The sequence below is a fragment of the Psittacula echo genome (assembly GCF_963264785.1).
Source record: "Psittacula echo genome assembly, chromosome: 27".
In the NCBI taxonomy this organism is placed as follows: Eukaryota; Metazoa; Chordata; class Aves; order Psittaciformes; family Psittacidae; genus Psittacula; species Psittacula echo.
In genome coordinates this window covers 3,763,394-3,833,554 of record NC_137762.1, presented here as the reverse complement: position 1 = coordinate 3,833,554, position 70,161 = coordinate 3,763,394, and the positions used below count along the sequence as shown (strand labels likewise).

The window sequence follows — 70,161 nt, the reverse complement described above, 5'->3', positions numbered from 1 at the left end:
CACAGCCAGACTCGACAGCGCAGAACCCCAGGGCCAGCCCCCACCCTGCCCCAGCCCCACACAAGACCCTCCTGTGGAAAAGCAACCCTCAGCTGCAGACTGAGAATCTGCCCATGGCAGGGAAACGGCAGCGACCACAACTATGGCCACAGGGAGCTGGGGAGCAGGAGCCGCTCCGCACCTCCACCAGGCTGCTGACGGGAATGCTACGGACCTGGGTTGGGCACGGAACAATGTTTGGCTGTTGGAGGAAGGAACATCATGGGACTGATAACAGCTAAGGAGACAGTAAATAAGACCAAGGATGCCAGCCTTCAAGATGCCAGAGTGGTGCCCAGCATGGAGCGAGACTGGAACAGAGCAGAAGCAAGGACATACCAACTGCTAACTGGGTACTAGGACCTTGGAGCGTGCGCAAGCACTGAGGTCATTCAGTAAACACAGTGAGGAAGACTATTGGTGCCCACCAAAGACCCCCACTCAGCAAGAAAGCGCATGCGTAACTAGGATGCAAATATTATAACTAGTTCCTGGGAAAAGCTGTGAATATGCACAACTATGCTAAATATAGAGCTGCTGTTGGCAAGTACCGGGTGTGCTCACCTTTGTGAAATGATTCATGTGTGTGCCCAGCGCTGCAATAAAGAATGCTGCTTCCTGAAACTCCAAATTGAGCCTTAGAGAGTTTCTCTGACCGACTACTATTGATCCTGCAGCAGAAGAAAGAAGGAAAGAGTTAGGCCATTTAACAAAAAGTCAATCCACGGACAATATGAGAAAAAAGGTACAAAAGCTTCATGGGGAGGACCAATGGGATTTGTTAAAAAATAATGGATGTGGCCTTGGAGACCTATCACAATCGGACCACTATTGCTCTGGTGCAAGTTCTCTGAAGTGGTTCAAATGGTTCAGTAGTACTGGGGAGGGCTTTAAGTCCCTGATTATTAAAAGAGATATTATTAATAGAATTCATATCATTATTAATATAACATTGTGTTTTGTGGGTTAGAAAGTTTCAACTAGGAATTTATTCATGTATATGTGGGGACATATGATAAGCTCCAGAGTAAAACTGAAATCTTTAGGGAAAAAAAAAGAGAGAAAAGTTGCTGCCTGTACCTATCCCACAAGAAACCAGGAAAGTAGGGAGCGGCCCAGGAGGAGAGGGAACAAGGATTACATGGAACGTGTTGTGAACAGACTCTACAGGTTGCACTTGAAGAGAACATGCCCTCAGAATCAAAATAAACACTGGAGATTTAGTGGAACGTCACGACAGGCAGAGAGAATGATTCCTTCGGATGAAGATTGAGAAGGAGCAGGGGAAGATTCGAATCCCTCCCCAGCAGAGCCCCTGGCTACAGTTAGGTTGGGGAATGAGAAGGTAAAATTCCTTCTAGAAACAGAAGCTACTTATTCTGTTATAGATACTTGTAAAGGGCAATTAAGCAAACAAACAGCTTCAGGCATTGGTGCCACAGGTGGAAAGGAACCCGGCCTTCCTTTACATTGGAGAAACTGGCAAACAGATGTTGAGCCATCAAGTTCTTTGCATGCCTGAGTGCCCCGTGCTGTTACTGGATAGGGATATACTGAGTAAATTATGTGCATCAATTAGGGTTAAAGAAAGAAAATTCAGGTCCATGTTCCCGATGAAAAGGCTGTGGAGGCCCAAGTTTTTATGTTACAGAAACCAGGAACTGAGCCGGATATCCCAGAGGAAGTGATCGGGATGATCACGAGCTACAGAAGCAGTAATTATTCATCTGAAACCAAACATCACACCGCTAAGACAGAAACAAGATCCTATAAAACTGGAAGCAAGGAAAGGACTAGAGACTCTAACAGAAAAATTTATCACTTTGGGACAAAAATGGACCGTATTTGTACTTCACAGGCTAACAACCATTCTGGAACAGAAAAGCAGTCATTGGCTATCCCCAAGCAGGCTGCGCTTCTGTGACAAGAGGACGTAGACTTCAAAGTATCAAATCTTTTGAAGCAGCAGCGGTTTTGACAACAGATTCAGAAGCAGGAGAGCTGACTCACAACTGTTTACAGACCATAAAATAATAGAGATAAACCAAACATAACCCCCATGGCAGAAGGGTTGGAACTAGATGATCTTAAGGTCCTTTCCAACTATAACTATTCTATGACTCTGTGATAATAGAGGCTAAAGCCCTGCATTCCTCCTCCCAGAACACATTAGCACAGAATGCTGAGCTGATGGTGATACTGAGACTTCTGAAATCGTCAGAAAGTCAGAATTTGTTTTTAAGGCACATCAGTTTGATAACACTCCAGAGAATATTGGTAATCACATTGCTGACAAAGCAGCCAAAGAAGCTGTGGGTGGAAACCTTTCATTACTATTGCCTCTTAAGTATCAGAGCTTGGATAATGATGTTCCAAGTTATCAAACAGAGGATGGGAAATTACCCAGTCTTAGGAGCCAAGAAGCTCGATGAAGGATAGTGGGTTACACACATGCCTCCTACACACAGAAGGCTCCTGCTTTGCACCCACCATGTGTTTCAAGACAGCACTAAAACAGGATTGCAAAGTCAAAGAACATGTACCTGGATGCGCAGGGCAGCCACGGGAGATGCAGCCTCCCGAGGGAGGGCTCTCCTCTGCACTGGTTCCTGCAGGGCTCTGGCTCCTTCAATAGCCCACGCTCATCGTGGGGGCCCCGTCACAATGGGTGTCTCCACAGCGACCACCACGGCTTTGTGAAGGTGCCAGCGTCGCGCCCATGGCACTGGGCACTCAGGGGTGCTGCGGGAGTGGCAGCAGAGGGACCAGCCTCTGCCCAGCTGGCTCAGGGAGGTCTGAGCACAGCATATAGCATATAGCAAGGCACAGCATATCATAGAACAGCAGAGCATAGCACAGCTATGGAGAACCCACTGCCCTGACACCTCAGTATCTGGAGGTGAACTCACCCCCAGCCAGCAGTGCGAATCATCGGGGCCCAGGTTCTGGGGAGACGCTGGCTCAGGCAGTCGGCTGCGTCCCATCTCCCTTGACAAACTGCCACCACAATCCGCAAGTGGCCCGTGCCCACTGCGCCCAGAGGCTGGGATACAAAGTAGAGAATTACAAGGGTGTCCTAGACACACTGGGGAACCCCAAATGTGGTTTTACACAGGGTTCTCACACCCTTCAAACGGTCACGTATCGCACTAGCACCCTCACAACCAATTACTAGTCTTAGTCAAACACTGCCAGGCGCTCATGCTACTTCTGCTGCAGTCCTGCTCCTGTCTATTGAGGCAGATGTCCCTGGAGCCAGTCCTGCAAGAGATACTGATTAATGGTGTGCGGGATATTGGGAGGGATTCAAAGACATACAGGAAGAGCTGGGTTTCTGCCATTATTTCTGCTGTGCTGCAATACCCCTCCTCCTTCACAGACAGCTCTAAGATACCCTGAAGAAAAGTCCTAGTTCCAGGGCTGGAATGAAGCTTCCAGGAAAAATCAACTATCTCATCACATTACAGTGTACATATAAATATATAGAGACACACGTATAAATAAAAGACCAGTTTAAACTTGAAAGACTGGTTGATGTAGTAGTTAGAGGAAGAGAATTTTCATAACATGCTTTGCGGGTCCCACCAACCAGGGTCCCAAACGCCAGTGACAGGGTGACGAGAGGCAGCAAAGATGCCATCCCAGGGGGATCAGTCTCATGAGAGGGGGGAGGATAAAACAACCCAAAAGTGAAACAGCCTGAAGCAGGCACTGATGTTCCCTCCCTCAGCTGGCAGACACACTGCCTTCCTGCAGTGTCATTGCTCTGCTGAGAGACAGAGTTAAGGCTAAAAATCAACTTTTCTTCGGATCACAGAATCATTGCATTTGAAAAGACCCTTGAGAATATCGAGTCCAACCATTAACGTGTCCCTGACAAGTCCACACGCTGACCGTGACAACATCCCTGTGGGATACCCTGTTTGGATGGTCACCAACAGCAACGGGAAGCAAGTAGAATTTTACATTCTACCATAATGTCACTCATTTCTATTCTATCCTGTTTGTTGTTAAACATTCTGCTCTACATTAGAGCATGGAAATCAGCTGGACAAGTTACGTTACTGCAGAAACACCCTCGCATAGATCATGGGACTTGAACTCATTTAGCAATCTCTTAATAACTGAGTAAACCAACCAAACATTTCCCTTAATTTGTAACTGGAATTCAGCACTACTCTGTTTGGAGGCACAGAGACAAGGGGTGACCACATCACTCTGTGAGAAGGATGGATTGAGGGGAGACCTTTGTTGCTTTTTCTCCTAGATAGAGCACAGGGGAGAAGTGAAAGAAATATTACCCTTAATAACAAAAATACATTCCAATTACTAAGGAAAATGTGGAGCAAGATGCTGAAGTCCAACAGGTTTTACCAGGAAGAACAATTCACTAAAAATTCCCTCTTCTGCTGTTTCCTTTCCCAGCCCATGGATACTTTCCTTGATAACTGACAAGTGCACATGACACAGCAAGAGATATGTGTGTCTACTGCACATGCAGGTGAACAACTCCTGTTGGTGTTAGATCTGTAGAGTCAGATTTATCTCCAAAGCTACTCAACCATGTACCAAGGAAACAGGCAGGTAATTTTCAGCTGTATCTTGAACCCTGCCAGGGATGGGGAAGCCACAGCTTCGCTGGGCACCCTGTGCCAATGTCCAACCACCCTCACAGGGAACAACTTCCAAGATCTCACCTCAATCTCCTCTCTGTCAGGTTAAAGCTGTTCCCCCTTTTCCCATCCCCACAGGCCCTTCTCCCCACAAGAAATGAGGGCAGATCCCAGGATCTCCCCTCAGCAGCTTCAGCGCTCCGCTGCTGCCTCAGCCAGCACAACTCGCACACCGAGTCCAAAGCAGCCACTCTGGGGAAGTCACTTGAGGTGTTCTTGGCAACTCCTAAAGCACCCCAAGATCGCCATGGCCACCCACCTCGTTCCACGCTCCTGTGTCCACAGGTGTCACTGGATCTGAGACACCAAGACGGGAACCACCAGAGGAGCTGCTCTTGCCTCCTCCAATGGGAGCTTGTGTTCCATGGGGCAGCTGTCGTCTCATGGTGCCTCCACTGAAGGGAGTCTGTCAACTTAAAGCCATTCCCACTTGTCTGATCACTAAATGCCCTTGTAAAGAATCACCCTCCAGCTTTCTTGTAGGCATCAAACAGATATGGAAAATCATTGCCCAAGTCATCATCTAAATTATCATTTATATTATCTTCAAATCGTTGTGGATTCACAGTTGAATTAAAATTCAATTATTGCTAAATTACCATTGGATTCCCATTTGATTTTAATTCAGTCACTGATTAGTTACCGTTGGTCATTAATAAGGCCCTTTCAGTTATCCCCACAAGGATGACTTCTCTGAACCATTCCCCTGTGAAGCACAATGAGTCACAGCTCCAAGTCCACTTCGCTTCAGGTGTGCAGCAGCAGATCCAGCAAGTGCCCCTGCTCCGAGTCAGCTCCTTGGCCTCCCTCTGCTCAGCTTTGGGCTAACGCATGGAAGCAAGCCTGCTGTCCTGTGGCTGGTCACTCCGCTAAGGTGGTCGTGTGTTCTCAGAAGCCCCAACAGAAGGTGGGGATGCTCAAAGGCTGGTAGTTGCAAAGCAGAGGAGGAGAGGTGGGCAGGCTGCCTTACCTTTCCTGGGCAGTAGTCTGCTGGCCCTGGCTTCGCTGTTTTGTCTCCTCCAAGGCTGCTTTTGGTTCCATCGTGTACGTGGGACCCCCTTTTCTGTAGATGTCCAGTTCCACCTTGGGGAATGCAGCAGGACCTGGTGTCTGTAAGAGAGGCAGGGAGGTTCTGAGCATACAAGTGTTCTGCTGACAGGCAGGGTACTCAACAAAACGATCACACACTGGCTGGATAACATGCACAGTAAATTAAACAAGCACAATAAAGGAAACTGGGTAGATATCTCTGTATAGTAAATAAGTACAATAAAACAAACCATGTATGTGTATAAATATGTAAGTAAAGTACAGAGGAAAATTAGCAACGCATCAAATCAATACTGCATAGAAAGAACAGAGATTAAGAAGAAACACGTCACCAGTCAGCACTGAATCATCATCCAGGCCCACACTTCAGCCGGGAAACCCCGTTGCAGCCGATGCCAGGAGTCTCAGGAAATGGGGAAGTTCCTATGGAGTGCTTCCACCTATAGGTGAGGCCTCAAATTCGGCTACAAGAGGTTCCTGCTTTTATACCCTTAGAAACAGAAGGGGCTTTATGCCAGCTCTGTTACTGTTGACTCGCGGGGCCGTGCAGTTTCTCATCATCTCAGTGTTGGCTGCACTGAGAGCATTGGCCAGGCGCCATGGCGTGCCCAAGTGGGAAGCTCATAGAACAGCTGCTCCCACACAGTCAGTATTTACAACCCAGATTCCACCAGGGCTGAGAATCATGAGTCTGCTCTGTTGATGGTTGCCACCAAATAGTTCAGGATTGCCTTTGCACCAGCATCAGGACTGCAAGGAAACACCCAATTTGGGGCAGTGTCTGCCAATTGTGTCATTGTGTCAAAAGTGTCGTCCAATTGTGGACATGCAGTCTCAGTTCGCTCCTTCTCACGCCCTTTCCCCTGACTGGAAGCTTGAGGACGGCCTGTACCTCGGTCACCATCCCCTTGGATAGGGAGCATTCTGGAGGGTAGATTTTGTCCAGTTAAGCCCACCAGCACTTTTGGATCACTGACTAATGCTGCGCTTGAGCGATTTGGGCATCTCCCCACTGCCCCAGTCCTGCCAGCCCATCTGTGCCAAGCACTTACAATCAACTGAGGGAAGCAGAGTGATGAGGGCGTATTTAATAAAATGCTCAGTAATACTAAGGCCGTAAATGACAGAATCACAGAATATCTCCTTACTGAACACAAGCGCACATGTCCTGTCTTTCACAGTGCTACCTCCTGTGCTCTTCAAGTTGCCTTCCTGAGCTTACGTGGTTTACCTTTAATGCTTATTCCTAGTCAAGGTGGTTTGAATCCTACTAAGCCTTGAAGCTGTCACAATGTAATTAGAGAAACCCGAGCTGGATCAAACTGTTTTTAAAGAAGTCATCTGTTAGAAATTGCATGCCATAAGGTAAATTGCTCTTTTGTTGGATTTAGTCTCAAGTACCTTTATGCAGATGTTGGTTTGGGGCTGCAGCTGTGGAGCTGTTGGTGACTCCCATCCAATGCAAGTGGGTGCATTCACTGGCCAGGTTCTCCCACCATCCCCAGCATGCCCAGCCCCTGCCCAGAGTGGGCTCCATCCCTGCCTTCACCTCCCCTGCTGGGTCAGGCTCCGCTTCCTGTGCCCTCCTGGCACAGCCCAGCCCACCTCACCCCACTGCATCTCTGCTGTACCCCCTGCCCACCCCGCTCCATCCCGTCCCACAGCCCTAATCTCCCCTTGCATTTCTGCCCCCGACCCTCTGCCCCCATCTCAATCCCAACCCACAGCCCTGCCCTTCCCACTCAATCCCTGACACAGCCCCGCTCAACCTGCTTCTGACTGCCTCCTTTGGGCTCCATCCCACCCGATCCTGGTCCAATCCCAGCTCCATCCCGCTTGTACCGGGTTTGATCCTTGCTTCAAAGGTTCCTGCCAAGAAACACCAAGTGCTGGAACTCACCTGCCTCTGCCCCGGGAGCAGGGTCAGGCCCCACAGCTCTGCTCCTGCCAGCGCTGCCGAGCCCTGCAGGCACTTGATGGTGCCATCCGAGCGCTCCACACAGCGCAGCACGGGCTGGGCCATTGCTGTGGCTCCGGCAGAGGCACGGCTGCCTTGGGAAGCTGCCAGCGAGCAAGAGGAGCTGAGGAGCGGCTGCAGAAGGGCTCTGCTGTGGGGCTGAAAGCCAAGGGTGGTGCAGGGGAAAGGAGAGAGTGCAGAGCCTCAGCCCTGGGGCTTCTTTCCGAGGAGGTGGCGCTGCTGCCCTTGATCCTGGCTGTTCTCCAGGCCTGCCCTGCCCGCAGCGGTCTCCAGTGGCCTCTGCCGAGGCCAGCAGCAGAGACAGGATGTTCCTGCCCGAATGTGTGCCCCTGCTGCTGGGGCTGACTCAGTGCTGAGAGCTCTTCTGCAGCCAAATGCAGATCCTGTTTTACAGTCATGCAGTCACAGCCTGGTTTGGGCTGGAAGGGACCTTAACGCTCACCCATGGCCAGCCCCTGGGTGCCCAGTGCCATGGACACGATGCTGCCGCCATCACAAAGCCGTGGCGATCACAATGGAGATGCGCATTGTGACGGGACCCCCACACTGAGCGTGGGCTATTGAAGGAGCCAGAGCCCTGCAGTAAGATTAAGGAGTAATCCCCCAGCTGCACCCACAAAACCTGGCAGTGTCCCCCTGTATCTCCAGTTCCTCCTTCCCCAGTGATCTGTGTGGTTGTCTCTGGTGGCTGTAGCCACTGTTTGAGGGCTCCATTGATCCCCCAAATTACCCCGCCCCCCACAGAGCTTATGGACATTCCCATGAACCTCCAAATCCCCCCATTTACTGGTATGGGCCAACAATGGCACTGAAGAGTCAGGGTACCCTGGGACAAATATAACCCCAAGTTTTAGGAAATTGGGTGTTCCCCAAATCCCTGCACCACCCCAGGAAGCTTTGGGGATCTCCCCCAATGCCCAAATCTCCTCTGAGCCCCCAAACTTTTCCCCTCAACACGTCATCAGTCTTAGGGAACATTGCTCATCCAATGTGCCCTGGGACCCAGGTACCCTGTGTTTTTGGCACATGGGAGATCTCCCAATATAATGTGCCTCCTACAGTGACTTTTGGGGACCACTGTTGAACCCCCACATGTTCTTTGAAACCCAAATTACTCCAAACCATGAAATTCCTCCAATTTATGGCAACAGGGCTCCCTAGGGCATCCAATGAGATTCAGCTGCCTTGGGATTGATGGACCCCTGTTTTCAGGAGATGGGGAATCCCCCAAATAACTGAGCCACCTCGAGGCATTTGGGGGAACAGCCTGAATATCCAAAATCCTCCCAGGATCCCCCAAATTCTCCCCAAACCCAAAGCCCGCAGCTCCAAAGCTGCCCTGGCTCAGCTCAGTGGCACAAACTCACTTAGAAAGGGGTGGCCTAAAAAGAGGGTCCCCCAGCACAAAACCTGGGGGTCACCTCAGGTGCTCGGGGACTTCAAATCCGCTGGGGGGACCCCAACATTGCTTTGGGTTCAGCAGTGAATTCAGGGGGCCAGAGGGGGTGGATCCTCCAAAAGGGGCACCCCAATTAAGGGGCACCCCAAACCCACGCTGCCCCCCCAAAAGGCCTTGGAGGCACCCAAACCAGTTGCGGTGCCACCCAAAATCCTGGGGTACCCCAAATCTCCCTGAAGCACCCCAAGAGCAGGCAGGACCCCCAAATGGTGATCCTGGGGCAGCCCAAAAGTGACCTGCACCCCACCATCACCCCGGGCCCTCCCAAATGAACCCAGGGACCCAAATCCCGGAAGTGCCCCTCCAAGCACCCCCACCCCAAACGGGGATGCCCCCAGAAAGCTGCTCCCCCTAAAGGCACCAGTACCAAAACGCTCCTTGTTGTCCCCAAACCACACCCCATGGGGCATTCCAACACCCCCACCCACCCCAACCTCCCCTGTGTCAGAGATTGGGAGGGCAGACCCAGAGTGGGAGGGTGCCTGATTTGGGGTGTCCCCCCGAAAAGATCAAGGAGGTCTGGTGGCGGAGGAACAGGAGCACTGGTGGCAGGGACTGGGAGCACTGGGAGGGACTGGGGAGGACTGAGAGGGACTGGGAGCACCTGCAGCAGGTAGTGGAAACACTGGGATTGATTGGGAGGTGAGCACGGCTGCAAGCGGGAAGACCTGCAGCAGGGACTGGGAGCACTGGATATTGAAACCCCAGCAGTATCTGGGGCCGTAGTAGCCTATATTGGTCTGTCCTGATACAGTCTGGCTGGTACTGCTCCATACTGGGATATGTAAATTTGCAGATGACACTGAATTGAGTGGGAGCATTGATCTGCTGGAGGGTAGGAAGCTCTGCAGAGGGATCTGGACAGGCTGCATGCATGGGCTGTGGCCAATGGAATGAGGTTCCAGAAGGCAAAGTGCCGGCTCCTGCACTTGGGCCACAACAACCCCCTGCAACGCTCCAGGCTTGGGGAAGAGCGGCTGGAAACTGCTCATGGGAAAGGAGCTGGGGGTGCTGATTGATGGAGCTGAACAGGAGCAGCTTGTGCCCAGTCAGCCAGGAAGCCACCAGCATCCTGGCCTGGATCAGCACCAGTGCGGCAGCAGGGCCAGGGCAGTGGTTGTGTCCTGCACTGGGCACTGGTGAGGCTGCACCTTGAATCCTGTGTTCAGCTCTGGGGCCTTCACTACAAGAGAGACCTTGAGGGGCTGGAGCGGGGCCAGAGAAGGGCAATGGGGCTGGTGCAGGGCCTGGAGCCCAAGGGTGATGGGGAAGGGCTGAGGGACCTGGGGGGTTCAGGTGGAGAAGAGAAGGCTCAGGGGGGACCTGATGGCTCCCTACAAGTGCCTGAGAGGAGGATGGAGCCAGGAGGGGCTGGGCTCTGCTCCCAAGGAACAAGGGATGGGACAAGAGGAACCGGCCTCAAGCTGCACCAGGGCAGGTTTAGATGGAGCTGAGGAACAATTCCTGCCCCAAAGGGTGCTCAGGCATTGGAACAGGCTGCCCAGGGCAGGGCTGCAGGCACCGGCCCTGCAAGGGTTCACAGCCATGGAGACGAGGCCTCAGTGCCATGGGTTAGTGGTGGCCTCGGCAGTGCTGGGTAAGGATTGGACTGGAAGAGCTTAAAGGTCTTTTCCAACCTGGATGATCCTATGATTCTGTGATCCTTTATGCTGAGGCACCGCTGAACCAGGTATTTTCTGGTGGTGCTCCCTTGGTGAAGGGAGGTGCTCCTAAACCTGGTAAGGGTTTGAAAGGTTTTTGTAAAGCTGATGACTCTGCATTTGCAAGCATCTTCATTGCAACATTGCCATGTTGCTGACACTGGAGCACTGCTCACTCTGTGCAGCTGAAACCCAGTAGCAGCTTTCTGCCCTCGAACCTCCACAGTGGGAGCAGTGGTTGGAGCTGTCAGCTGAATTCCCAAAGAAGCTTTCTGCTCTGGCTCCTCCTCTCCAGAACCAGAAGCTGTATGTTTGCACATTGAGATACTTGCTTCTGCAGTTTTAGGCAGGAATGCTGGGGTGCACTGACATGCTAAAGATTCCGAGGCTGAGCTCCCTGGTGGCTGTTTAGGCAGAGCACAAGGCTTCTGCTGTGGATTCTGTGCTTTATACGCTTTAGCAGTACGTTTACTGTCTGTGAGCAGTGCTTCTGGGTCTTCCGTGATAAGGTAAATTGGCAGTGTAGGAGGATGGACTTAACTTTAAAGGGTAGTTCACATTGCAATGGTAATGACACTGGGGCACTGCTGACTCCATGCAGGTGATTCCCAGCATCAGCTTTCTGCCCTCGAACCTCCACGGTGGGAGCAGTGGTTGGAGCTCTCAGCTGAAAACCCAAAGCAGCTTTATGCTACGGCTCCTGCTCTGGAGAATCAGTATGTGTGTGTTTGCACTTTAACAGACGTGCCTCTACCGTTTTAGGCAGGAAACCCGGGGTACCCTGACATGCTCAAGACACTGCTGCAGTTCTGCCTGGTTACTCTTCAGGCAGTGTAGAAGGTTTCTGCTCTTCGTTCTCTGCTCCATACTGATTATCTACACGTTTGCAGTCTGTAAGCACTGCGTCCGTATCTGTCGAGGGAACATCCAAGAGAAAGTCTAGGAAGATGGCATTAACATTACAAAGCAGCACACATTGCCATGTTGCTGACACTCAATCTGTGCGGCTGATACCCAGTATCAGCTTTCTGCCCTCGCCCCTCCACGGTGGGAGCAGAGGTTGGAGCTGTCTGCTGAATACCCAAAGAAGCTTTCTGCTCTGGCTCCTGCTCTGGAGAATCAAAATGTGTGTCTTTGCAATTTTAACAGACGTGCATCTCCCGTTTTAGACAGGAAACCCGGGGTGCACTGACATGCTGAAGATTCTGCGGCAGAGCTCCCTAGAAGCTGTTCAGGTAGAGCACAAGACTTCTGCTGTGGATTCTGTGCTTCCCACGCTTTAGCAGGACGTTTGCAGTCTGAGAGCACTGCTTCTAAATCTTTCGTGGGAATGTAAAGAGGCAATGTAGGAAGATGGACTTAACATTAAAAGGTAGTTCACATTGCCATGGTGATGACACTGGAGCACTGCTCACGCTGTGCAGGTGATTCCCAGCACCCTCTTTCTGCCCTCGCACCTCCACGGTGGCAGCTGTGGTTGGAGCTGTCAGATGAATTCCAAAGCAGATTTCTGCTCTGCCTCCTGCTCCAGAGAAGCAGAAGCTGTGTGTTCACACTTTCAGATGCTTGATTCTACCGTTTTCGGCAGGAAAACTGAGGTGCACTGACATTCTGAAGAGAGAGCAGCAGTGCTCCCTGGTGGCTTTTCAGGCAGAGTAGAAGGATTCTGTTGTGGATTCTGTGCTTTATGCGCTTTCCCTGGACGTTTGCAGTCTGTGAGCACTGCTTCTGGGTCTGGCGAGGGAACGTAAATAAGCAGTATAGGAAGATGGACTTAACTTTAAAAGGTAGTTCACATTGCTATGCTGATGACACTGGATCACTGCTCACGCTGTGCAGGTGATTCCCAGCACCCTCTTTCTGCCCTCGGACCTCCACGGTGGCAGCAGTGGTTGGAGCTCAGCTGAATTCCAAAGCAGATTTCTGCTCTGCCTCCTGCTCCAGAGAAGCAGAAGCTGTGTGTTCACACTTTCAGATGCTTGATTCTACCGTTTTCGGCAGGAAAACTGTGCTGCATTGACATGCTGAAGAGAGTGTTGTATAGTTCCGTGGTGGCTGTTTAAGCCGAGCAGAAGGCTTCTGTTATGTAAACTGCGCTCTAAACTCTTTAACTGCAGTTTTGGAGTCTCTGCGCTGTTCGCATGCATGTGGTGAGTGAGCCTAAATAGGCAGTGTTGGAAGATGGACTTAACTTTAAAAGGTAGTTCACATTGCCATGCTGATGACACTGGAGCTCTGTAAACTCTGTTCAGGTGATTCCCTGCACCATCTTTCTGCCCTTGCACCTCCACGGTGGGAGCAGTAGATGGTTCTGTCATCAGAATGTTCAAAGCAGCTTTCTGCTCTGGTTCCTGCTCTGTATAAGCACAAGCTGTGGGTTTGCACTTTGAGAGACTTGCTTCTATCCTTTAACACGGGAAAACTGGGGTACACTGACATGCTGAACACAGTGCTGCAGAGATCCCTGGTTACTGTTGAGGCAGTGTAGAAGTTTTTTTCTACACGTTTGCAGTCTGTGAGCACTCGAATGTGACAAAGAGGTTCAACTGTAATGAACTTTTTGGAGGGACAGCGAGGAGCGAAAAAAGTGCGGAAAAAAAAAAAAGCCGAAGAGCCAGGACAAAAACCTTGAGCTGTGCCTCTTCTGCAGAAAGTCAGCTTTGCAACGGTGCCATCCGCATTGCTGTCGCTCCTCCATTTCCCAACTCAAAGTCCATTACAATGGAACCTCTTTGGCACCCGTGCTCGGCTGCCCAGCATCCCAGGGAGTAGAACACGAACGGTTGGCCTCTGCTCCCACAGCCGAAGAGCCAGGGCAAAAACCTTGAGCTGTGCCTCTTCTGCAGACAGTCAGCTTTGCAACGGTGCCATCCGCACTTTTTTCGCTCCTCGCTGTCCCTCCAAAAAGTTCATTACAGTTGAACCTCTTTGTCACATTCGAGTGCTCACAGACTGCAAACGTGTAGAAAAAAACTGCTACACTGCCTCAACAGTAACCAGGGATCTCAGCAGCACTGTGTTCAGCATGTCAGTGTACCCCAGTTTTCCCGTGTTAAAGGATAGAAGCAAGTCTCTCAAAGTGCAAACCCACAGCTTGTGCTTATACAGAGCAGGAACCAGAGCAGAAAGCTGCTTTGAACATTCTGATGACAGAACCATCTACTGCTCCCACCGTGGAGGTGCAAGGGCAGAAAGATGGTGCAGGGAATGACCTGCACTGATTTCACAGTGCTCCACTGTCATCAGCATGGCAATGTGAACTACCTTTTAATGTTAAGTCCATCTTCCTAAACTGCTTCTTTACGTTCGTTCGCCAGACCCTGAAGCAGTGCTCACAGACTGCAAAAGTCCAGGGAAAGCGCATAAAGCACAGAATCCACAACAGAATCCTTCTACTCTGCCTGAAAAGCCACCAGGGAGCACTGCAGCACTCTCTTCAGAATGTCAGTGTACCACAGTTTTCCTGCCGAGAACCCTAGAATCAAGCATCTGAAAGTGTGAACACACAGCTTCTGCTTCTCTGGAGCAGGAGGCAGAGCAGAAATCTGCTTTGGAATTCAGCTGACAGCTCCAACCACTGCTGCCACCGTGGAGCTCCAAGAGCAGAAAGAGGGTGCTGGGAATCACCTGCACAGCGTGAGCAGTGCTCCAGTGTCATAAACATCAGAATCTGCTCTACTTTTTAAATTCCATCTTCGTGGAGCGCCTCTTTGATGTTCCCTCGACAGATCCAGGCGCAGTGCTTACAGACCGCAAACGTGTAGCTAATGAGTGTAGAGCACAGAACCAACAGCAGAAACCTTCTACACTGCCTAAACTGTAACCAGGGAGATCCGCAGCGGTGTCTCGAGGATGTCACTGTACCGCAGCTTTCCAGTGTTAAAGGATAGAAGCACATATCTCAAAGTGTGAACACACAGCTTCTGCTTCTCCAGAGCAGGAGCCAGAGCAGAAATCTGCTTTGGACATTCAGCTGACAGCTCCAACCACTGCTGCCACCGTGGAGGTGATACACAGATAGACTCCCCAGCTCGTTAAAGTTGTAAAGTAGGTATGCCTTTATTCAGCTGAGGCGCACGGGCGATCGCTTCTCCAAAAGCATGCGCAACCCTTCGTCGTTTTCCCTCTATATTTATTCTCTAAATGTATACATATTAATCAGGTTACACAACACACCTATACATACTAATGACCTATCTCCGCTTCATATTATAATGAGAGAATAAGTTCTCTGCGCCTGCACAGTGTCTCCTGGTTGTCGTGGGCGAGGGTCTCAGGATGAAGCAAATGAGTCTTCCTCGGGCCTGAACTTTCCACCTCCAGTCATCACGCATGCTCCCTTGTCCCTTGGTTTTGGTCCAAGCTCAGAGGCTGGTCTCGGCTGGCCTAGGGGTCCAAGCAGCAGGAACCAAGTCACGGTTCCTTTCCTTTTATCAATAGCCTTGTATCCTTCCAACCTGCCTTGGCAAGCACAGTAGATATTCAGCAAGCCATAAGTATTGTTTAGCAAATAGCAGTAGCCCCTAATAAATCATGGTGAGGCATGGTAGCCGTTAGGCAAGCAATGTACTCTAAACAATACCCCCCCTGTACAACCCCCCTGAACAATAGTCCATATCAGAGGTGCGAGGGTAGAAAGCTGATGCTGGGAATCACCTGCACAGAGTTTACAGTGCTCCAGTGTCATCAGCATGGCAATGTGAACTGCCTTTTAATGTTAAGTCCATCTTCCTAAACTGCTTATTTATGTTCGTTCGCCAGATCCAGGCGGAGGGCACAGAGACTCCAAAAGTGCAGCTGAAGCTTGTAGAGCCCAGTTTCCACTACAGAAGCCTTCTCCTTGTCTTAAAGAGCCACCAGGGACATCAGCAGCAGTGACTTCAGCATGCCAGTGCACCCCAGTTTTCCTGCCTAAAACGGTAGAAGCACGTATGTCAAAGTGCAATGACACACATTTGGATTCTCCAGAGTAGGAGCCAGAGCAGAAAGCTGCTTTGAACATTCAGGTGACAGAACCATCCACTCCTCGATTTCCCAACTCAAAGTCCATTTGAATCCAAACATCCGCGGCTCCCCCTCTCGGCTGACCAGCTTGGCTATCTCCCTCTTGGCTATCCAGCCTCTGTCCAGTGAGTAGAGCACCAATGTTTGGCCTCTGCTCCCACATCCGAAGAGCCAGGACAAAAAACTTAAGCTGTGCCTCTTCTGCAGAAAGTCAGCTTCGCAACGGTGCCATCCGCATTGCTGTCGCTCCTCCATTTCCCAACTAAATGTCCATTTGAATCCAAACATCTGGAGCTCCCGCTCTCGGCTGACCACCATCTGAGTGCTTACAGGCTTCAAATGTGTAGATAATGAGTATAGAGAAAAGAACCAACAGCAAAAGACTTCTACTCTGCCTGAAAAGCCATCAGGGAGCCCTGCAGCACTCTCTTCAGAATGTCAGAGCACCACAGTTTTCCTGCCGAGAACGGTAGAATCAGGCATCTGAAAGTGTGAACACACAGCTTCTGCTTCTCTGGAGCAGGAGGCAGAGCAGAAATCTGCTTTGGAATTCAGCTGACAGCTCCAACCAGTGCTGCCACCGTGGAGGTGCGAGGGCAGAAAGAGGGTGCTGGGAATCACCTGCACAGAGTTTACAGTGCTCCAGTGTCATCACCATGGCAATGTGAACTGCCTTTTAAAGTTAAGTCCATCTTCCTAAACTGCTTATTTAGGTTCCCTCGCCAGACCCAGGCACTGTGCACAGGGACTGCAAAAGTGCAGGTAAATAGAGCACATAAGCCAGAACAGAAGCCTTCTGCTCGGCCTAAACAGCAATGAGTGAGCTCTTCAGCAGTATCATGGCATGTCAGTGCACCCCAGCTTTCCTGCGTTAAAGGGTAGAAGCAAGTATCTGAAAGTGCGAACACACAGCTTCTGCTTCTCCAGAAGCAGCCTCAAACAACCCCGAACTCACTGAAAAACACCCAAAACCACCCCAAAAGCAACCAAAAACCACCTTGTCCTGCTTCTCCTATTGGATACAGGGTCAGAGTCCCAAAACACCCCAAAACTGCCTCAAAACAGCCCCAAAACCACCCCAAAACCACCTTGTCCTGCTTCTCCTATGGGATACAGCATCAGAGCCTCAAAACAGAGCCCAAACAACCCAAAACCAACCGAAAACCACCCCAAACCACCCAAAGAACACCCTAAAACCACCTTGTCCTGCTTCTCCTATGGGATACAGGGTTAGAGCCCCAAAACAACACTGAACCACCACAAAAACACCACAAAACCACCCTAAAACTACCCAAAGCCATCTTGTCCTGCTTCTCCTATGAGATACAGGGTCAGAGCCTAAAAACAGCCCTAAAACAACACAAAACCACCCCAGAAACACCCAAAACCACCTTGTCCTGCTTCTTCTATGGAATACAGGGTCAGAGCCTCAAAACAGCCGCAAACCAACCCAAAACTAACCGAAAACCATCCCAAAATAACCCTAAAACACCCCTAAACCACCTTGTCCTGCTTCTCCTATGGGATACAGGGTCAGAGCCAAAACCCGGCCCTAAAACAACCCAAAACCACCCTAAAACCACCCAAAACCTGGCAAAATCTTGGACTAGATTCTCCTGGAAGGCATGCTAAGGCACATGAAAAACAAGGAGGTGGTTGGTGACAGCCAGCATGGCTTCACTAAGGGGAAATCCTGCCTGAACAATGTGGTGGCCTTCTATGATGGAGCTATGAAACTGATGGACAGGGGCAGAGCAGTTGATGTCATCTACCTGGACTTGTGCAAAGTGTTCGACACTGTCCCACACGACATCCTTATCTCTAAACTGGAGAGACATCAACTTGATAGGTGGACCACTCGGTGGATAAAGAACTGGCTGGATGGCTGCATGCAAAGAGTTGTGGTCAATGGCTCAATATCTGGCTGGAGACCAGTAACGAGTGGTGTCCCTCAGGGGTCAGGGTTGGGACCGGTGTTCTCCAACATCTTTGTCGGTGACATGGACAGTGGGATTGAGTGCGCCCTCAGCAAGTTTGCCGATGACACCAAGCTGTGTGGTTCGGTTGATACGCTGGAGGGAAGGGATGCCATCCAGAGGGACCTTGACATGCTTGTGAGGTGGGCTGATGCCAACCTGATGAAGTTTAACCATGCCAAGTGCAAGGTCCTACACCTGGGTCAGAGCAATCCCAGGCACAGCTACAGGTTGGGCAGAGAAGAGATTCAGAGCAGCCCTGCAGAGAAGGACTTGGGGGTGTTGGTCCATGAGAAAATGAACATGAGCCGGCTGCAGTGTGCGCTCGCAGCCCAGAAAGCAACCGTGTCCTGGGCTGCATCAAGAGGAGCGTGACCAGCAGGTCGAAGGAGGTGATCCTGCCCCTCTACTCTGCTCTTGTGAGACCTCACTTGGAGCATTGTGTGCAGTTCTGGTGTCCTCAACATCAAAAGGACATGGAACTGTTGGAACAAGTCCAGAGGAGGCCACGAGGATGATCAGGGGCTGGAGCACCTCCTGTATGGAGACAGGCTGAGAAAGTTGGGGCTGTTCAGCCTGGAGAAGAGAAGCTGCGTGGATACCTAACAGCAGCCTTCCAGTGTCTGAAGGGGGCTACAAGGATGCTGGGGAGGCACTATTCATCAGGGACTGCAGTGACAGGACAAGGGGTAACGGGTTCAAACTGAAACAGGGGAAGTTTAGATTGGATATAAGGAAGAAATTCTTTACTGTGAGGGTGCTGAGGCACTGGAATGGGTTGCCCAGGGAGGTTGTGAATGCTCCATCCTTGGCGGTGTTCAAGGCCAGGTTGGATGAGGCCTTGGGTGCCATGGTTTAGTGTGAGGTGTCCCTGCCCATGGCAGGGGGTTGGAACTGGATGATCTCAAGGTCCTTTCCAACCCAAACTGTTCTATGATTCTATGATTCTATACTGAGATAACCCAGCGTGGGAGACTGGGATAACCCAGCATGGGAGATGGGGATAACCCAGCGTGGGAGACTGGGATAACCCAGCATGGGAGATGGGGATAACCCAGCGTGGGAGACCGGGATAACCCAGCATGGGAGATTGGGATACTGGGATAACCCAGCATGGGAGACTGGGATAACCCAGCATGAGAGACCGGGATACTGGGATAACCCAGCATGGGAGACCGTGATAATGCAGCATGGGATACTGGGATAACCCAGCATGGGAGACTGGGATACTGGGATAATGCAGCATGGGAGACCGGGATACTGGGATAACCCAGCATGGGAGACCGGGATAACCCAGCATGGTAGACCAGGATAGCAGGATAACCCAGCATGGGAGAATAGGATAACCCAGCATGGGAGACCCTGACACCAGGGTAACCCAGCATGGGAGACTGGGACACTGGGATACCCCCATATGGGATACTTTGATACCTCTGCATGGGATACCAGGATACCCCCGCATGGGATACAGGGATACCCCTACATGGGACACTGGGTTACCCCTGCATGGGATACTGGGATACCCCAACATGGAACACCAGAATATCCCCACGTGGGATACCAGGATACCCCCACATGGGACACTGGGATACTCCAACAGGGGATATTGGGATACCCTAACACTGAGACCCTGGGATACCCCAACACTGGCTCCCACTGCCATGAGATACCCCAAAGCTGGGACACCGGGATCCTGGGACACCCCAACACCCTGACATGGGATGTCCTGACCTGGGACACTGGGATACCCCGAAACTGGGACACCCCAACACCGGGACACCCCGACATGGGCCATTGGGATGCCCTGATACCGGGATACCCCAACACTGGGACACCCGGACAGCGGGGGGGAGCAGGTTGATTTTTGCCTATTTTGGGTGATTTTTCCTCCCCTCAGTAATGGATCTGAGGCTTTGGGGGGTTGTGACACTGACGCCGCCTCCTCTTCCTCTCCTTCATCCTCTTCCTCCCCCACTACTTCCTTCTCCTCTTCCTCTTCCCCTCCCTCCACTTCCTCCTCTTCCCCCTCTTTCCCTCCCTCATCCCCTCCAATTCCTTTCCCCCCCTTTTCCTTCCTCTTCCTCCCTCCTCTTCCTCCTCTTCCCCCCCTCCTCTTCTCCCTCTCTTTCCCTCCCTCCTCCCCTCCCTTTCTCCCCCCCTTCTCCCTCCTCTTCCTCCCCCCCCCACAGTTCAGCCACGCCACCAAGTTCTCAGCTCTCTCAGTGGACGGGGAGGACGATGGCGATGACGAAGGCACCGATTGAAGCCCCCCCTTGGCCTGGAGCAGCAGCACCCCCCAACACCTCCCACCCCCCACCCAGAACCCCCCCCACCCCGGACCCCCCAAGAGCCCCCAACCCCCCCCCCGGGGCCGCGGGACGGAGCCGGGAGGAAGAGCAGGGCTGTGGCCTTCCTCCCCCCCCAGCAGCACCTGCAGGTAGGGCCGGGGCCTCCAGCATCCTCATCCTCCTGCCCCCCCCGCACCAGGAATGACCCGGAATGATCCCAGATTCCTCTCACTGGCCCGGGGGGGGGGGGGGGGTGCTGAGGGGGGGATCCCTCAAACTCCCCCTCTCCGTGTCCATGGAAAACTTGTTGGGATTGGGATAGTGATCCCTGGAACAGCTCCGGGGGGGGGGGGGGTGTTCCTGGAGCAGGGAGGGGGATCCAGGAGCTGGGGGGGGGTGATCCTGGGGTGCTCCCGGGCCCCCCCCCCCATCCCACTCCAGACTGGGTGGTTTTGGTGTTTCCTCCAATAAAAGTGGTCTCTGAACACACGGAAAAGGCCAAATCCTTCGTGTTCCCTTTGGGAATGATGGGAATGGGCCCCCAGCTGGGGGATATGGGGGGACTGGGCTGGGGAGGGGGGAAACACTTCCTCCTCCTCTTCTTCCTCCTCCATCCATCCCCTTGTATTGGTCCTCTTCATCTTCTTCCTCTTTCCAGCATCATCCTCTTCATCCTTCCTCCTCCATCCTCTTCCTCTTCCTCCATTCATCTCCCTCTTCCACCCATCCCCTCCATCCTCCTCCTTTTCCTCCTCCACCTCTGCTCTTCCTCCCCCATCCATCCCCTCCTATTGGTCCTCTTCATCCATCTTCCTCTATCCAGCATCATCCTCTTCATCCTTCCTCCATCCATCCTCTTCCTCCTCCTCTTCCCCTTCCACCCATTCTTCCTCCTTCACAGATCCTCTTCTTCCTCTCCATCCACTTCCTCCATCCCTCTTCCCGTATCCAACCTCCTCTTCATCCTCTTCCATCTCCATTCATCCTCCTCCTCCTCGTCCCTTCAATGCCCCCCCCCGGGGTCCCATGTCCCTCCCCACCACCTCATCAGAGCCTCCATTGCCACCCCCCAGCGCCTTTCCCATTGGGAATCCCGGCTCCACAGGACCCCCCGGGGGGGGGCACCCCAAACCCTCCCCTTTAACCGTCCCCGTCCCCCCCCCCCCCCCGCGCTGTCCCGGGGGGGGAACCGGTTTCTTCACTTATTTTATGAATGGAAAAACCCCAAATCCCGCGGGGGGGGGGGGGGAGGGCGGGGCCAATGGGGGCGTCCCAGAGCCTCCTTTACGCCCCCCGGGGGGGGTTGGTTCCATCATCACCCCCCCCCAATTGGAGGATCCGGTAACCGGGGCCGTGACCCCGGTTGTGGCTGGGGGGGGGGGGAGGGGGCGGTTTTAGGGCTGTTTCCGCTGTTTTCCCCCCCAGGACAAAGGGGAACCGAGGACACGGCCCCCCCCCCTCGGGTGCCCCCCCCGTGGCCCCCCTTTGGTGCCGCTCCCCCTGGTGCCCCCCCCCGCACGGAAGCGGCTCCGTGTCGCGGAAGCCGGGGCGGGACCGGCCCTTCCCGCCCCCCCCCCCCCCCGGATCCCTCCGCTCCCGGCGCCGCTCCGGGACCCGCTCCCGACCCCTCCCCACTCCGGGACCCCCCCACCATGAAGCCCCCCCCGCTGGGGACCCTGCTGCGGGCTCTGGGCCGCCGCGACGGCAGCGACACGGTAGGGGGGGGGACGGGGGGGGGAATTGCGGCGGGACCCCCCCTGAACCCCGTTTTCCCACGCTGAACCCCCTCTTCCCCTTTTATTCCCCCTCTTCCCACGTTGTTCCCCCTCTTCCCAAACGGGCCCCCCATTCCACCCCCGCCGTGTTCCCAGCTTCCCGGAGTAACTCCCGGTTTTCCCACGCGTACCCCCCTATTCCCACCCTGACCCCCCCCCCTTTTCCCACGCTGTTCTCTCCATTTCCCACACTAAACCCCCCCTTTCCTGCACTGAGCCCCCTTTTCCCACTTTGTCCCCCCCTTTTCCTACTCTGTACCCCCATTCCCACACCGATCCCCATTTCCCACACTAAACCCCCCTTTTCCCACTCTGTCCCCCACTTTTCCGACGTTATTCCCCACTTTTCCCACACCAGCCCCTCCATTTCCCCCCCACATCCCCATTTCCCACAATGACCCCCCTTTTCCCACACTGAACCCCCTTTTCCCACTCTGTCCCCCCTTTTTCCCACGCTGTTCTCCCCACTTCCCACACTAACCCCCCTTTTCCCACGTTATTCCCCCCTTTTCCCACGCTGACCCCCCATTTCCCACTTTATCCCCCCCTTTCCCCCCCAAACCTTCCTTTTCCCACGCTGTTCCCCACTTTTCCCACGCTGATTCTCCCCATTTCCCACACTGTCCCCCATTTTCCCACTCTGAACCCCCCTTTTCCCACGTTATCCCCCCTTTCCCCCCCCAAACCCTCCTATTCCCACGCTGTTCCCCCATTCCCACTCTGGTTTCCCTTTTCCCACGCTGTCCCCCTCTTTTTCCCACCTTGTTCCCTCCTTTTCCCACGCTGACCCCCCCATTCCCACGCTCTCCCCCCCCTCCCCCCATGGGTCCGTCCCGGGGGGGTTCGGGCCGTTCCCCCCCCCCCCGCGGGGCCCCATTTCCTGGGTTGGTCCCGGCCCCGCTTCCTGCGGTGGGAACACGGGGGGGGGGGGGGGGGGGGGGGGGCACGGACACGGGGGGGGCATGGAGGGGGCACGGGACACACGGACATGGGGGGGACACTGACATGGGGGTCACGAGGGGGTCACATCCATGTGTGTGCCCCCCCCCGCAGCCCCCCGCCCCCCCCCACAGCTTCCGGGAGAAGGCACCGCGGCGGGGGGGGCCCTGCGCGATCTGCGCGGAGCCGCTGGGGCCGCAGGGGCTGAGCTGCAGAGGTGGGACCCTGGGACACCCCCCCCGGGACCCCGCAATGGGACCTTCCTATGGGAGCCCGTAATGGAACCTCCCAAGGGAGCACCCCCCGCAGGGGGCGATGAGGGGCTGGGGGGGTCTGAGGAGGGTCCTGGGGGTGCTATGGGATGCTATGGGGTGCATTGGGGGGGTGCTATGGAGTGCTATAGGGTGCTCTGGACTGTGCTATGGGGTGCATTGGGGGATGCTATGGGGTGCTATAGGGTGCTCTGGACTGTGCTATGGGGTGCATTGGGGGATGCTATGGGGTGCTATAGGGTGCTCTGGACTGTGCTATGGGGTGCATTGGGGGGTGCTTTGAGGTGCTATAGGGTGCTCTGGATTGTGCTATGGGGTGCATTGGGGGGGTGCTATGGGATGCTATGGGGTGCTATAGGGTGCTCTGGACTGTGCTGTGGGGTGCATTGGGGGGGTGCTATGGCGTGCTATAGGGTGCTGTGGGCTGTGCTATGGGGTGCATTGGGGGGTGCTTTGGGATGCTATGGGGTGCTATAGGGTGCTCTGGACTGTGCTTGGGGTGCATTGGAGGGGTGCTATGGGGATGCTATAGGCATGCTATAGGGTGCATTGAGGTGCTATAAGGTGCTATGGAGACGCTATGGGGATGCTATGGGGGTGCTATGGGAGTCCTATAGGGGATGCTATAGGGTGCTATGGGGACTCTATGGGGATGCTAGGGGGGTGCTGTGGGGTGCTATGGGGGTGCTATAGGGATGCTATAGGGTGCATTGTGGTGCTATGGGCATGCTATAGGGATGCTATAGAGTGCATTGAGGTGCTATAGGGTGCTATGGGGACGCTATGGCGATGCTATGGGAGTGCTATGGGGGCGCTATAGGGATGCTATAGGGTGCATTGGGGTGCTATAGAGTGCTATGGGGACGATACGAGGGCGCTATGGGGATGCTATGGGGGTGCTATGGGGGTGCTATAGGGATGCTATAGGGTGCATTGACGTGCTATAGGGTGCTATGGGGACTCTATGGGGACGCTATGGGGATGCCTCAGGGTGCTGTGGGGGTGCTATGGGGCGCTATGTGGTGCTATGGAGATGCCATGGAATTCTATGGGGCGCTGTGGGGCCGGGGGGTCCCTGATGCCCCTTTCCTGTGCCTGCAGTCTGCAAGCTGAGCTGCCACAAGCGGTGCGAGGGGAAGGTACGGGGGGGGCGGGGCAGCGCCTCCCCCACTGCCCCCCCGATGCTCTGGGGTTGGGGAGGTCCCATCGTGCCCCCCCCTCGTGGCCCCCCTCGGGATGGGGGCGGGGGGGTCCCCCCCACACATCCCCCCCCCCCATTCCCCGCTATGGGCCGGGGGGGGAGGTGCCCCTGAAGGGCCCCTTTCTGTGCGCGGGACCCCCCCGCCCCCCCCGGGACAATCCCGGCTCTGTCCGGTCCCGCCAAGGACAACACCGGGGAGGGGGGGGGGGGAAGCCGAGGGGGGGCACAAGGGGGGGCTCCGGACACGCGATGGGGATGGGACCTGCAGTGGGGCCTGGGTCCTGCTGTGGCTGTGGGGCTGGGGAGACGCTATGGGGCTGGGGACATGCTATGGGGCTGGGATAGGCTATGGGGTGGTGATCCTGTATGGGGCTGGAGACATGCTATGGGGCTGGGACAGGCTATGGGGCTGGGGACACGCTATGGGGCGGGGGATACGCTATGGGGCTGGGACAGGCTATGGGGCTGGGATAGGCTATGGGGTTGTGATCCCATATGGGGCTGGGGACACGCTATAGGGCTGGGACTGGCTATGGTGCTGGGGACAGGCTATGGGGCTGGGACACGCTATGGGGTTGTGATCCTGTATGGGGCAGGGTCCCGCTATGGGGCTGGGCTCCTGCTATGGGTCCCATGGGATGACCCCGCCCCCCCGCAGGTGACGTCACCGTGCCAGGCCCCGCCCCCTCCCGAGCAGGTGAGAGCCGGGACCCCGGGTGGGGGCGGGGGACCGGGGGCGGGAACCGCCCCTCCCCCCATGACCCCCCCGTGACCTCCCCGTGACCCCGCTCTGACCCCCGCCAGCGCAGAGGCACCGCCCCCACCCGGCGCAGCGAGCACGTGGTGAGGCCCCGCCCCCCCGTGACCCCTCCATGACACCCGTGACCCCCCCGTGACCCCTGTGACCCCCCCCAGGGCTCCACCAAGTCCCTGAGCATCGCCTCACAGAGAAACACCCTGCCCAGGTATGGGGCTATGGGGGGCTATGGGGCAATGGGGGCTATAGGGGGCTGTGGGGGGCTATGGGGCAATGGGGGCTATAGGGGGCTATGGGGGGCTATGGGGCAATGGGGGCTATAGGGGGCTGTGGGGGGCTATGGGGCAATGGGGGCTATAGGGGGCTGTGGGGGGCTATGGGGCAATGGGGGCTATAGGGGGCTATGGCGGGCTATGGGGCAATGGGGGCTATAGGGGGCTGTGGGGGGCTATGGGGCAATGGGGGCTATAGGGGGCTGTGGGGGGCTATGGGGCAATGGGGGCTATAGGGGGCTATGGGGGGCTATGGGGCAATGGGGGCTATAGGGGGCTGTGGGGGGCTATGGGGCAATGGGGGCTATAGGGGGCTGTGGGGGGCTATGGGGCAATGGGGGCTATAGGGGGCTGTGGGGGGCTATGGGGCAATGGGGGCTATAGGGGGCTGTGGGGGACTATGGGGCAATGGGGGCTATAGGGGGCTATGGGGGGCTATGGGGCAATGGGGGCTATAGGGGGCTGTGGGGGGCTATGGGGCAATGGGGGCTATAGGGGGCTGTGGGGGGCTATGGGGCAATGGGGGCTATAGGGGGCTGTGGGGGGCTGTGGGGCAATGGGGGCTATACGGGGCTATGGGGGGCTATGGGGCAATGGGGGCTATAGGGGGCTGTGGGGGGCTATGGGGCAATGGGGGCTATAGGGGGCTGTGGGGGGCTATGGGGCAATGGGGGCTATAGGGGGCTGTGGGGGGCTATGGGGCAATGGGGGCTATAGGGGGCTGTGGGGGGCTATGGGGCAATGGGGGCTATAGGGGGCTGTGGGGGGCTATGGGGCAATGGGGGCTATATGGGGCTGTGGGGGGCTATAGTGGGCAATGGGGGCTATATGGGGCTGTGGGGGGCTATGGGAGCTGTGGGGGGCTATGGGGCAATGGGGGCTATACGGGGCTGTGGGGGGCTATAGGGAGCTGTGGGGGGCTATGGGGCAATGGGGGCTATAGGGGGCTATGGGGGGCTATGGGGCAATGGGGGCTATAGGGGGCTATGGGGGGCTATGGGGCAATGGGGGCTATAGGGGGCTGTGGGGGGCTATGGGGCAATGGGGGCTATAGGGGGCTGTGGGGGGCTATGGGGCAATGGGGGCTATAGGGGGCTGTGGGGGGCTATGGGGCAATGGGGGCTATAGGGGGCTGTGGGGGGCTATGGGGCAATGGGGGCTATAGGGGGCTGTGGGGGGCTATGGGGCAATGGGGGCTATAGGGGGCTGTGGGGGGCTATGGGGCAATGGGGGCTATAGGGGGCTGTGGGGGGCTATAGTGGGCAATGGGGGCTATATGGGGCTGTGGGGGGCTATAGGGAGCTGTGGGGGGCTATGGGGCAATGGGGGGCTATAGGGAGCTGTGGGGGGCTATGGGGCAATGGGGGCTATAGGGGGCTATGGGGGGCTATGGGGCAATGGGGGCTATAGGGGGCTATGGGGGGCTATGGGGCAATGGGGGCTATAGGGGGCTGTGGGGGGCTATGGGGCAATGGGGGCTATAGGGGGCTGTGGGGGGCTATGGGGCAATGGGGGCTATATGGGGCTGTGGGGGGCTATAGTGGGCAATGGGGGCTATATGGGGCTGTGGGGGGCTATGGGAGCTGTGAGGGGCTATGGGGCAATGGGGGCTATACGGGGCTGTGGGGGGCTATAGGGAGCTGTGGGGGGCTATGGGGCAATGGGGGCTATAGGGGGCTATGGGGGGCTATGGGGCAATGGGGGCTATAGGGGGCTATGGGGGGCTATGGGGCAATGGGGGCTATAGGGGGCTGTGGGGGGCTATGGGGCAATGGGGGCTATAGGGGGCTGTGGGGGGCTATGGGGCAATGGGGGCTATAGGGGGCTGTGGGGGGCTATGGGGCAATGGGGGCTATAGGGGGCTGTGGGGGGCTATGGGGCAATGGGGGCTATAGGGGGCTGTGGGAGGCTATGGGGCAATGGGGGCTATAGGGGGCTGTGGGGGGCTATGGGGCAATGGGGGCTATAGGGGGCTGTGGGGGGCTATGGGGCAATGGGGGCTATAGGGGGCTGTGGGGGGCTATAGTGGGCAATGGGGGCTATATGGGGCTGTGGGGGGCTATAGGGAGCTGTGGGGGGCTATGGGGCAATGGGGGGCTATAGGGAGCTGTGGGGGGCTATGGGGCAATGGGGGCTATAGGGGGCTATGGGGGGCTATGGGGCAATGGGGGCTATAGGGGGCTATGGGGGGCTATGGGGCAATGGGGGCTATAGGGGGCTGTGGGGGGCTATGGGGCAATGGGGGCTATAGGGGGCTGTGGGGGGCTATGGGGCAATGGGGGCTATAGGGGGCTGTGGGGGGCTATGGGGCAATGGGGGCTATAGGGGGCTGTGGGGGGCTATGGGGCAATGGGGGCTATAGGGGGCTGTGGGGGGCTATGGGGCAATGGGGGCTATAGGGGGCTGTGGGGGGCTATGGGGCAATGGGGGCTATACGGGGCTGTGGGGGGCTATAGGGAGCTGTGGGGGGCTATGGGGCAATGGGGGCTATGGGGGGCTATGGGGCAATGGGGGCTATAGGGGGCTATGGGGGGCTATGGGGCAATGGGGGCTATAGGGGGCTATGGGGGGCTATGGGGCAATGGGGGCTATAGGGGGCTGTGGGGGGCTATGGGGCAATGGGGGCTATAGGGGGCTGTGGGGGGCTATGGGGCAATGGGGGCTATAGGGGGCTGTGGGGGGCTATGGGGCAATGGGGGCTATAGGGGGCTGTGGGGGGCTATGGGGCAATGGGGGCTATAGGGGGCTGTGGAGGGCTATGGGGCAATGGGGGCTATAGGAGGCTATGGAGGGCTGTGGGGCAATGGGGGGCTATAGGAGGCTATGGGGCAATGGGGGCTATAGTGGGCTATGGGAGGCTATGGAGGCTATAGTGGGCTATGGGGGACTATGGGTAATGGGGGCTATAGGGGGCTATGGGGGACTATGGGGTTATGGGGGTCATGGGTTATGGGACGATGAGGGCACAGGGGGCTATGTGGTGGGGGAGCCTGGAGGTTGTGGGGTGCTGACAGAGGTTGGGAGGGGTCAGGCAGCCATGGCTGTGGGGCAGGGGGTGACCCCGGGGGGGGTGCAGGGACCCCAAAGTTTCCGCACATCCCCATATCCCATAAGCAATGTCCTACATCCCATAACCCAAATCCCTATATCCCATACCCCACATCCTATGCCCTATATCCCTCCACACCTATATCCCATATCCCACATCCTATGCCCTATATCCCTATATCCCTCTATCCCTATATACCCATGCCCTATATCCCTGTATCTCTCTATCCCTATATCCCTATATCCCTGTCTCCCTCTATCCCTATATCCTCTCTCCCTATATCCCTGTATCCCTATATCCTCGTGCCCTATATCCCTATATCCCTGTATACCTATATCCCTATATCCCCATCCCCTATATCCCTATATCCCTATAACCCTGTATCCCTGTATCCCTATATCCCTATAACTTTGTGTCCCTGTATCCCTCTATCCCTATATCCGCATGCCACCATGCCCTATATCCCTATATTCCTGTATCCCTCTATCCCTGTATCCCTATATCCCTGTATCCCTGTCTCCCTGTATCCCTATATCCCTGTATCCCTCTATCCCATATCCCTATATCCCTGTATCCCTCTATCCCTATATCCCTGTATCCCTCTATCCCATATCCCTATACCTCTGTATCCCTGTATCCCTCTATCCCTGAATCCCTCTATCCCTGTATCCCATATCCCTATATCCCTGTATCCCTCTATCCCATATCCCTATATCTCTGTATCCCTGTATCCCTCTATCCCTCTATCCCATATCCTTATATCTCTGTATCCCTGTATCCCTGTATCCCTCTATCCCATATCCTTATATCTCTGTATCCCTGTATCCCTCTATCCCTCTATCCCATATCCCTATATCTCTGTATCCCTGTATCCCTCTATCCCTGTATCCCGCTATCCCATATCCCTATATCTCTGTATCCCTGTATCCCTCTATCCCTCTATCCCATATCCTTATATCTCTGTATCCCTGTATCCCTCTATCCCATATCCTTATATCTCTGTATCCCTGTATCCCTCTATCCCTCTATCCCATATCCCTATATCCCTGTATCCCTCTATCCCTCTATCCCATATCCCTATATCTCTGTATCCCTCTATCCCTCTATCCCATATCCCTATATCCCTGTATCCCTCTATCCCATATCCCTATATCTCTGTATCCCTCTATCCCTCTATCCCATATCCCTATATCCCTGTATCCCTCTATCCCTCTATCCCATATCCCTATATCTCTGTATCCCTGTATCCCTCTATCCCTCTATCCCATATCCCTATATCCCTGTATCCCTCTATCCCTCTATCCCTCTATCCCATATCCCTATATCCCATATCCCTATATCTCTGTATCCCTGTATCCCTCTATCCCTCTATCCCATATCCCTATATCTCTGTATCCCTCTATCCCTCTATCCCATATCCCTATATCTCTGTATCCCTGTATCCCTCTATCCCATATCCCTATATCCCTGTATCCCTCTATCCCTCTATCCCTCTATCCCATATCCCTCTATCCCATATCCCTATATCTCTGTATCCCTGTATCCCTCTATCCCTCTATCCCATATCCCTATATCTCTGTATTCCTGTATCCCTCTATCCCATATCCCTATATCCCTGTATCCCTCTATCCCTCTATCCCATATCCTTATATCTCTGTATCCCTGTATCCCTCTATCCCATATCCCTATATCTCTGTATCCCTGTATCCCTCTATCCCTCTATCCCATATCCCTATATCTCTGTATTCCTCTATCCCTCTATCCCTCTATCCCTCTATCCCATATCCCTATATCTCTGTATCCCTCTATCCCTCTATCCCATATCCTTATATCTCTGTATCCCTCTATCCCTCTATCCCATATCCCTATATCTCTGTATCCCTCTATCCCTCTATCCCTCTATCCCATATCCCTATATCTCTGTATCCCTCTATCCCTCTATCCCTCTATCCCATATCCCTATATCTCTGTATTCCTGTATCCCTCTATCCCTCTATCCCATATCCCTATATCCCTGTATCCCTCTATCCCTCTATCCCTCTATCCCATATCCTTATATCTCTGTATCCCTCTATCCTTCTATCCCATATCCCTATATCTCTGTATCCCTCTATCCCTCTATCCCTCTATCCCATATCCCTATATCTCTGTATCCCTCTATCCCATATCCCTATATCTCTGTATCCCTCTATCCCTCTATCCCTCTATCCCATATCCCTATATCTCTGTATTCCTGTATCCCTCTATCCCTCTATCCCATATCCCTATATCCCTCTATCCCTCTATCCCTCTATCCCTCTATCCCATATCCTTATATCTCTGTATCCCTCTATCCCTCTATCCCATATCCCTATATCTCTGTATCCCTGTATCCCTCTATCCCTCTATCCCATATCCCTATATCCCTGTATCCCTCTATCCCTCTATCCCTCTATCCCATATCCTTATATCTCTGTATCCCTCTATCCCTCTATCCCTCTATCCCATATCCCTATATCCCTGTATCCCTCTATCCCTCTATCCCTCTATCCCATATCCTTATATCTCTGTATCCCTCTATCCCTCTATCCCATATCCCTATATCTCTGTATCCCTGTATCCCTGTATCCCTCTATCCCATATCCCTATATCCCTGTATCCCTCTATCCCTCTATCCCTCTATCCCATATCCTTATATCTCTGTATCCCTCTATCCCTCTATCCCATATCCCTATATCCCTGTATCCCTCTATCCCTCTATCCCTCTATCCCATATCCCTATATCCCTGTATCCCTCTATCCCTCTATCCCTCTATCCCATATCCCTATATCTCTGTATCCCTGTATCCCTGTATCCCTCTATCCCATATCCCTATATCCCTGTATCCCTCTATCCCTCTATCCCTCTATCCCATATCCTTATATCTCTGTATCCCTGTATCCCTCTATCCCTCTATCCCATATCCCTATATCCCTGTATCCCTCTATCCCTCTATCCCATATCCTTATATCTCTGTATCCCTGTATCCCTCTATCCCTCTATCCCATATCCCTATATCCCTGTATCCCTCTATCCCTCTATCCCATATCCCTATATCTCTGTATCCCTGTATCCCTCTATCCCTCTATCCCATATCCCTATATCTCTGTATCCCTCTATCCCTCTATCCCATATCCCTATATCTCTGTATCCCTGTATCCCTCTATCCCTCTATCCCATATCCCTATATCTCTGTATCCCTCTATCCCTTTATCCCATATCCCTATATCTCTGTATCCCTGTATCCCTCTATCCCATATCCCTGTCTCCCTGTCTCCGTGCCTGCTCCGTGTCCGGACGCGCAGGTCCCTGAGCCTGGAGCGGCTGCTGCGCCGGGGGCTGGAGCTGGACCTGTGCTACGTGAGCGAGCACATCCTGAGCCTGCGCTTCCCGCCCGCCCTGCAGGAGCCGCGGCACCGGCAGCACCTGCGCGACGTGGCCCAGATGCTGCTGTCCCGGCACCGCGACCAGTACATGGTGGGCAAGGGGGCAGGGGGCTGTACGGGGCTGTATGGGGCTGTACGGGGCTGTATGGGGCTGTATGGGGCTGTATGGGGCTGTACGGGGCTGTATGGGGCTGTATGGGGCTGTATGGGGCTGTACGGGGCTGTATGGGGCTGTATGGGGCTGTACGGGGCTGTACGGGGCTATATGGGGCTGTATGGGGCTGTATGGGGCTGTATGGGGCTGTATGGGGCTGTATGGGGCTGTACGGGGCTGTACGGGGCTGTACAGGGCTATATGGGGCTATATGGGGCTGTATGGGGCTGTATGGGGCTGTACGGGGCTGTATGGGGCTGTATGGGGCTGTACGGGGCTGTACGGGGCTGTACGGGGCTATATGGGGCTGTACGGGGCTGTACGGGGCTGTACAGGGCTATATGGGGCTATATGGGGCTGTATGGGGCTGTATGGGGCTGTACGGGGCTGTATGGGGCTGTATGGGGCTGTACGGGGCTGTACGGGGCTGTACGGGGCTATATGGGGCTGTATGGGGCTATATGGGGCTGTATGGGGCTGTACGGGGCTATATGGGGCTGTACGGGGCTGTACAGGGCTATATGGGGCTATATGGGGCTGTATGGGGCTGTACGGGGCTGTATGGGGCTGTACGGGGCTGTATGGGGCTGTACGGGGCTGTACAGGGCTATATGGGGCTATATGGGGCTGTATGGGGCTGTATGGGGCTGTACGGGGCTGTATGGGGCTGTATGGGGCTGTACGGGGCTGTACGGGGCTGTACGGGGCTATATGGGGCTGTATGGGGCTATATGGGGCTGTATGGGGCTGTACGGGGCTATATGGGGCTGTACGGGGCTGTACGGGGCTGTACGGGGCTGTACGGGGCTATATGGGGCTATATGGGGCTGTACGGGGCTATATGGGGCTGTATGGGGCTGTACGGGGCTATATGGGGCTGTATGGGGCTGTATGGGGCTGTATGGGGCTGTACGGGGCTGTACGGGGCTATATGGGGCTGTACGGGGCTGTACGGGGCTGTACGGGGCTATATGGGGCTGTACGGGGCTGTACGGGGCTGTACGGGGCTATATGGGGCTGTACGGGGCTGTACGGGGCTGTACGGGGCTGTATGGGGCTTTACGGGGCTATATGGGGCTGTATGGGGCTGTACGGGGCTGTACGGGGCTGTATGGGGCTGTACCGGGCTCTATGGGGCTGTACGGGGCTGTACGGGGCTGTATGGGGCTGTACGGGGCTATATGGGGCTGTACGGGGCTGTACGGGGCTGTATGGGGCTGTACGGGGCTATATGGGGCTGTATGGGGCTATACGGGGCTGTATGGGGCTATACGGGGCTGTATGGGGCTATATGGGGCTGTACGGGGCTGTACAGGGCTGTATGGGGCTGTACGGGGCTGTATGGGGCTGTACGGGACTATATGGGGTTGTATGGGGCTATATGGGGCTGTACAGGGCTATATGCGGCTGTACGAGGCTATATGGGGCTGTACGGGGCTATATGGGGCTGTACGGGACTATATGGGGCTATATGGGGCTGTATGGGGCTGTACGGGGCTATGTGGGGCTGTACGGGGCTATGTGGGGCTGTACGGGGCTATATGGGGCTGTACGAGGCTATATGGGGCTGTACGGGACTATATGGGGCTGTACGGGGCTATATGGGGCTGTACAGGGCTATATGGGGCTGTACGAGGCTATATGGGGCTGTATGGGGCTGTACGGGGCTATATGGGGCTGTACGGGACTATATGGGGCTGTATGGGGCTATATGGGGCTGTACAGGGCTATATGGGGCTGTACGAGGCTATATGGGGCTGTATGGGGCTGTACGGGGCTATATGGGGCTGTACGGGACTATATGGGGCTGTATGGGGCTATATGGGGCTGTATGGGGCTGTACAGGGCTATGTGGGGCTGTACGGGGCTATATGGGGCTGTATGAGGCTATATGGGGCTGTACAGGGCTATATGGGGCTGTACGAGGCTATATGGGGCTATATGGGGCTGTACGGGACTATATGGGGCTGTACGGGGCTATACGGGGCTGTATGGGGCTGTACGGGGCTATGTGGGGCTGTACGGGGCTATGTGGGGCTATATGGGGCTATATGGGGCTGTATGGGCTATATGGGGCTGTACGGGGCTGTACGAGGCTATATGGGGCTGTATGGGGCTATATGGGACTGTATGGGGCTGTATGGGACTATGTGGGGCTATTATGGGACTATATGGGGCTATTATGGTATTGTATGGGGCTGTATGGGATTATATAGGGCTATTATGGGACTGTATGGGACTATATGGGATTATATGGGGCTAATATGGGACTATATGGGACTATACGGGACTATATGGGGCTATTATGGGACTATATGGGATTATATGGGGCTATTATGGGACTATATGGGATTATATGGGGCTATATGGGGCTATATGGGGCTATATGGGGCTATATGGGGCTATATGGGACTGTATGGGGCTATATGGGATGTGGGATACGGGAACATCGTGGGACTATATGGAACTATGTGGGACTATGTGGGATAGGGGATATGGGGTATGGGAACATGGGATGTGGGATATGGGAACATGGTGGGACTATATGAGGCTATGTGGGACTATATGGGACTATGTGGGATTATATGGGACTGTATGAGGCTATATGGGATTATATGGGACTATGTGGGACTATGTGGGATGTGGGAACATGGGATATGGGATGTGGGAACATGGTGGGACATGGGGATATGGGATATGCTGGGACAGGGGATATGGGATATGGGGTAGGGGATATGGGACATGGGAAGAGGGGAACATGGGAACATGGCGGGACGTGGGGATATGGGATATGAGATATGGGAACATGGGATATGGCGATATGGGATATGGGACAGGAGACAGGCGGATATGGGACATGGGGTATGGGAACATGGGAACATGAGGACATGGGGTATGAGAACATGAGATATGGGATATAGGAACATGGGACATGGGATATGGGGTATGGGCTGTTGGATATGGGGTATGGGGTATGGGACATGGGGACATGGACAGGACATTGGGGTCCATGGGGCAGGATGTTGAGGTCATGGCGACACAGACAGGGACAGAGACAGGACATTGGGGTCCATGGGGACAAGGTCAGGGATGGGACATCAGGGTCCGTGGGGATAGGATGGGGACAGGATGGAGACAGGACATTGATGTCCTCTGGGGCAGGATGGGAACAGGATGGTGGGGTCCATGGGGATGAAACAGGGACAGGATATTGGGGTCCATGGGGTCAGGGTCAGGGATGGGACATCGGGGTCCATGGGGACAGAATGGGGACAGGATGGGGACAGGACACTGGTGTCCTCTGGGGTGGGATGAGGATGGGATGGTGTGGTCCATAGGAACAGGGTCAGGGATGGGACATCAGGGTCCATGGGGATAGGATGGGGATAGGATGGGGACAGGACACTGGTGTCCTCTGGGGTAAGATGGGGATGGGATGGGTACGGGATGGTGGGGTCCAGGGGACGAGACAGGGACAGGACATTGGGGTCCATGGAGACAGGGTCAGGGATGGGACATCAGGGTCCATGGGGACAGGATGGGGACAAAGCCCCTGACCTCCCCCCCCATCCTGACCCCCCCAGATCTTCAACCTCTCCGAGAAGCGCCGGGACCTGGCGCGCCTGAACCCCAGAGTGAGCAGGGGATGGGGGCACAGGGGGGTCCCATTGCGGGTCCCATTGAGTGCTGGGGGGGGTCTCTGGGTGCTGCTGACGCCCCCCCCCCCAGGTGCAGGACTTTGGGTGGCCGGACCCACTCGCCCCCCCCCTGGACAAGCTCTGCTGCGTCTGCAAAGCACTGGAGGGGTGGCTGAGGGGGCAGCCCCAGCGCCTGGCTGTGCTGCACTGCAAGGTGGGGTATGGGGGCTATAGGGGGTATAGGGGGCATGGAGGGTATAGGGGACTATGGATGCTATGCAGGGTATGGGGATATGTGGGATATGGGGGTATATGGGCTATGGGGGCTGTGGGGGGCAATGGGGGGGTATGGGGGCTATGGGGGGCATGAAGGGTATGGGGATATGTGGGATATGGGTGCATATGGGCGATGGGGGCTGGGGGGGCAATGGGGGGGTATGGGGTCTATGGGGGGCATGGAGGATATAGAGGACTATGGATGCTATGCAGGGTATCGGGTTATGAGAGATATGGGGGTATATGGGCTATGGTGATTATGTGGGGTATAGGGGCTATGGGGGGCATGGGGGTATAGGGGGCAATGGAGGCTATGCAGGGTATGGGGGTATGTGGCATATGGGGGTATATGGGCTATGGGGGGCAGGGGAGTATGGGGGTTATGGGAGGCAGGGGGTGGTATAGGGGACTATGGAGGCTATGCAGGGTATGGGGGTGTGGGGGCTATGGGTGCCTATGGGCTATGAAGACTATGGGGGGGCATGGGGGGATATAAGGGGTATTATGGGTGTTGGCGGGGCTATGGGGGCTATGGAGACACTGGTGGGGGGATAATGGGGGCTATGGGGGATATGAGGGGTTGGGGGGGTCATGGGGGACTATAGGAGGAACGGGGGCTATAGGGAGGGGGAGGGCAGTGGGAGGTACTGGGGGGCCCTGACCCCCCCCCTCCGTTCCTCTCCCCAGGGCAGTAAGGGCAAGGCGGGTGTCATTGTGGCAGCCTACATGCACTACAGCCAAGTGACTGCCAGGTACGGACATGGATATGGACATGGGATATGGGATATGGGACATGGATACGGGATATGGGATACGGGACATAGGGGACATGGGGGTTATGGGGTGCTATGGGGGGTTATGGGGGGTCAGGGAGTTATGGGGGTGCTATGGGGATTGTGGGGGTCAGGGGTATGGGGACTAGAAGGGGGTCTTGTGGGTTGGAGGGCACGGGGAGGGCAAAGGGAATCCTGACACCCCCCTCCCAGTGCTGAGCAGGCGCTGAGCACCCTGAGCATGAGGAAGTTCTGCGAGGAGAAGGTGGCGATGCAGCCGTCGCAGCGCAGGTGGGACATGGACGTGGACGTGGATTATGGGATATGGGATCGTGGGATATGGACGTGGACATGGGATATGGGACATGGGATCGTGGGACATGGATGTGGACATGGGAGTATGGGGACATGGACATGGAGATACAGACATGGGATCATGGGGGCATGGGACATTGGGGGACATGGGGATATGGGGACATGGAGGGCTGGGGGATGCTGGTGTTCCTGGGATGCAGGGTGCTGGGATGGAGGATGCTGATGCTCCTGAGTCCTGGGGATGTGGGGGTACAGGTTGATGGGTGCTGTGGGTGCTGTCTATGGGTGCTGTTCTATGGGTTCTATAGGTGCTGTTCTATGGGTACAGTGGGTTCTATGGGTACTGTGTATGGGTGCTGTTCTGTGGGTACAGTGGGTGCTATGGGATGCTGTGGGTGCAGTGGGTTCTATGGGTGCTGTTCTATGGGTTCTATGGGTACTGTTCTATAGGTACAGTGGGTTCTGTGCATGCTGTCTATGAGCTTTATGGGTGCTGTCTATTGGCTCTATGGGTGCTGTCTATGGGTGCTATAGGGTGCTGTTCTATGGGTACAATGGGCTCCATGGGTGCTGTTCCATGTGTTCATGGGTGCTGTCCATGGGCAGGGCCGTGGAGCTCTTTGGGGCGCTGCTCTCGGGGCGGCAGCGGCTCAGTAGCAGCCCCGTGTTCCTGCAGCACGTGCTGCTGCCCGCCCTGCCCGGCTACGGCGCGCATGGTCAGTGGGGGGGAACCGGGACCCACAACCGGGACCCACAACTGGGACCCACAACCGGTGCCCACAGCAGAGCCCCACCATTGTTAAATCCCCCCAACCAGGCTGTCGGCCCTTCCTGAAGATCTACCAAGCGCTGCAGCTCGTCTACACCTCGGGGGTCTAGTGAGTGAGTGTGAATGGGAGTGAGTGTGAATGAGTGTGAATGAGTGTGAGTGTGAATGAGTGTGAATGGGAGTGAGTAAATGAATGTGAGAGTGAATGGGAGTGAGTGTGAGTGTGAATGAGTGTGAATGGGAGTGAGTGTGAGTGTGAATGGGAGTGAGTAAATGAGTGTGAATGAGTGTGAGACTGAATGAGAGTGAGTGTGAAAGAGCGAATGAGTGTGAATGAGAGTGAGTGAGTGTGAATGAGCGAGTGTGAGCTCAATGTGAGTGTGAATGAGTGAGTCTGAATGAGAGCGAATGAGTGAGAGTGAGGGCGAATGGGAGTGAGTGAATGAGTTGAATGAGTGTGAGTGTGAATGAGAGTGAGTGAGTGCGAATGAGTGAATGCGTGAATGAGTGTGAGCTCAATGTGAGTATGAATGAGAGGGAATGGGTGAGTGAACGTGAATGGGTGAGTGTAAATGAGTGAATGAGAGAGTGAATGAGAGTGAATGAGCTCAATGTGAGTGTGAATGAGTGTGTGAGTGTAAATGAGTGTGAATGAGTTTGAGTGTGAGTGAATGTGTGAATGAGAGTGAGTGAATGTGAGTGTGAATGAATGTGAGTGAATGAGAGCGAATGATTGTGATTGAGTGCGATGGAGTGCAAATGAGTTTGAGTGTGAATGAGAGTGAATGAGCTCAATGTGTGATCGACTGTGAGTGTGAATGAGTGTGAGTGATCCCAGTGTCAGTGTGGGGGTGTCTGTGTCTCTGTGCTTTCGGGGTCGGTGTCGCTGTGTCTGTGCCTGTGTCTGTGTCCCCCTGTCCCTCACCGTGTCCCAGTGCACCCCGGGCTCTCTCCCCAGCTCCCCGGGCCCCCACAGTCTCTGCATCAGCCTGGAGCCGGCGCTGCTGCTCAAGGGCGATGTCCTGGTGGGTGCAATGGGGGTGCAGTGAGGGGTGCAATGGGGAGTGCAATGAGGGGTGCAATGGGGAGTGCAATGGGGGTGCAATGGGGAGTGCAATAGGGGTGCAATGGGGAGTGCAATGAGGGGTGCAATAGGGGGGTGCAATGGGGAGTGCAATGGGGGTGCAATGGGGAGTGCAATAGGGGGGTGCAATGAGGGGTGTAATGGGGGGGTGCAATGGGGATTGCAATGGGGGTGCAATAGGGGTGCAATGGGGAGTGCAATAGGGGGGTGCAATGAGGGGTGCAATGGGGGGGTGCAATGTTGGGTGCAATGGGCGGTGCAATGAGGGGTGCAATGGGGGTGCAATGGGGGCTGCAAGGGCTGCAAGGTGCACACATGCTGCACAAGGGCTGCGTCGTTCAAGGGGCACATGCGAGGGGGGCACACACGGGCTGCTGGTGTGGGGGATGCAAGAGGTGTGTGTGCAGTGGGTGCTGCTGTGGGTGCTATGGGGTGCTGAGGGGTGCTACGGAGTACTAGGAGTGCTGTAGGGTGCTATTGGGTGCTGTGGGTACTATGGGGGCTGTGGGCTGCTAACAGGTACTGCAGGGTGCTATGGGGTGCTACAGGGTACTATGGGATGCTATGAGGTGCTATGGATGCTATGGGGGGCTATGGATGCAATGGGGTGCTGTGGGTGCTACGGGAAGCTATGGGGTGCTAGAGGTGCTATGGGATGCTGTGGGGGGCTATGGGTGCTAGGGATGCTGGGGGGGCTATGGGATGCTAGGGGGTGCTATGGGTGCTATGGGATGCTAGGGGGTGCTAGAGGTGCTATGGGATGCTGTGGGGTGCTATGGGTGCTAGGGATGCTGGGGGGGCTATGGGTGCTATGGGGGTGCCCGTGGTGCCGTTGCACACTCAGCCTTGCACCCGCCTGTGCGCAGGTCACGTGTTACCACCGGCAGCTGGGGGGGCGCGAGCCCGTGTTCCGGGCCCAATTCCACACGGGAATGCTGCGGGGGGGGCGGCTGAGGCTGCCCCGGGGCGAGCTGGACCTGGCCTGGGAAGGTGGGAATGGGATGAGGATGGAATGGGAATGGAATGGGAATGGAATGGGAATGGGATGGGAATGGGATTGGATGGGGATAGGGTGAAATGGGAATGGAGTGGGATGGGATTGTATGGGGATGGGAATGGGAATGGGATGGGGATGGGATTGGATGGGGATGGGGATGGGGATGGAGATGGGAATGGGACATGGATGGGATTGGATGGGAATGGGGTGAAATGAGAATAGAATGGGATGGGATTGGATGGGAATGGGGTGGAATGGGAATGGGATGGGATGGGGATGGGATTGGATTGGATGGGAATGCGATAGAATGGGGAAAGAGATGTGAATGTGAGTGAGGATAGGAATGAGATGGGATGGGAATGGGGATGTGAATGGGAATGGGAATAGGACGGGGCTTGGAATGGGATGGGGATGGGAATGGGGATGGGACAGGGATGGCTGTTTGGGACTGGGTGGGGTTCCAGGAATGGCTCCGGGCTGGGGGTGGAGGTGCTGGGTCCGGGCTGGGGGGGGCAGCTCCGGTCTCTCCCCCCCAGACGAGCGCTTCCCCCCCGAGGGCAGCGTCGAGTTCGTTTTCTCCTCGGGCCCTGAGAAGATCCAAGGTGAGGGGGGGAGGGGTCAGCGCGGGGCCCCCCCTCGGCCCCGCAGGCACCCACAGCCCCCCTGTGCCCCCCCCAGGTTGGGACCCCCCCGGCGCCCCCCCCGCGCCCGTGGATTACGGGGTCCTGGACCCCGCCGTGCGCAGGGACTCGTACGAGGGCTTCGACCTGAGGCACCAGGACAGCCTGGAGGGTACGGGCACGGCGCGGGGCACCCCGGGACACCCCCATGGGTTACCCTATGGGACATCCCTATGGGATACCCTCATGGGATACCCTATGGGATACCCTATGGGATACCCCTCTGGCATAACCCTATGGGACATCCCTATGGGACACCCCTATAGGATACCCCTATGGAACACCCCTATGGGATACTCCTATGGGATACTCCTACGGAACACCCCTATGGTATACCCCTATGGGATACCTATGGGACACCCCTATGGGATAACCCCATGGGATACCCTATGGGACATCCCTATGGCACACCCCTATAGGATACCCCTGTGGAACACCCCTATGGGATTCCCCCATGGGATGCCCAATGGGACATCCTATGGGACATCCTCCAGGACACCCCTATGGGATACCCCTATGAGACATCCCGCAGGACACCCCCTCCATAGGACACCCTATGGGACATCCTTCCCTGGGATATCCCCCCACCCCGGGATCCCACCTATGAGACACCCCTATGGGATACACCATTGGACACACTAAGGGACACCCTATAGGACACCCCTCCCAGGACACCCCCCCTATGGAACCCCCCCCAATGGAACCCCCATCCCTGTGACCCCCCCATGAAACCCCTCCATGGGCCACCCCTATGGGATATCCCTATGGGACACCCCCATTGGACACCCCAGTGGGACCCCCCTGCCCTGGACCCTCCCTGCAATTCCCCCATGGGACCCCCAGCCCAGAGACCCCCCCATAGGCACTGGGCCCCCCCCCAGGGTTGGGTTGTGAGGGGTTGGGTTGTGGGGCTCAGCCCCCCCCTCACGGTGCCCCCCCCCCGCAGAGCTCCCGTTGGACTCCAGCCCCTACCAGGGGGGGCAGCGGCTGCGGCACCCCTGGAGCCCCGGGGGGGGCCCCCCGAGCCCGGCCCCCCCCAGCCCTGAGCCCCCCAGCCCGGAGCCCCTCCCCGGCCGCCCCCCCCCCCCCACCGCGGCCGAGCGCCAGGAGCTGGAGCGGCTCCTGGGGGGCTTCGGAGTGCGGGGGGGGCCCCAGGAGGAGCGGGAGACCCCGATCCTGGGGGATGAGCCCGGCGGGACCCCCCCATCCCATGGGATGGCAGCGTCCTATGGGAGCCCCATGGCCTATGGGGCTGCAGCATCCCTCGGGAGCCCTGCATCCCATGGGACCACAGCGTCCTATGGGAGCCCTGCATCCCTCGGGAGCCCCACATCCTATGGGAGCCCTGCATCCCACGGGAGCACAGCACCCTATGGGAGCACAGCATCCCACGGGACCCCAATATCCCATGGGACCACAGCACCCTATGGGAGCCCTGCGTCCCACGGGACTACAGCATCCTATGGGAACATAGCACCCTATGGGATCACAGCATCCTATGGGACCACAGCATCCCTCGGGAGCCCCACATCCTATGGGACCCCAATGCCCCAGAGAACCCCAACACCCCATGGGAGCCCCACGTCCCAAGGGAGCCCAGCATCCCATGGAACCACAGCACCCTATGGGACCCCAACATCCCATGGGACCCCCACATCCTATGGGACTCCCACTTCCTATGGCACTCCAGCATCCTATGGGACCCCAGCAGCCTACAGCACCCCAACCCCACAGGGGACCCCAACATCCCCTGGGAGCCCGACACCTTATGGGACCCTGACATCCCTTGGAACCACAGCACCCTATGGGACCCCAACATCCCATGGGACCCCCACATCCTATGGATCCCCAATGCCCCAGGGAAACCTGACATTGTATGGGACCACAGCACCCTATGGGACCCTGACACCCCACGGGACCCCAACATCCCATGGGAGCCCAGCATCCCCTGGGACCACAGCATCCTATGGGACCACAGCACCCTATGGGATCGCTTCCCCCCCCGCCCCCCCCCTGTGCCGCCGGGCCAGCCTGGCCGCCCCCTGCTCCTGCCACCGCCCCCCCAGCCCTGAGGCGCCCCGCGATCGGGGGGGGCTCCCCGCGGGGGGGGGGGGCAGGCGGGGGGTGCAGCGCTCGCTCTCCGAGGGGCCCCCCCCGCTCTATGGGCTGGGGGGGGGCGCGGCCTGGGGGGGCCTCCCCCCCCCCCCGGCTCCCCCCGCCGAGGAGCCCCCCCCTTGTCCCCACTGCGGCCGCCCCGGCTTGGGGCTGAGCTGGAGCCGCCCCCCTCGGGCCCCCCCCGGCAAAGGGGGGTGCGAGCCCACCGGGCTGGAGACCCCCCAGCAGGAACCCAATGGTGAGCGGGGGGGGTATGGGGGGGAATGGGGCTAATGGGGGTCTAATGGGGCTATTGGGGGGTAATGGGGTTATGGGGGGGGAATGGGGTTATGGGGGGCTAATGGAGGGGTAATGGGGCTAATGGGGTTATGGGGGGGTAATGGGGCTAATGGGGTTATGGGGGGCTAATGAGGAGGTAATGGGGCTAATGGAGGGTAATGGGGTTATGGGGAGGCTAAAGGCACTAATTGGGGGTAATGGGGGGCTTATAGGGGGGCAATAGGGGGATAGTGGGGGGCCATGGGGGCTATTAGAGTCTGTTGGGGGCTGGGAGGTGTTGGGGGGGGCTAAAGGGGTTAATGGGAGGGTTATGGGGGCCTAATGGGGGGGCTACTGCCACTAATGGGGGGTAACAGGAGCTAAAGTGGGGTTATGAGGGGGTTAATGGGCTCCATTGGGGTCCCCACGCGGGGCTGCCCCCCCCCCTCCCCCCCAGGTCGCAGGAGCCCAGGGTCGGGGCTCCCCTGGCGCCACCCCCCCGAGAGCCCGGAGCCCCCCCCCGGCAGCTCCCCCACCCCCGCCTTCCCCCCCCCCTCCCTCTACCACCCCCCTTCCCCCTCCCCGGCCCCTCCCCCCCCCGCGCCGGGGGGGCCCCGCGCCTCGCCCCCCCCCCCGCAGCTCGCGGCCGACGCGGGGGGGGCCGGGGGGAGCGGGGACCCCCCCGGAGCCGGAGCCCCCCCCGCGGGCGGCTCCTTCGTGCAGGACACGAGCAAGTTCTGGTTCAAACCCGGGCTGAGCCGGGAGAGAGGTGCGGGGGGGGCACGGGGGGGCCCATGTGGGGCTATGGGGGGAGCTATGGGGGGCGTCTATGAGGGGCTATAAGGGGGGGCAATGGGGGCTATGGGGTGTCTCTGGGGGGTCTATGTGGGGCTATGGGGTGGTCCATGTGTTGCTATGGGGGGGTCCATGTGTTGCTATGGGGGGGTCCATGTGGGGCTACGGGGTGGTCCATGTGTTGCTGTGGGGGGGTCCATGTGTTGCTATGGGGGGGTCCATGTGTTTCTATGGGGGGGTCCATGTGTTGCTATGGAGGGGTCCATGTGTTTCTATGGGGGGGTCCATGTGTTGCTATGGAGGGGTCCATGTGTTGCTATGGGGGGGTCCATGTGTTGCTATGGAGGGGTCCATGTGTTGCTATGGGGGGGTCCATGTGTTGCTATGGGGGGGTCCATGTGTTTCTATGGGGGGGTCCATGTGTTGCTATGGAGGGGTCCATGTGTTGCTATGGGGGGGTCCATGTGTTTCTATGGGGGGGTCCATGTGTTGCTATGGGGGGGTCCATGTGTTGCTATGGAGGGGTCCATGTGTTGCTATGGGGGGGTCCATGTGTTTCTATGGGGGGGTCCATGTGTTTCTATGGAGGGGTCCATGTGTTGCTATTGGGGGGGTCCTCACCGTGCGCCCCCCAGCGGTGGCGCTGCTCCAGCGCGAGGCTCCCGGCTCGTTCCTCATCCGCCAGAGCAGCAGCTTCCGGGGGGCCTTCGGGCTCGCGCTGAGGGTGGGGGAGCCCCCCCCGCGCTGCCCCCCCGGCAGGGGTAGGAGCCTCCCCCACAGAGACCCCATAGGGACCCCATAGAGACCTTATAGAGATCCCATAGAGACCCCATAAAGATCCCATAGAGACCCCATAGGGACCACATAGAGATCCCATAGAGACCTTATAGAGATCCCATAGAGATCCCATAGAGACCCCATAAAGATCCCATAGAGACCCCATAGGGACCACATAGAGACCCCATAGGGACCACATAGAGATCCCATAGAGACCCCATAGGGACCACATAGAGATCCCATAGAGACCTTATAGAGACCTTATAGAGATCCCATAGAGACCCCATAAAGATCCCATAAAGACCCCATAGGGACCACATAGAGATCCCATAGAGACCCCATAAAGATCCCATAGAGACCCCATAGGGACCACATAGAGACCCCATAGAGACCTTATAGAGATCCCATAGAGACCCCATAAAGATCCCATAGAGACCCCATAGGGACCACATAGAGACCCCATAGAGACCTTATAGAGATCCCATAGAGACCCCATAAAGATCCCATAGAGACACTATAGAGATCCCATAGAGACCCCATAGAGACCTTATAGAGATCCCATAGAGATCCCATACAGACCCCATAGAGATCCCATAGAGACCCCATAGAGATCCCATAGGGGCCCCATACAGACCCCATAGAGATCCCATAGGGACCCCATAGAGACCCCATAGAGACCCCATAGGGACCCCATACAGACCCCGTAGAGACCCCATAGAGATCCCATAGGGACCCCATACAGACCCCATAAAGATCCCATAGAGACCCCATAAAGATCCCATAGAGATCCCATAGAGACCTTATAGAGATCCCATAGAGATCCTATAGAGACCCCCATACAGACCCCATAGAGATCCCATAGAGACCTTATAGAGATCCCAAAGGGACCCCATAGAGATCCCATAGAGACCCCATAGAGATCTCATAGAGATCCCATAAAGACCCCATAGACCCACCCCATAGAGACACCACAGAGACCCCATAGAGACCCCACAGGGACCCCATAGAGACCCCATAGACCTCCCCTGCAGAACCGCCCCAATAATACCCGCCCCATAGACCATCTCTAGACACCTCACTGCACCCCATAGACCCCCCCACCCCATAACCTGCCCCCCATAGACCCCCCCCACCCCATAGACACCCCCACCAAGGGCAGGGACCCCCATGTCCCCAAAGATCCCCCCTGCACCCCATCCACCCCCATCACCCATTGACCCCCCCATCACCCCCTGTCCCCAAGGGCAGGTTTCGGGGTGCAGCAGCTCCGCTGTACCGGGGGGGGGAGGGGGGCACCCATGGGTGCTGACCCCCCCCATGCCCCCCCCAGGGGACCCCCAGGAGCAGCTGGTTCGGCACTTCCTGATCGAGACAGGGCCGCGGGGGGTCAAGATCAAGGGGTGCCCCCAGGAGCCCCACTTCGGTCAGGGGGGACCCCGGGGGGGTTTGGGGTCCCAAGGTGGGGTTTGGGGTCCCTGGGGGTGTTTTGGGGCTCCATGGGGAGGTTTTGGGGTCCTAAAGGGGGTTTTGGGGTTCTTAGGGGGGTCCCAAAGGGGGTTTTGGGGTCCCTGGGGGTGTTTTGAGGGTCCGGGGGGGGAGTTGGGGTCCTAAAGGGGGTTTTGGGGTCCAAAAGGGGGGTTTTGGGGGTCCCTGGGTGGGTGTTGGGGTCCCTTGGTTGGGGTTATTTTGGGGTCCTTAGTGGGATTTTGGGGCCCATTGGGGTGTTTTGGGGGTCCAAGGGTGGGGGTTTGGGGTCCCAAAGGGGCTCTTGGTGTCCTAAAGAGGTGTTTTGGGGGTCCTAAAAGGGGGTTTGGGGTCCTAAAGGGGGGGGGTTGGGGTCCTAAAGGGGTGTTTTAGGGTCCCCGGGGGTGTTTGGGGGGTCCCTGGGGGGGATGTTGGGATCCCTTGCTTGGGGTTATTTTGGGGTCCTTAGGGGGGTCCCAAAGGGGGTTTTGGGGTCTCTGGGGGTGTTTTGGGGGTCCATGGGGGGGGTTGGGGTCCTAAAGGGGGTTTTGGGGTCCCCGGGGTGTTTTGGGGGTCCTTGGGTTACTGTTGGGGTCCTAAAGGGGTATTTTGGGGTGTCTGGTGGGATTTTTGGGTCCCTGGGGGTATTTTTGTGTCCCAAAGGAGCTTTTGGGGTGCCTGCGGGGGGGGTTGGGTCCTAAAGGGGGGTTTGGGGTCCATGGGGGTGCTCAGCGGTGCCCCCCCGCAGGCAGCCTGCCCGCCCTGGTCCTGCACCACTCCATCAGCCCCATCTCCCTGCCCTGCGCCCTGCGCATCCCCACCAAAGGTACCGCCCCCCCCAATGGGTGCCCCCCCCAATGGGTGTCCCCCCCAAGGGGTGCCCCCCCCATAACGAGGTGTTCCCCCCCCACCCCAGACCCCCTGGAGGACGCCCCCGAGGGGCCGGTGCCCCCCAACATGAGCACGGCGGCGGAGCTGCTGCGCCAGGGGGCAGGTGGGGGGCAATGGGGGGGTACAGAGATGGGGGGGGCTCTGGGATAGGGGGATACTGGGATGGGGGGCACTGGGATGGGGAACACTGGGATGGGGGCACTGGGATTGAGATGCGCTGTGATGGGGGGCACTGGGATCAGGGGATACTGGGATGGGGGTTACTGGGATGGGGAACACTGGGATGGGGGGCACTGGGATCGGGATGCACTGGGATGGAGGGCACAGGGATGGGGATCATTGGGATTGGGGGTTACTGGGATGGGGGGCACTGGGATGGAGAGGGGAGCACTGGAATGAGAGCATTGGGATTGGGAGCATTAGGAATGAGGGATGTGGGGGGATGGGGGGATACTGGGATGGAGGACACTGGTATTGGGGTCACTGGAATGGGGGGGGCTCTGGAATGGGGATCACTGAAATGGGGACTCTGGGATCAGGTTACTGGGATCGGGCAGCACTGGGATAGGGGGTTACTGGGATCAGGAGGAACACTGGGATGGGGAGAACTGGAATAGGAGTTACTGGGATGGGGGTCACCGGTGTCAGGGTCACTGGGATGGGGGCTCTGGGAGTCGCTGGTGTCGGGGGGGGTCCCCGCTATGGGGGGTCCCCGCTATGGGGGTCCCTCACTCCCCCCCCCAGCCTGCCGCGTGCTCTACGTGGGCTCCGCGGACACCGAGTCCCTGACGGGGCCGCCCGCGGTGGCCAAGGCCGCGGGTTCGATCCTGGCGGACCCCGCGCGGGCCCCGCCCGGCCCCGTCCACTTCAAGGTGACCGCGCAGGGGATCACGCTCACGGACACGGAGCGCAGGTGGGGACCCCCCAATGGGAACCCCCCATTGTCACCCTCCCATGGGACCCCCCCATGGGCCCCTCCCCCATGGGCCCCCCCATTGCCACCCCCCCCAAGCCATCCATTGGGGGACCCCCAACACCCATGGGATCACCATTGGGGTTCCCCCCCCAACCATCACCTGGGGGTCCCCCCATGGGACCCCCCCATTGTCAACCCCCACCCCTGAGCCATCCACTGGGGGGACCCTCCCACCCATGGGACCATCATTGGGGGCCCCCCCCATGCACCATGATTTAGGGAACCCCCAAACCCCTTCTCCTCCAACCATCTTCTGGGGGACCCCCCCAAACTATCTATGGGGGGGTCCCAAACCCCCTCCCAGCATCACATCCCCCCCCCGGGGATGATCATGTGGGGGGGCCCCCCAGTTCCCATCCCCACCCCCCCATCATTTGGGCTCCCCCCACAACCATCATATGAGGGGGTCCCAATCCCCTTCCCAGCATCACCGCCCCCCAACCCATCACCTATGGGCCCCCCCCGGTGCATGAGGGTACCCCCCCATCTCACCCCATGCCCCCCCCAGGCTCTTCTTCCGCCGGCACTACCCCACCAGCAGCATCACCCACTGCAGCACTGACCCACAGGACCGCAGGTGAGGGGGGAACGCCTTGGGGGGGGGGGGGGCACATTGTGTGGGGGGGGTAATGAGCACCCCATTAACACCAACACCCCCCCCCCAGATGGGTGAATCCAGATGGAACCACCTCCAAGTAAGTACCATGGGGGAAAAGGGGGATCATGATGGGGAGGGACCCCCCATCATTCTTCCCCCCCCCATCATTTTTCCCCCCCCATCACTCTTCTCCCCCCCCATCATCTCCCCCCCATGCCTCTTTAACCCCCCCATATGGCTCTGTGCCCTGCCCCCCATTTCTCTGTGCCTCCCCCAGGATCTTTGGCTTCGTGGCTCGGCAATGGGGGGGCCCGGGGGGGGCCAATTCCTGCCACCTCTTTGCTGAGCTGGACCCGGAGCAACCGGCCGGAGCCATCGTCACCTTCATCACCAAGGTGCTGCTGGGCACCCGCCGCCAATGAGGGCCCCCCTGGACCCCCCCACTGCCGGGGGGGGGTCCCCAATAAAGCCAAGCCTGTATTTGTCTAACAATGGGTTTATCTGAGCGCTTGGGGGGGGCTGATATAATATATTGGGGGGGTGCAGGGATGGGGGGCACAGACCCCCCCCTTGCCCCCCACCATGTGCAAACACCAATGTGAAACCCCAAACCCAGCTCCTCCTTTAGCACTGGGGGGGCAATATGAGGGGGGGTTACATTCAGAAAGGGGGGGTGTAACAGCATGAATTGGGGAGGGTCCCCTTAAATCTACCCTCCCCAATGGATAAGGGAGTGAGTAACACAGATTGGAGGAAGAATAATACATTGGGGGCAATGGCATTAAAGTGCATGGGGGGGGAAGGAAATGGGGGGGTTATGGGGGGGCCCCCCCTACCCGCTGAGGGGGTGCAGATCCACCTTCACCTTCTCCCCCGTGCTCAGCATTCCCACTGTTGGGAAGTACCCCCCGGGGGGCACCAGCGCCTCCTTCTTGCCAATGATCTGCCCATTGCGGGTGAAGAACACCTGGGGGGGGCACGGAAATGGGGGGGGGTGTCAGGGTACCCCCAAAGCACAGCACCTGCACCCCCCCATATATGCCCATAGAGACGGAGGGGGTGCAAAGGGGAGGGAGGGGTAGGGGAGGTTTGGGAGGGGTTGAAGGGGGTATAGGGAGGTTTGGGGGGGGCTTGGAGGGTATAGCGGGCCTATGGGGCAGTTTAGGGGGGCTTTGGGGGGGCTTAGGGCAGTTAAGGGAGGGTTAGGACAAGATTTAGGAGAGATTTGGGGTATTTAGATGAGATCTGGGGGCATTTGAGAGGGGTTTGGGGGGGCAAAGGGGGGGTTTGGGGGGTTTAGGGTGGGATTTAGGAGAGGTTTAGGGTGGTTCAGGAGAGGTTTGGGGGGGATTTGGGGGGATTTAGGGGAGGTCTGGAGGGAGTCTGTTGGGTTTAGGGGAAGTTGGGGCACGTTTGGAGGGTTATGGGGAGGGTTTGGGTGGGGTGGGGGGGTTGATGGAGGTTTATGGAGGTTTTGGGGTGGTCATTGGAGGTCTATGGAGGTCAACAGAGGCCAATGGAGGTCTATGGAGGTCAACAAGGGTCAATGGAGGTCAATGGAGGTCTGTGGAGGTCAATGGAAGTCAATGGGGGTCAGTGAAGGTCAATAGAGGTCTGTGGGGGTCAATGGAAGTCAATGGGGGTCAGTGAAGGTCAATAGAGGTCTGTGGGGGTCAATGGAAGTCAAGAAGTCAATGGGGGTCAGTGAAGGTCAACAGAGGTCTGTGGGGGTCAATGGAAGTCAATGGGGGTCAGTGAAGGTCAATAGAGGTCTGTGTGGGTCAATGGAGCTCAACAGTGGTCAATGGGGGTCAACGGAGGTCAATGGAGGCCAATGGAGGCCCCTCCTTACCACCACCTTCCTCCCGCCGTGCTCGGGCTCCAGCTCCTCGCCGTCCTCCTCCTCCTCGTCCTCGGGGGGCAGGTACATCACGTTCCGCACCGCGTGGCCCCGCACTTCCCCCCCATCGCTGGGGTCGTCGCTGTCACCTGCAGGGGGCCACAGTCACGACGTGACGTCACACCCCCCCGTCACGACATGACATCACAGCCCCCCCCCCCCCAGCCTCTCCACAGCATCCCCAAGCTCATCAGAGCCCCCAACAGCCCCCCAGAGGCCCCCCAAAGGACCCCCAAAACCACCCCAATATCCCCATAGTCCCCCCACAGCCCCTCCATAGCCCCCCCATATACCCCTTGAGCCCCCCAGCCCCTCATAGCACCCCGCATTGTCCCCCCCAGCTCCCCCATAGCCCCTCTAAGCCCTCCATAGCCCCCCGCAGCCCCCCCAAACCACCCCGAGCCCCCCAATACCCCTCTGAGCTCCCCATGGCCCCCCCATAACCCCCCCCAGGCTCATCATTAGCCTCTCATAGCCCCCCCCAGAGCACCCACAGCCCTCCATGGACCCCCCCCTAAACCCCTCCAATGCTCTCTAACCCCCCCATAACCCTCCCACAGCCCCTATGGCCCCCCCATCGCCCCCTACAGCCCTTACAGCCCCCCCATCACCCCCTATAGCCCCCACCCTCGCTGTCCAGGCTGTAGTCCCTCGGGAACATGATGCCGCAGCCCATGATGTCGCCCTTGTAGCAGCGGGGGCCAAAGGGGTCCCCAACACCGCTGCCATGGAACAGCTTCCCATCATCTGGGGGGGGCAGCGTTACAGAGAGCCCCCCACTGCCACCCCGCACCCCCCAGGGCACCCCCCCATTGCCATGGGGGACCCCTCAGTTTACAGGGGCTCATATTTGAGGGGGGTCCCCATGGTTTAGGGGGGTCCCATGTCCAGGAGGGGGGGGTCTCACCTGCGTGATAGGCGACCGAGCCCCTGCTCCAGCCGGGATGTCGGTTCTTGGGGTAGTCCTGGGGGGGGGGGAAGAGGAAAGTGGGGGGGGGGGGGTCAATGGGATGTCAATGGGAGGGTCTCGGGGGGGGTCACATAGGGGTGTCAATGGGGGGATGTCAATAGCAGGGTGTCAATACGGAGATGTCAATGAGGGAGTGTCAATGGGGGGGTACCTGGCGGGGTGCCACTGGGAGGGTCACCTTGCGTCAGCCCCAGTGCTATGTAGCACTGGATGGGTCACACAGTGGTGTCAATGGGGGGGTGTCAATGGGGGGGTCACCTTGCGCGCCAGCCCCAGTGCTATGTAGCACTGGATGGGTCACACAGTGGTGTCAATGGGGGGGTGTCAATGGGGGGGTCACCTTGCGCGCCAGCCCCAGTGCTATGTAGCACTTCTCGCCCGGGTCCACGATTTCCAGCTCAAAGTAGTGGCTGCGGGTGCTGAGCGGGCGCCGTGCCTGTGCCAGCCCCACATCCACGATGCTCTTGCCCTGCCCCACGTACTCCAGCACCTGCAATGGGGACATGGCTATAGGGGGCTGGGGGGCACCAAGGGGATGGGGGGTCACTGGAGGTTGCAGGGGTCATGGGTGGTTGTGGGCACAAGACGGGTTTGGGGGGCACAGAGGGTTGGTAGCACCATATCCCCACTGTGCCCCCATCCCCACTGTGTCCCCATCCCCACTGTGCCCCCCATCCCCACTGTGCCCCCATCCTGTGTCCTCATCCCCACTGTGCCCCCATCCCCACTGTGCCCCCATCCCCACTGTGCCCCCCATCCCCATTGTGCCCCCATCCCCCCTGTGTCCTCATCCCCACTGTGCCCCCATCCCCACTGTGTCCCCATCCCCACTGTGCCCCCCATCCCCACTGTGCCCCCATCCCCACTGTGCCCCCATCCTGTGTCCTCATCCCCACTGTGCCCCCATCCCCACTGTGTCCCTGTTCCCACTGTGCCCCATCCCCACTGTGCCCCCATTCCCATTGCATGTCCCCATACCCATTATGTCCCCATCCCCACTGTGCCCCATCCCCATTGGGTGCCCCCCTCCCCACTGGGTTGGACGCTGGGTGCCCCCCCCGCAGGGTGCCCGGTGCTGACCGTGCCGCAGGCGCGCACGTCGTGCAGGCGGCCCCACTCCTCCTCCACGCTGTCCACCACCATGCAGTCGTCGGGCTCGGGGCGCAGCGCTGCCCGCAGGTGCAGCCGCACCTCCTCCCCCAGCGAGTGCATGCCCACGGCCGGGAACAGCCCCTCCGCGCACAGCGGCACCTCCGTGGAGCCCACCTGCAAGGGGGCAATGGGGTCCAATGGGGCAATAAGGGTAATGGGGGACAATGGGGGTAATGGGCAATAGGGATAATGGGCGATAGGGATAATGGGGGTAATGGGGTTAAATGGGGGCAATGGGGGAAATGGGAGTAATGGGGGCAAATGGGGTATAATGGGGGTAACGGGGTGATGAGGGCAATAGGGGTAATAGAGGACAATGGGGGTAATAGGGCAATGGGGCTTAATGGGGGTAATGGGGCAACAGGGGGAAATAAGGGCAATGGGGGAAATTGGGGTAATAGGGAAATGGGGGCAATGGGGTTAAATGGGGGTAATGGGTCAATGGGGGCAATGGGGTTAAATGGGGGCAATGGGGGTAAAATGGGGTAAATGGGGGCAATGGGGAGAAATGGGAGTAATGGGGGCAAATGGGGGCAGTGGGGGAAATGGGGTTAATGGGGTGATGAGGGCAATACGTGTAATAGAGGACAATGGGGGAAATGGGAGTAATGGGGGCAAATGGGGTAATGCGGTGATGAGGGCAATAGGGGTAATAGAAGACAATGGGGGTAATGGGGGCAATGGGGGTAATAGGGCAATGGGGGTAATGGGGGCAATGGGGGAGTCAGGTGGGTTTTACGGGGTTCAATGGGAGCCAGGTTTTGGGAGGTCGACGGGGGGCTTAGGAGGAGTTTGAGGGAGTCAATGTGCGATTAGGAAGGGTTTGGGTGGCAACGGTGGGTTTGTGGGGCCAGGAAGGATTTTGGGGGGTAACTGGGGGGGTAAATGGTGAGTTAATGGGGGGTCGGGAGGTCAATGGAGGATTTGGGGGGTGAGGGTTTCAGGGGACAATGGGGTATTTTGGGGGTACATAGGGGAGTTTTGAGGGGATTTGGGGGGTCAGTTGGGATCAGTGTGTTCCAGAGTTCAATGGGGGGGTCAGTGGGTATCAATGGGTGCCAACGGGTGTCAATGGGTGACAAGGGTGTCAGAGGGGGTCAATGGGCATCAAAGGGTGTCGATGGGTGTCAATGGATGTCAGTGGGTGACAAGGGGTGTCAATGGGCGTCAAAGAGTATCAATGGGTGTCAATGGGTGACAAGAGTGTCAATGTGGGGGGCAATGGGCGTCAATGGGCATCAATGAGTGACAAGAGTATCAATGTGGGGGTCAATGGGTGTCAATGGGCATCAATGGGTGTCAATGCGTATCAGTGGGTGTCAACGGGTATCAGTGGGTGTCAATGGGTATCAGTGGGTGTCAATGGGTGTCAATGGGTGTCAATGGGTATCAGTGGGTGTCAATGGGTGTCAATGGGTATCAGTGGGTGTCAATGGGTATCAGTGGGTGTCAATGGGTGTCAATGGGTGTCAATGGGTATCAGTGGGTGTCAATGGGTATCAGTGGGTGTCAATGGGTGTCAATGGGTATCAGTGGGTGTCAATGGGTATCAGTGGGTGTCAATGGGTGTCAATGGGTGTCAATGGGTATCAGTGGGTGTCAATGGGTATCAGTGGGTGTCAATGGGTGTCAATGGGTATCAGTGGGTGTCAATGGGTATCAGTGGGTGTCAATGGGTGTCAATGGGTATCAGTGGGTGTCAATGGGTATCAGTGGGTGTCAATGGGTGTCAATGGGTATCAGTGGGTGTCAATGGGTATCAGTGGGTGTCAATGGGTGTCAATGGGTATCAGTGGGTGTCAATGGGTATCAGTGGGTGTCAATGGGTGTCAATGGGTATCAGTGGGTGTCAATGGGTGTCAGTGGGTATCAGTGGGTGTCAATGGGTATCAGTGGGTGTCAATGGGTGTCAATGGGTATCAGTGGGTGTCAATGGGTATCAGTGGGTGTCAATGGGTGTCAATGGGTATCAGTGGGTGTCAATGGGTGTTTCTGCTCTCACCCTCTTGCCGTTGCGGGTGAAGAACACGTGCGCCGTGCGCACTTCCAGGGACACGCGCTCAATGCCGCAGCCAACGCGGTCCCCGGAGCTGCACTTGGAGCCGAACTGACGGCCCTTGGCCCGGCCACTGTAGAGCCTGGGGGGTACAAACACTGTACAGCATGGGGGGGTACAGGCACTGTACAGCATGGGGGGGTACAAACACTGTACAGCATGGGGGGTACAGGCACTGTACAGCATGGGGGGGTACAGGCACTGTACAGCATGGGGGGTACAGGCACTGTACAGCATGGGGGGGTACAGACACTGTACAGCATGGGGGGGTACAGGCACTGTACAGCATGGGGGGGTACAGACACTGTACAGCATGGGGGGGTACAGGCACTGTACAGCATGGGGGGGTACAAACACTGTACAGCATGGGGGGGGTACAGGCACTGTACAGCATGGGGGGGTACAGACACTGTACAGCATGGGGGGGTACAGGCACTGTACAGCATGGGGGGTACAGACACTGTACAGCATGGGGGGGTACAGGCACTGTACAGCCTGGGGGGTACAAACACTGTACAGCATGGGGGGTACAGGCACTGTACAGCATGGGGAGTACAGACACTGTACAGCATGGGGGGGTACAGGCACTGTACAGCATGGGGGGTACAGACACTGTACAGCATGGGGGGGTACAGACACTGTACAGCATGGGGGGGTACAGGCACTGTACAGCATGGGGGGTACAAACACTGTACAGCATGGGGGGGTACAGGCACTGTACAGCATGGGGGGGTACAGGCACTGTACAGCATGGGGGTACAAACACTGTACAGCATGGGGGGTACAAGCACTGTACAGCATGGGGGGTACAGGCACTGTACAGCATGGGGGGGTAGAGCAGGTCCTGGCAGCTCCCTTAGGTCCTAGCAGATGCCTTTGGGTGCTGGCTGCCCCCCGGACTCCCCCAGGGCCCGCCAGCTCGCACTCACTTGCCGTCATCACCATGGTAGGCCACGGAGCCGGGCAGCCAGCCGGGCTGGTGGTCCAGACTGTAGAACTGGGGCACCAGCCCCACGGCGATGGTGCCCCTCACACCGCTGTCCACGATGGACACCTTTGGGGGGGGGTGTCACAAACACCATGAGCCCCAAAGCTCATTGGGACCCCCCCATCCACATCCATTGGGGACCCCCCCCTCTCAAAGTATGGCCTCACCTCAAAGTAGTTGTTGTCCCTGGTAAGGGGCCGTGGGGCCACGTAGCAGCCGACCTCACCGGAGCTCCCGTGGTAGCTGCAATGGGGATGGGATGAGGGGGGACATAAGGGTGGCTCAGAGGACTTGGGGTGTGAGGAGCTCCCCAAGAGCAGGGTTAAGCCCAAACCCCCCCCCAGTACTGGGCTGCACCCCCAGAGCGTGAGCTCATGGAGGGGATCCTGGCCCCATTGCGGGCAGTGCTGGTGCCCCAGTACAAGGAGCTGGTCCAGAGGAGGCCATGAGGATGCTCAGGGGCTGGAGCAGCTCCCATAGGAGCCAGGCTGAGAACATTGGGGCTGGAGCAGAGCAGCTTCCAGTGTCTGAAGGGGGATACAAGGATGCTGGAGAGGGACCTGCATCAGGGACTGGAGTGATGGGACAAGGGGAGATGGGTTCAGACTGGAACAGTTCAGGCTGGAGATAAGGGAGAAGCTCTTCTCTGTGAGGGTGCTGGGACACTGGGATGGGTTCAATGAAGACGGTTTGGATGCCCCATCCCATCCAGGCCAGGTTGGACACAGGGGCTTGGAGCACCCTGCTCCATGGAAGGGGTCCCTGCCCGTGGCAGGGGTTGGAGCTTTGAGGTCCCTTCACCCCTGGGTGGGATCTTGGGCCCGGCTGGGGGGTCCCGCACCTGAGCGTGTCCCCATCCACCAGGATGTGCTTGGAGCGCTCCTGGAAGCGGCCGGCGCGGACCTCGCGGATCTCGCGGATGCGCCGGCGCCAGTTGAGGAACCTGTAGTGCAGGTGGAGGTCATCCATGGCGAGGGCAGAGCTGCGGGGGGAGCCGGTCAGAGCCCCCGGGCACAGAGAACCCCATGGGCACCAACAGACCCCGTGGGCACAACAGACCCCAATGGGCACAGAGACCCCCCATGGGCACACACAGAGACCCCCCCATGGGCACAACAGACCCCAGTGAGCACGGAGACCCCATGGACACACAGGGACCCCCTATGGGCACCAACAGATCCCATGGGCACAAAGACCCCCCACCATGGGCACAATAGACCCAAATGGGCACAGAGAACCCCGTGGGCACCCGCACCCCCACAGCACCCATTCCATCAGTGCTGCACCCCGGCCCCCCAGCCCGGCTCCGCATAGCAGGGACCCCCATATCCACCCCCCCCAACACCCCCATCCCCACAACCGCCCCCCCCATGCCCAGTGCCCCCCATAGCGGGGTCTCCCCGTTCCCAGGCCCTCACCGGCTCCGCTCCCGCCATGGGGCTCCCCGCTCCGGCCTCTCTGCTCACATCCGGGCCCCCGCGCTTCCGCCTCCGCTTCCTCCCGCCCCCCTTGCTCAGCTCGACCAATCGCTGCCCGGAAAGCTCTGACTGACGGCTCGCTGAGCCAATCGAAAGCCGAAAGAGAGGTGGGGCGGGGAGAGGAGCGAGCCGGAGCGTGAGCGCGCCCCCTGGGGCACGGGCGGGGAACAGCGCCCCGGCAACCCCAAGCCACGCCCTTCCCCAAGCCACGCCCTTATCGGTGAAGCCACGCCCCCTCCTCCCGGTGCCGCCACTCCGCGGCGGGAGAGCGCGCGCAGCGCGGGAACAGGAAGAGGTACCGGGGAGGCGGGAATCGGTCTGATGGGGGCACCGGGGGGGAGGCGGCAATGGGGGGATCCGGAACGGGGGGAGATGGCGGGGACCGGGGGGGGGGCGGATCCGGAAAGTGGGGAGATGGGGAGCACCGGGGGGGGGATCCGGGCTGAGGGACAATGGGGGGGCACCAAGCACGATGGTGGCTTGGGAGTGACCGGGACATCATGGGGGGGAACGACACCCTAGTGAGACCCCTATGGTGTGGGGTGGTGCCCCCCCATCCCCAGGTCCGCACTGGGTCCTGATTCGCCCCCCATCTCCAGGTCCCCATTGGGTGCTGATTCTCCCCCCATCTCCAGGTCCCCATTGGGTGCTGATTCTCCCCCCATCTCCAGGTCCCCTTTGGATGCTGATTCGCCCCCCATCTCCAGGTCCCCATTGGATGCTGATTCTCCCCCCATCTCCAGGTCCCCATTGGGTGCTGATTCGCCCCCCATCTCCAGGTCCCCATTGGATGCTGATTCTCCCCCCATCTCCAGGTCCCCATTGGGTGCTGATTCTCCCCCCATCTCCAGGACCCCACTGGGTGCTGATTCTCCCCCCATCTCCAGGTCCCCATTGGGTGCTGATTCTCCCCCCATCTCCAGGACCCCACTGGGTGCTGATTCTCCCCCCATCTCCAGGTCCCCATTGGATGCTGATTCTCCCCCCATCTCCAGGTCCCCATTGGGTGCTGATTCTCCCCCCATCTCCAGGACCCCACTGGGTGCTGATTCGCCCCCCATCTCCAGGTCCCCATTGGGTGCTGATTCTCCCCCCATCTCCAGGTCCCCATTGGGTGCTGATTCTCCCCCCATCTCCAGGTCCCCATTGGGTGCTGATTCCCCCCCCCCCCATTCCCAGGTCCCCATTGGGTGCTGATTCGCCCCCCATCTCCAGGTCCCCATTGGGTGCTGATTCGCCCCCCATCTCCAGGTCCCCATTGGGTGCTGATTCTCCCCCCATCTCCAGGTCCCCATTGGGTGCTGATTCGCCCCCCATCTCCAGGTCCCCATTGGATGCTGATTCCCCCCCCCCCATTCCCAGGTCCCCATTGAGTGCTGATGCCCCCCCATCCCAATGTCTGGATGCGAGCGGGCGATGCTGCTGGCGCTGCAGGAGGAGTTGAGTGAGGAGGAGCTGCAGAGATTCAAGTTCCTGCTGGGGGGGCACATTCCCGCCGGGATGCTGGCTCCCGCCTCCCGCCCCGAGCTCTGCTCCATCCTGCTCCAGCGCTTCCCATCCCGGGCCTTGGGCATCACCGCGGGGCTCCTGCGCCAACTGGGCCGCCATGACCTGCTCCAGCGCTTCCAGCTCCCGCAGGATGAGGACGGCACCGTTGGGATGCAGGAGGATGCTCCGGCTCCATCGCCTCCTCGTCGCTTGACGGAGCGGGATCTGATGCGGATAGCGCAGAAGCTGGGCCGGGAATGGCAGGAGGTCGGGATCGTGTGCCTGGGGCTGCAGAAGAGCCGCCTGGAGCAGATCCGCGAGGATCATCCCCACAGCCTCGTGCTCCAGAGCTTCGAGATGCTGCGGGAATGGAGCCGGCGCCACAAGGCTGAGGCCACGGCGCAGCAGCTCCGCGCCAGCCTGCGCTGCGCCAGCGTGGACCCCGATGTGTTCGACCTGCTCCAGGACTGAGGAATGAGCCCCCCCCCATTGCTTTCCTGGGGGGGGACACCCCCAAAACGGAGCAGTAAATGGTTTTATTCCACCCATCCCAGTGTCTTTAACCCGGATTGGAGGTGGGATGAAGGGGAAGGGGGGATGTGGAGCTCCTGTTCCTCAGGGATGCTGGGATCGCAGGTCCCATCCCAGGAATAGGGCCCTGCAGGTGGGGGGGAATCAGAAGCAGAGGTTGAAGAACTCCACCTGCGGGGGGGGGGAAGAGGAAGAGAAGGGAAGGATCACACAGCGGGGGGGGGACATTTCCCACCCCTCAGCCCTGTTTGGGGACCCCCATGCTTGGGGCAGGTCCCTTCTGCTGCCCCGGGCCTGGTGATGCTGGGGGGGGGGGCATTGAAAACTACCCCTGGGGCTACAACATTGATATTATAGGGGAGGGCACAATAAAACCCATCCCAGGGCCATGGATGGCTTGTATTAAATGGGGGTGGGTTTAAAACCACCCCCTTGGCCATGGCACAGGGGTATTAAATGGGGGGGAGGTACATTAAGCACACCCCAGGGCCATGGCAAGGTGGTGTTATAAGGGGGGGGGATTAGAATCTATTGAGAGCAGACACCAGAGATGGGAGGCAGGATGCAGGTAGGGATTTACGTGGGAAACGAGGATACCCATGATGGGGGCACCGCTCCGGAGGGCTCCCTGTGTAGGAGATGCTCAGCACCCACTTTCTGTCCCAATGCTTTAGGGTGAGCTCCTCAATGGTGCCAGCACCATGGCAGTCCTTCACCCGGCTCCATCTCTCCATCTGGATGCATCCCTCCCTGGTATCCTGGAGCACACCTCCGATGCTGCCAGTGCCATTGGGCAGCTTTATCAGGAGGGAAGTGTTTTGCTCAGCAGCACCCACCATGGCACCCTCCACAGCACCCACTGTGACAGCCATCACAGAACCCACTGTGAGAGCACCCACTGCTACACCCAGCAAAACACCCTTGTGACAGTACCCACTGTGACACCCACCACAGCACCCACTGTAACAGCACCCACTGAGACACCCACCACAGCACCCACTGTAACAGCACCCACAGTGACAGCACCCACCATGGCACCGACCACAGTACACATTGTGACAGCACCCACTGTGACACCCACCACAGCCCTAGGGGGGGCAGTAGTGAGACCCCCCCCCGTTCCAGGACACCCACAGGCAGGGTCACCCCCATGGATCGTCAATAGGGGAGGGAAAAGGGGACACCCCCCCAAGTTGGACACCCACAAGTGGGGGGAGCGTCACCCCATAGACACCCCATGGGTATAATGGGGTCCGCCAACACCACCCCTGGACAACCCCATAGAGCCCAAGGCATAGAACAGGGGGCTCCAATCCCACCCCCCCCGGGCACCCACTCGTTAGAACAGGGATGCTCCAACCCCATCTCAGAACCACAGGGGGGCTGCGGTTCAATAGGAGCCTCATCCCTTGGGACCCCATCCCTTGGTGACCCCATCCTTGGGTACCCCATCCTTGGAAACCCCATCCCTTGGTGACCCCATCCTTGGAAACCCCATCCCTTGGGACCCCATCCCTTTGGTCCCCATCTTTGGGTGTCCCATCCCTTGTGATCCCATCCCTTGGGGACCCCATCCCTTGGGACCCCATCTCCTGGTGACCTCATTTGGGTACCCCATTCCCTGGGGTCCCCATCCCTTGTGACCCTCATCCCGTGGTGACCCCATCTTTTGGGACCCCGTCCTTGGTGACCCCATTTGGGTACCCCATCCCTTAGGACCCCATCACTTAGGCCCCCATCTCCTGCTTAACCCCATCTGGGGCCCCCCTTTGGCTCCCTCGTTGCCCCCCCCCATATCTTTGGGGTGCTCCCCCCTACTTGTGGCCAGCCCCTTGGCGGTGGCGAGGTGCAGGACGGTGTCATCGCTCACGGGCCCCTCGGGGCCTCCAGGACGATGGCCTCCAGCCCCCCCAGCTCTTCCAGCTCCACATGGTTCTGCTGTCCCAAGGTGCAGTATTCCCAGCGCCCCCCCCCAGTACCCCAGCACGTCCCCCACCCCGCTCAGCACCATGGTGGCCTCATAGGCTTCCACTGAGGGCACCCTAAAGGGTGGGACACTCACTTCTCCTCCATAGCAGCTGGGGGTGCCCATCAGGATGGGGGCAAAGAGTCAGGAGCGCTTAAGGAGGAGGAAGAGATCCCATAGGATCCTGATGGAATCCATCCCAAAGGGACTTGGGGGGCAGCAAGGGGGGGGGGCATGGAAGGGATATGGAGGGGGTGTCGGCAAAGGTGGGCACAAAGGGATGGGGAGGAGTGGGGGGGGACACCAAATGGGGTAATTCCAAAGGGGAATGGAAGAGCATGGGAGTACCTCATAGATGGATGGGGGTACCCAAAGGAGAACGAAAACGCATGAGGGGCACCCAAAGGGACCTGAAAGGTACCCCAAAGGGCAATGGAAGCAGATGGGGGGCACCCAAAGGCTCAAACAGGCACATGGGAGCCCCCCAGAAGGACCAGGAAGGTGCACAAGGGACCACAAGGATGGGGATGCAGGGAGCAGAAGCAGCATCCCCATGGAGCAAGGTCCCTGGTGAGGATTATCACACATTGATCCCAAAACCGCCGCTTTTTGCCCCTCAAAAGCACCCAAAATCCTGGGTTTTGGTGAGCAAGGAGTGGTGAAGGGATTGTCCTTAAATCCCAGAGCCTGGAAGTGGGATCCAGCAGCAGGAGCCTCTGCGCAGGCCCGGATCCAAGGGCACAGCTGCTGCCCCAGAAGCAGCTTCCCAGCCTCTGCTTTGGGCCAAAAAAGAGGTGGAATGGAGCCCAGGTTGTTGTTAAAAGTCAGTTTTTGGGGGGTTGGGAGTTCAAATGGTGCCAAATCCATGGAATTCGGGTGTGGAACAGGGGTCAGCCGAACGTGGACACGAGGAATATCAGAGACTGAACAATATAGGCCTTGTGTCTCATGAAAGGCTGCACAACCCAGGACGGGAGATGGCTGACTAACCATGGAACCATTCCTGACGCAACGTAGAGCGAGGAACTTTGCAACAAAAAGCGTGAAGTAGAAGAAACTGCTTGCCGCAAGGAGTGTGCCCTGCTGATGCAGAGACGTGCCTGAAGATACCAGCTTAGCCAATGGCAGTGTATAGACAGGCGCGTGAACAGAGCTATGTAACCAGTGAAGAAACAGCTAGGTGCGCGTGGACTGTAGCTATCCATATAAATATAGGTGCTTCGAGCAATAAAGCAAGCAAGATATGTAACTCATATGGAGTGTTTTCTTGACTTCGGCTGATCTTCTCCGACAAAGCTGGGGTGCACTGACATGCTGAAAACACTGCTGCAGAGCTCGCTGGTTGCTGTTTAGGCCGAGTAGATGGTTTCTGTTTTGCCTTCTCTGCTCTATACGCTTTAGCTGGATGTTTGCAGTCTTTGAGCACTTCTGCATCTGGCGAGGGAACGTAAATAGGCAGGATAGGAAGATGGACTTAACTTTAAAAGCTAGTGCACATTGCCATGTTGCTGACACTGGAGCACTGCTCACTCCTTGCAGGTGATTCCCAACACCAGCTTTCTGCCCTCATGTCTCTACGGTGTGAGCAGTGGTTGTAGCCTTCATCTGAGTACCCGTAGGAGCTTTCTGCTCTGGCTCCTGCTCTGGAGAAGCAGAAGCTGTGTGTTTGCACTTTGAGACACGTGCACATACTCTTTTATGCAGGAAAGCTGGTCTGCACTGACATGCTGAAAACACTGCAGCAGAGCTCCCTGGTTACAGTTTAGGCCAAGCAGATGGTTTCTGCTGTTGGTTCTGAGCTCTATAGGCATTAGCTACATGTTTGCAGTCTGTAAGCACTGCGCCTGGATCTAGCGAAGGAACATCAAAGAGGCACTGTAGGAAGATGGCCTTAACATTACAAAGCTAGTGCACATTGCCATGTTGCTGACACTGGAGCACTGCTCACTCTGTGCAGGTGATTCCCAGCACCAGCTTTCTGTCCTGGCACCTCCACAGCGAGAGCAGTGGATGGAGCTGTCAGCCTCTTCTGCAGACAGTCAGCTTTGCAACGGTGCCACCCGCATTGCTGGCGCTCATACCACAGAAGAGTCAGGGTGTCTGCTCTCTACATTCTTATCCTGTCCTTTAACAGCCGCAAACCCAACAGGGAATGGACCAGACCGTGATGCACTCCTGTCCCTGTCCACACATCCTGAGAGCCACTTCCTTCTACGGAGGACACTGACACAAAGTTAAGGCATTGAGCCTGGCAGAGCCCTGGGCAGATGTTCCACATGAGAACAAGGGTGGCTGATGCCATTTCTTGTCCTTCTGCCATTTCTCTGAAATTTTCTGTAACCATTCTAGCAGTGATTATATTTGAAAAGTTTGTAAATCAATAGAAAGCCTTTATACATATGTTAAAATTTTTAACTTTGCTGTTCTGTATTTTAGATACTGTTCCAGTAGGCGATTGTGTTTAGTAATCATAAATCAGTAGAAAAGTTTCATACACTGAATGCTGCAATTGTGTTGGTTTGTATCTTAGCTACTTTGTAACTAAACGCTACAATGGTGACTTTAGGAATAGAAACAAATATAACCTTGTATAGTAAAGGGAATGTAGAAAAGAATGTACTGAGAAACTCCAACTTAGCAGAACCAAAGATTAAGTAAGGCAGAACCACATACCAAGGGCAACCAAGTGAAGAGAAGAGAATGCTGTGTCCACATCCTTACTTCATCAGGACGACCACCAGAGGGGGCTGCGCAAGCGCAGAAGAGACTGATGAACCAATCCCTGGTACCTATTGCGAAACTCTTGGCGTATAAATTGCAAACGCGATGTGACGGGGTTAGAACCAGATTTGGGTGCGTACCCCTGGATCTCGGCGCCTTAATAAAGCACCCCATATAACCATTCCGGTGGTTATGTGTTTGTCCTGACGCTAACAATACCTTGGTTACTGAACTGTTTTTGTCTCAACCCGAGGGAGTTACATTCTTTCGATTCTGCTCCCCATCCCTCTGGGGGTGGGGGGGGAGCACAAACCGCATGGCTGACTCGCCGACTGGCTTAAGCCACGACAGTTCTTTTTGGCGCCCAACGTGGGGCACGAAGGGTTGAGATAACGACAGATCTGACCGGAGTGTGTCTAATCGTGTTTGTGATAAGCATTCAGTGTTTTGGATTGATAGTCACTTGTCACAATGCTGATTTATTGGCTCTCAAAGTTGTTGTTTTTGATCTCACAGTCTCAATATGCCGTAGCTTACTTAGAGCCGGTATTTGCTGTGTTGGTGTTTTTCAAGTGTGGGGCTTGGGCTAAGGTTATTGTCTCATTGTATTTTATGGTAATGACTTGTAATACAATAGAATCATTGATCATGAAACTGATCTGGCTTATGTTCCCAGTGTGGTCACCACCTTTATACTTTGGGAAGTATATAACATAAGTGCTTAGCAATTTCACATCTTTTTTCTCCTTCCTCAGTGGTCAACCTATGAAGGAGACATTCTCTTACCCTCCCAGTGCCCCTCCCAGACCATTTACAGCATCGTTTGAGAGTTTTGAAGTTTTTGAATGGCCTTTTAATACTGTTGAGACCTGTTTGCTGATTGTGATGGGAATCAGCCATCGTAGAGATGATCTATCACATCAAACCGAATAACAGAGATATACCCATAGACCCAGATGAAGTCAAATGTACAGGACCCATGTGGCGAAAACTTACACGGAATGCACCGTCATCATATGCCCACTCATTGGCAATGGTAACCTGGGGTGACATAGTAACACCAACAGTGGATGAAATGATTCACAAACTCCGAGAGTTCGAAGACAATCTCACCCCTCCCATCATCTCAGCTGTGCAAAAACTGTCCCAGGATGTCAAACAATTGAGGGACGATCTATCTGATTTATCCAGCTCCTCACGTGTACCAACACACGTCTCAGCTGTTAACAAAAGACGTCCTATTGTTCGAGACAGAAGATATAGAAGGCAAACACCACGGGCCACCCTATGGTTTTACCTGCGGGGTCATGGAGAAGACATGACGAAGTGGGATGGAAAACCTACTTCAGCTTTGGAGGAACGGGTGCGTGAATTGAAAATAGGAACAAGGGTCAAGGCTGATCATCCCATGAGAGCTGCGGCTTCAGTCTCTGGTGAGCAGGTTCCCAGATGGAGCGGAAGAGCTGATTTTACTGCAGCTCCTGTGATAACGAAGAATAATCCCTTTCAACACGACTTAGGTGTCCAACGTTGTGGTGACTGTTAGAGGGGCCCTGCCTCCAGCCAGGTGGAGGTAGGGGATAATCGGATTTACTGGACTGTGTGGGTCAGATGGCCTGGCACATCAGTCCCGCAGAAGTATAAAGCTCTCGTAGATACCGGTGCACAGTGTATCCTGATGCCATCAAGCTGTCAAGGGGTGGAACCCATCTATATCTCTGGAGTGACAGGAGGATCCCAAGAGTTGACTGAACTGAAGGCTGAGATCAGCCTGACTGGGAGGAAATGGCAAAAGCACCCCATTGTGACTGGTCCAGAGGCTCCATGCATCCTCGGCATAGATTACCTCAGGAGAGGGTACTTCAAAGACCCAAAAGGGTACCGATGGGCTTTTGGTATTGCTGCTTTGGAGACTGAGGAAAATGAGCAGCTGTCCACCTTGCCTGGTCTCTCAGAGGATCCCTCTGTTGTGGGGTTGCTGAAGGTCGAAGAACAACAAGTGCCAATCGCGACCGCAACAGTGCACCGGCGGCAGTATCGCACCAACCGAGACTCCCTGATTCCCATCCATAAACTGATCCATAGTCTGGAGAGTCAGGGAGTGATCAGCAGGACCCGCTCACCCTTTAATAGCCCCATATGGCCAGTGTGAAAGTTTAACGGAGAGTGGAGACTAACAGTAGACTATGGTGGCCTGAATGAAGTCACACCACCATTGAGTGCTGCCTTACTGGACATGCTAGACCTTCAGTATGAACTGGAGTCAAAGGCAGCCAAGTGGTATGCCACGATTGATATTGCCAATTCATTCTTCTCAATTCCTTTGGCAGCAGAATGCAGGCCACAGTTTGCTTTTACTTGGAGGGGCGTCCAGTACACTTGGAACCGACTGCCCCAGGGGTGGAAACACAGCCCTACCATCTGCCATGGGCTGATCCAGAATGCACTGGAACAGGGGCAAGCTCCAGAACACCTGCAGTACATTGATGACATTATTGTGTGGGGTGATACAGCAGAAGAAGTCTTTGAGAAAGGGAGGAAAATAATCCAAATCCTGCTGAAAGCCGGTTTTGCCATAAAACGGAGTAAGGTCAAGGGACCTGCACAGGAGATTCAGTTTTTGGGAATAAAATGGCAAGATGGACGTCGCCAGATCCCCACAGATGTGATCAACAAAATAACAGCAATGTCTCCACCAACTAATAAGAAAGAAACACAAGCTTTCTTGGGTGCTGTGGGGCTCTGGAGAATGCACATCCCAAATTACAGTTCGATTGTAAGCCCTTTCTATCGTGTGACCCGGAAGAAGAATGATTTTAAATGGGGCCCTGAGCAACAACAAGCCTTTGAGCAAATTAAACGTGAGATAGTTCATGCAGTGGCCTTTGGACCAGTCCGGACTGGGCCAGATGTAAAAAATGTCCTGTACACCGCAGCTGGGGAGAATGGTCCTACCTGGAGCCTCTGGCAGAGAGCTTCAGGGGAGACCCGAGATCGACCCCTCGGCTTTTGGAGTCGGGGATACAAAGGATCTGAGGCCAGCTATACCCCAACTGAGAAAGAGATACTGGCAGCCTATGAAGGGGTTCGAGCTGCTTCCGAGGTGATTGGCACTGAAGCACAGCTCCTCCTGGCACCCAGGTTGCCCGTTCTGGGCTGGATGTTCAAAGGCAGGGTCTCCTCTACACATCATGCAACCGATGCGACATGGAGTAAATGGGCTGCACTAATTACACAACGAGCTCGAATAGGAAATCCCAGTCGTCCAGGCATTCTAGAAGTCATCATGGACTGGCCAGAGGGCAAAGATTTTGGAATGTCACCAGAGGAGGAGGTGATGCGTGCTGAAGAGGCCCCACCATATAATAAACTGTCAGAAAGTGAAAGGCAGTATGCCTTGTTTACTGATGGGTCCTGCCGTATCGTGGGAAAGCATCGGAGATGGAAGGCAGCTGTATGGAGTCCTCAACGACAAGTTGCAGAAACTGCTGAAGGAGAGGGTGAATCGAGTCAGTTTGCCGAGGTGAAAGCCATCCAGCTGGCCCTGGACATTGCTGAACGAGAAAAGTGGCCAGTACTTTATCTCTATACTGACTCATGGATGGTGGCAAATGCCCTGTGGGGGTGGTTGCAGCAATGGAAGCAGAGCAACTGGCAACGCAGAGGTAAACCCATCTGGGCTGCTGCACTGTGGCAAGATATCGCTGCCCGGGTGCAGAACCTGGTGGTGAAGGTACGCCATGTAGACGCCCATGTACCCAAGAGCCAGGCCACTGAGGAACACCAGAACAACCAACAAGTGGACAAAGCTGCTAAGATTGAAGTGGCTCAGATGGACTTAGATTGGCAACATAAAGGTGAATTATTTTTAGTCTGGTGGGCCCATGACACTCCAGGTCATCAGGGCAGAGATGCAACATAGAGATGGGCCCGTGATCGAGGGGTGGACTTAACAATGGACACTATTGCCCAGGTTATTCATGGGTGCGAAACATGTGCTGCAATTAAACAAGCCAAACGGTTAAAGCCTCTTTGGTATGGAGGACGGTGGCTGAAGTATAAATATGGGGAGGCCTGGCAGATTGATTATATCACACTCCCACCAACCCGCCAAGGCAAGCGCCATGTGCTTACCATGGTGGAAGCAACCACCGGATGGCTGGAAACATACGCTGTGCCCCATGCCACTGCCCGGAACACTATCCTGGGCCTTGAGAACCAGATTTTGTGGCGACATGGCACCCCAGAAAGAATTGAATCAGGCAATGGGACTCATTTCCGGAATAACCTTATAGACACTTGGGCCAAAGAGCATGGCATTGAGTGGGTATATCACATCCCCTACCATGCACCAGCCTCTGGGAAAATCGAACGGTACAATGGGCTGTTAAAAACTACACTGAGAGCAATGGGTGGGGGAACTTTCAAGCATTGGGATACACACTTACCAAAGGCCACCTGGTTGGTCAACACCAGAGGATCTGCCAACAGGGCTGGCCCAGCCCAGTCAGAACTTTTACATATTGTAGAGGGGGACAAAGTTCCTGTGGTGCACATGAAGAATTTGCTGGGGAAGACAGTCTGGGTTATTCCTGCTTCAGGTAAAGGCAAACCCACTCGTGGGATTGCTTTTGCTCAGGGACCCGGCTATACTTGGTGGGTAATGCAGGAAGATGGGGAAGTCCGATGCGTACCTCAAGGGGATTTGATTTTAGCGGAAAACAGACAATGAACTCAATTGTACGCTGTTGCCTGCTATAGCCCATCAACTAGAAGTCTGCAGGGCACCAGGGACTGGCCCTGCCTTCCCTCCGACCATCATCCCAACAGAGAATGAACTTTGATAGAACCGGACGAGTTCTACAGTAAAGGAATGATCAGCATCAGCAGGCAACGATCCAACACTGCACACAGCTTCTCCTGCCCTGAAAGACTGTTACAAGAGATAGAGCCCAACATCATGAACCAAATGGACTCAGTAGCTTTATAGGAATTGGTCCGTGCACTAAGCTAACAGTGCACCAAGATGAGAGTGAGGGTATATGGAAAATGTGGGATCTGAGCATGACGTGAATGGTATGGAATAAGGGGTGGATACTGTCCTGGGTTCAGCAGCAGCAGTCAGTTTTCCTCCTTCTTAGTAACTGGTGCAGTGCTGTGGTTTTGACTTTCGGCCTGGGAATAATACTGATAAAGCCGATGTTTTCAGTTGCTGGTCAGAATGTTTACCCTGACCAAGGACTTTGTGAGCCTCATGCGCTGCCAGGGAGGAGGCAGGGACAGGACGCCTGACCCAAACTAGCCAAAGAGGTATTCCATACCACAGCACGTCATGCCCAGGATGTAACTGGGAGTTCCCTGGAAAGGCACGTCCTCTTTTCTGTCGGGCTCTTTTCCGGCGGGCGGTATCGTATTCTCTTCCCTTGTTATTTCCCTTATCATTATTATTATTGGTGGCAGCAGCAGTGATTTGTGTTATACCTTAGTTACTGGCCTGGTTTTATCTCAACCCGAGGGAGTTACATTCTTTGGATTCTCCTCCCCATCCTTCGGGGGGGCGGGGGGGGCACGGGGAGTAGAAACTGAGTGGCTGACTTGCCAACTGGCTTAAACCACGACACAAGTCCAGACAAGGAATGGACCAGCCATCGTGCAACCCCTCTATGGAGCTACATCAACAGATTTTAAATGCCTTCTACAAAGGACACTGACACAAAGTTAAGTCCTTGAGCCTGCAGAGCCCTGGGCAGATATTCCACATGAGAACAAGGGTGGCTGATGCCATTTCTTGTCCTTCCTTCTGCCATTTCAGCTGCAAGTCCAGACAGCGAGTGGACATCATGCACCCCTCTACACAGCTACACCGACAGAGTTTAAACACCTTCTACAAAGGACACTGACACAAACTTAGGTCATCGAGCCTGCAGAGCCCTGGGCAGGCGTTGCCCATGTGAACAAGGGTGGCTGATGCCATTTCTTGTCCTACCATTTCAGGTGAAAGCACTGACATAGAACGGACCAACCATGGTGCACTGCTATCCTCAGCAGGGCACCACATATTAAATCTCTTCCACGAAGACACTGACACCAAGTTAAGTCACTGAGACCTGCAGAGACCTGAGCAGGGGTTACCCATGTGAGCGACTGCTGCTGCTGCTCGGTTTGTTGTCCTGCCTTTTACAATTGCAGACCCAGACCAGGCCAGGACCCGACAATGGCGCACTCCTTTCCTCCACCACACTGCCAGAGATTAAATGCCTTCTACAAGCACAAAGACCAAAGATAAGTCATTCACTCCGGCAGAGCCCTGGGCAGAGCTGGCCATGGCGAGTCAGGGTGTCTGCTGTCTACATTCTTCTCCTGTCTTTAACAGATGAAAACCCAACAGGGAATGGACCAGACCATGGTGCAAGCCTGTCCCCATCCACACAGCCAGAGAATCTCTTCCTTCTACACAAAGCTAAGGCATTGAGCCTGGCAGAGCCTTGGGCAGATGCTCCACCTGAGAACAAGGTTGGTGGTCTAGTGTGAGGTGTCCCTGCTCATTGCAGGG

General features: G+C 56.7%; 3 protein-coding genes across 6 annotated transcripts; 2 read left to right on the top strand and 1 right to left on the bottom strand.

Annotated features, from left to right (window-relative positions):
* The first annotated feature begins 21,770 nt into the window (after positions 1-21,770).
* TNS2 (tensin 2) lies at positions 21,771-48,824 on the top strand. The gene is made up of 28 exons (XM_080635617.1): positions 21,771-21,843; positions 22,957-23,059; positions 24,216-24,253; positions 24,974-25,012; positions 25,120-25,158; positions 25,231-25,280; positions 31,718-31,889; positions 35,537-35,587; positions 35,682-35,804; positions 36,554-36,618; positions 36,853-36,930; positions 37,561-37,670; positions 37,772-37,832; positions 38,682-38,748; positions 39,674-39,797; positions 40,341-40,406; positions 40,483-40,596; positions 41,431-42,837; positions 43,315-43,406; positions 43,497-43,626; positions 44,288-44,413; positions 45,760-45,852; positions 46,642-46,719; positions 46,810-46,887; positions 47,529-47,697; positions 48,269-48,337; positions 48,426-48,455; positions 48,636-48,824. Exons 1-28 carry the CDS (start codon positions 21,781-21,783, stop codon positions 48,778-48,780), a joined length of 3,780 nt encoding a protein of 1,259 aa, XP_080491743.1. The 5' UTR covers positions 21,771-21,780; the 3' UTR covers positions 48,781-48,824.
* Positions 48,825-48,911: 87 nt separating this feature from the next.
* SPRYD3 (SPRY domain containing 3) lies at positions 48,912-56,917 on the bottom strand. Of its 4 annotated transcripts, none has more exons than XM_080635369.1 (11): positions 56,843-56,917; positions 56,266-56,406; positions 55,592-55,667; positions 55,366-55,490; positions 54,383-54,518; positions 52,309-52,494; positions 51,569-51,745; positions 51,166-51,223; positions 50,886-51,005; positions 50,211-50,347; positions 48,912-49,325 (listed from the first exon to the last, which is right to left on the bottom strand). In XM_080635369.1, exons 2-11 carry the CDS (start codon positions 56,391-56,393, stop codon positions 49,191-49,193), a joined length of 1,278 nt encoding a protein of 425 aa, XP_080491495.1. In that variant the 5' UTR covers positions 56,394-56,406; positions 56,843-56,917; the 3' UTR covers positions 48,912-49,190. The 4 variants fall into 4 exon arrangements, with proteins under 4 accessions (XP_080491495.1, XP_080491496.1, XP_080491497.1 ...); XM_080635370.1 differs by having other exon boundaries at positions 51,569-51,718; XM_080635371.1 differs by lacking the exon at positions 50,886-51,005.
* Positions 56,918-58,318: 1,401 nt separating this feature from the next.
* On the top strand, positions 58,319-58,861 carry LOC308230733 (uncharacterized protein; the record flags this gene model as incomplete). Its single annotated transcript, XM_080635616.1, has 1 exon — positions 58,319-58,861. One exon carries the CDS (start codon positions 58,319-58,321, stop codon positions 58,859-58,861), a length of 543 nt encoding a protein of 180 aa, XP_080491742.1.
* Between the last annotated feature and the right edge of the window lie 11,300 nt (positions 58,862-70,161).

What these genes read in the sequence shown, in the direction of transcription:
- TNS2 (XM_080635617.1), top strand. Translation starts at nt 21,781, where the DNA reads ATGAAGCCCCCCCCGCTGGGGACCCTGCTGCGGGCTCTGGGCCGCCGC. An exon ending in CCCCCACCCCCGCCTTCCCC is followed by an intron (nt 43,407 to 43,496) that starts CCCCCCTCCCTC and finishes CCCCCCCCGCAG; the next exon opens with CTCGCGGCCGACGCGGGGGG. An exon ending in CCAGATGGAACCACCTCCAA is followed by an intron (nt 48,456 to 48,635) that starts GTAAGTACCATG and finishes TGCCTCCCCCAG; the next exon opens with GATCTTTGGCTTCGTGGCTC.
- SPRYD3 (XM_080635369.1), bottom strand. Translation starts at nt 56,393, where the DNA reads ATGGATGACCTCCACCTGCACTACAGGTTCCTCAACTGGCGCCGGCGC. An exon ending in TACCATGGTGATGACGGCAA is followed by an intron (nt 54,519 to 55,365) that starts GTGAGTGCGAGC and finishes TGTACCCCCCAG; the next exon opens with GCTCTACAGTGGCCGGGCCA. An exon ending in TCACCCGCAACGGCAAGAGG is followed by an intron (nt 52,495 to 54,382) that starts GTGAGAGCAGAA and finishes GCCCCCTTGCAG; the next exon opens with GTGGGCTCCACGGAGGTGCC.